The sequence below is a fragment of the Quercus lobata genome, chromosome 2 (genome assembly GCF_001633185.2).
Source record: "Quercus lobata isolate SW786 chromosome 2, ValleyOak3.0 Primary Assembly, whole genome shotgun sequence".
In the NCBI taxonomy this organism is placed as follows: domain Eukaryota; kingdom Viridiplantae; phylum Streptophyta; class Magnoliopsida; order Fagales; family Fagaceae; genus Quercus; species Quercus lobata.
The window spans coordinates 68,112,674-68,183,846 of NC_044905.1; the positions used below are offsets into that span (position 1 = coordinate 68,112,674).

General features: G+C 36.5%; 6 protein-coding genes and 1 pseudogene across 9 annotated transcripts in view; 2 read left to right on the forward strand and 5 right to left on the reverse strand.

The window, feature by feature from the left end:
- LOC115976309 (WD repeat-containing protein LWD1) overlaps positions 1-1,142 on the forward strand; it is a 1,420-nt gene extending 278 nt beyond the window's left edge. The window contains exon 1 of the mRNA XM_031097509.1: positions 1-1,142. This exon is cut by the window's left edge and continues 278 nt beyond it. Coding sequence (XP_030953369.1) covers positions 1-1,016 — 1,016 coding nt within the window. The 3' untranslated portion in view covers positions 1,017-1,142.
- Positions 1,143-6,767: 5,625 nt separating this feature from the next.
- LOC115969079 (heavy metal-associated isoprenylated plant protein 35-like) lies at positions 6,768-7,737 on the reverse strand. Its single transcript, XM_031088646.1, has 3 exons — positions 7,714-7,737; positions 7,497-7,575; positions 6,768-7,402 (listed from the first exon to the last, which is right to left on the reverse strand). Exons 1-3 carry the CDS (start codon positions 7,735-7,737, stop codon positions 6,768-6,770), a joined length of 738 nt encoding a protein of 245 aa, XP_030944506.1.
- Positions 7,738-36,793: 29,056 nt separating this feature from the next.
- LOC115978453 lies at positions 36,794-36,880 on the reverse strand (annotated as a pseudogene).
- Positions 36,881-39,039: 2,159 nt separating this feature from the next.
- Positions 39,040-42,314, forward strand: LOC115976310 (glyceraldehyde-3-phosphate dehydrogenase A, chloroplastic-like). Its single transcript, XM_031097510.1, has 5 exons — positions 39,040-39,329; positions 39,511-39,627; positions 40,557-40,858; positions 40,971-41,215; positions 41,606-42,314. The coding sequence occupies exons 1-5, from the start codon at positions 39,288-39,290 to the stop codon at positions 42,106-42,108; spliced, it is 1,209 nt and encodes a 402-aa protein (XP_030953370.1). The 5' UTR covers positions 39,040-39,287; the 3' UTR covers positions 42,109-42,314.
- Positions 42,315-44,582: 2,268 nt separating this feature from the next.
- Positions 44,583-46,488, reverse strand: LOC115978185 (probable xyloglucan endotransglucosylase/hydrolase protein B). The gene is made up of 4 exons (XM_031100205.1): positions 46,103-46,488; positions 45,918-46,018; positions 45,634-45,827; positions 44,583-45,311 (listed from the first exon to the last, which is right to left on the reverse strand). Exons 1-4 carry the CDS (start codon positions 46,287-46,289, stop codon positions 44,912-44,914), a joined length of 882 nt encoding a protein of 293 aa, XP_030956065.1. The 5' UTR covers positions 46,290-46,488; the 3' UTR covers positions 44,583-44,911.
- Positions 46,489-52,281: 5,793 nt separating this feature from the next.
- Positions 52,282-59,085, reverse strand: LOC115976311 (OVARIAN TUMOR DOMAIN-containing deubiquitinating enzyme 12). Of its 3 annotated transcripts, none has more exons than XM_031097511.1 (10): positions 58,800-59,084; positions 57,681-57,928; positions 57,128-57,201; positions 55,989-56,043; positions 55,825-55,899; positions 54,313-54,386; positions 54,070-54,118; positions 53,544-53,628; positions 52,659-52,715; positions 52,282-52,547 (listed from the first exon to the last, which is right to left on the reverse strand). In XM_031097511.1, the coding sequence occupies exons 2-10, from the start codon at positions 57,855-57,857 to the stop codon at positions 52,501-52,503; spliced, it is 693 nt and encodes a 230-aa protein (XP_030953371.1). In that variant the 5' UTR covers positions 57,858-57,928; positions 58,800-59,084; the 3' UTR covers positions 52,282-52,500. The 3 variants fall into 3 exon arrangements, 2 of the variants coding, with proteins under 2 accessions (XP_030953371.1, XP_030953372.1); XM_031097512.1 differs by lacking the exon at positions 58,800-59,084 and adding an exon at positions 58,585-58,676; XR_004088290.1 differs by lacking the exon at positions 52,282-52,547 and having other exon boundaries at positions 53,544-53,657; positions 58,800-59,085.
- A 4,805-nt stretch (positions 59,086-63,890) lies between these two features.
- On the reverse strand, positions 63,891-67,404 carry LOC115976312 (DEAD-box ATP-dependent RNA helicase 41). 2 transcript variants are annotated; one of them, XM_031097513.1, is made up of 3 exons: positions 67,325-67,404; positions 66,822-66,955; positions 63,891-66,298 (listed from the first exon to the last, which is right to left on the reverse strand). In XM_031097513.1, exons 2-3 carry the CDS (start codon positions 66,889-66,891, stop codon positions 64,755-64,757), a joined length of 1,614 nt encoding a protein of 537 aa, XP_030953373.1. In that variant the 5' UTR covers positions 66,892-66,955; positions 67,325-67,404; the 3' UTR covers positions 63,891-64,754. The 2 variants fall into 2 exon arrangements, with proteins under 2 accessions (XP_030953373.1, XP_030953374.1); XM_031097514.1 differs by lacking the exon at positions 67,325-67,404 and having other exon boundaries at positions 63,891-66,147; positions 66,218-66,298; positions 66,822-66,911.
- Positions 67,405-71,173: the final 3,769 nt, after the last annotated feature.

A 71,173-nucleotide genomic window follows, 5' to 3' on the forward strand; every position in this document is an offset into this window, starting at 1 on the left:
CGACCCAAGACGGATCCGACGAGCAACAAAAGCGGTCAGAGATATACACGTACGAGGCGCCGTGGCACGTCTACGCCATGAACTGGAGCGTCCGCCGCGACAAGAAGTACCGTCTAGCCATCGCGAGCCTCCTCGAGCAGTTCCCAAACCGGGTCGAGATAGTCCAGCTCGACGACTCCAACGGCGAGATCCGATCCGACCCGAACCTCTCTTTCGAGCACCCCTACCCGCCGACAAAAACCATCTTCATCCCCGACAAGGAGTGCACCAAGCCCGACCTCCTCGCCACCTCCAGCGACTTCCTCCGCGTTTGGCGGATCTCCGACGACCGCGTCGAGCTCAAGAGCCTCCTTAACGGGAACAAGAACAGCGATTTCTGCGGGCCTTTGACCTCCTTCGATTGGAACGAGGCTGAGCCGAAGCGAATCGGGACTTCGAGCATTGACACCACGTGTACCATCTGGGACATCGAGCGTGAAGTTGTGGACACCCAACTCATCGCCCACGACAAAGAGGTGTACGATATTGCTTGGGGTGGTGTTGGGGTTTTCGCTTCTGTTTCAGCTGATGGGTCTGTTCGTGTTTTCGATCTTCGCGACAAGGAACACTCGACTATCATCTATGAAAGCTCTGAGCCCGACACGCCTTTGGTTCGACTAGGATGGAACAAGCAGGATCCTCGGTACATGGCCACTATTATCATGGACAGTGCTAAGGTTGTTGTGCTTGACATTCGCTTTCCTACGTTGCCTGTTGTGGAATTGCAGAGACACCAAGCGTCTGTCAATGCGATTGCTTGGGCTCCACATAGTTCTTGCCACATCTGTACGGCTGGGGATGATTCTCAGGCTTTGATTTGGGACTTGTCCTCTATGGGTCAGCCTGTCGAGGGTGGATTGGATCCCATTCTTGCTTACACTGCCGGGGCCGAGATTGAGCAGCTTCAGTGGTCGTCGTCTCAGCCTGATTGGGTTGCCATTGCTTTCTCCACCAAGCTTCAGATACTTAGGGTATGATGTTTATGATAATTGTGAGGTGAGGTGAGTTTTGAATGAAACTATCTCTGGCCTTGTCTTAAAAACTGTCTCTGTTCGTCTTTTTTAGATTCAACATTAATGATGAGTGTAGTTTGTCTATTCCAATTTTTTTTTTTTTTTTCCCCTATTGTGATGGTGTCTTTTAAGTTTCCAAATGTGAGTTCCTGCCTGATGGTTACTGGACATTTATCCAAACAAAACACAATGAGGAGCTTACACCAATTCAAAACTTAGCAAGAATCTCTACATTCTCATAACTCATAAATAGCTACACTTTTGTTTAAATGTTGCCTTGAAGATTATCATTGGGATTATTTCGGATGCAAGGAGCTAGTTCATTGTAGCTCAACTGGTTCTAGGGTTCAAATCCCCCACCCCGAGTTATCAAAAAAAAAAAAAATTTCAAGGCAAGGATTGGAGGAATTTTGGGACTTTTTAAGACATGGATGGGTTTTTGGAATGTTTTATGTTTTAGGAATTATTATCAATTTGCATGTTTTCCTCTTGGGTATTTACTCCTTAGAATCTGAAGCTTTTGCCTTTTCTAGCACTTTGTGACATTGCTGAGATGATTTTAGATAGATGTGCAGTAAGGGAAGTATCTAGTATTGGGTTGGTTGTATGCATATGAAGAAGAATATAAATTTCAGAAAACTTAGAGATAGTGTCATTAGCTGACTACATGAGAGTCATTTACAATGGTTTTCTCATATGAAGATTTATGATAGGGAAACCTTGGGTCAATGCTAGAACAACTTGTTAGTTAAAATAACCTAATGAAGTAAAGGAAGAAACAATGTTTTAAGCAACTGATTCGATAACAGGAGTTGCTGAAATGGGGAGTCAATTGAAAATTCAAAATGTTGGTCATATGAAGTGAAGATTGATTTATGTGGTGATATGAGTGAGCAAGGAAAAGTTGGAGGCTGAAAAGGGCCTGATGAATAAAATGGGTCTATGTTGATCAATTTGCTTATATATAATATCATGAAAACAATCAAGGATCTTCAGTTTTCTGAGTAATGATATTTTTACCTAAAAAACTATAATGGGTAACCATACTTCCTTGTGAGTGCTGAAGACACTATTTCTTTAGATTTCTGGTCTCTTAAAATTAAATATGTAAAATAAGAAGGGAGGGAATTTGTTCCTTACTCGGCAGCGGCTCTCTTCATGTTGAACGGTCATGTTTGCCATGTTTGTCTGTATCATGTTCAACCATCACTTGTCTTACAAAACAAGCCGTCTTAGAGTTTATTGATTTTATTTATCATGCTCCTCATCACGTTTCAGTGTCTAACGAGAGTATTTAATGGTTAATATGATTCTCGCATAATGACTTGTTTTATCATTATGTCTGTCACTACCCTATTCGTAGACGGCAATAACTATATTGGCAACTGCTAATGTTGACACAAGATCTCAAATTCTATGGCATTCCCACTCTATTACTCCAACACACTGCTCGTTTGACTCAGTTCAATACTGCTGCACCTCTACACCCACTTAACTCACACATTGGTAATAAATCACATCTTATATTTGTGCTTTTAATTAGATTTCCATATTATTCTGTAATAAAGCACCAAATTGGGAGGTAATGCAAAGATGAAATATTCGGGTGCAAATTTTCCACAATAACTTTAGGCTTTGGTTTCAAGCAAAAAAAGCTTAGGCTGTGTAATTAAATAATAATTAAGAACTACAAGAAGATGCTCAGTGCCATTGCATATCTTAAATAAGTCGCATAACTGGACACACCTTTGGTTTGACTCGGATGGAACAGGCAGGATCCTAGGTACATGGTCACTATCATCATGGACAGTGCCAAGGTTGTTGTCCTTGACATTCGTTTTCCTACTTTACCTGTCGTACACCAAGCTTCCGTTGATGTGATTGCTTGGGCTCCGCATAGTTCCTGCCATATCTTTACAGCTGGGGAAGATTCACGGGCTTTGATTCGGGACTTGGCCTCTATGGGACAGCCTGAGAAGGGTGCCCTGGATCCCATTCTCACTTACATGGCCAGGGCTGAGATCAAGCAGCATTAGTGGTTGTCTCAGCTCGATTGGGTTGCCATTGCTTTCTCTACCAAGCTTCAGAGTTCAGATACTTAGGGTATGATGTCTATCTACTCTTTTTTTAATAATATTTATAATATTGTGAGGTGAGTTTGCAATGAAACCATCTCTGCGTTGTCTGGAAAACTGTCTCTGTTTGTCGTTTTTAGATTCAACTTCAATAATAATTGTAGTTTGTCTATTCCAATGTTTTTTGTGATGATGTCTTTCAAGCTTCCAAATGTAAGTTTCTGCCTGTTGGTCACTGGACATGCATCCAAACAAAACAAAATCAGGAGCTTACATCAATTGAAAACTTTCAACGGAAGAATCTCTACATTCCTATATCTCATAAATAGCTATACTTTTGTTTGAATGTTGCTTCGAAGATTATCATTTGGATTATTTCAGATACAAGGATTAGAGGAATTTTAGGAATTATAAGGACGTGGAAGGGTTTTGCAATGTTATATGTTTTAGGAATTAGGATCTATTTAATTCTTTTCCTCGGGTGTTTACCCCTTATAATCCAAAGTGTTATCTTTTTCTAGCACTTTGTGACACTGCTGAGGTGGTATTAGAATAGATGAGCAGTAAAGGAAGTAAATTTCAGAAAACTTAGAGATAGTGTCATTAGCTGACTACATGAGAGTCAATTATGATGGTTTTATTGTATGAAGTGAAGGTTTATGATAGGGTAAGCTCGGTGAAATTCTAGACAAACTTGGAAGATGAAAATAACCTAATGAAATTCAGGAAGGGACAATGTCTTAAGTAACTGATTAGATAACAGGAATTGCTGTAATGTAGAGTCAATCGAAAATTCAAAATGGTTTTGTTGTATGAAGTGAAGATTAATTACTGTGGCAGTATGAGTGAGCAATAACCTGTAAGGCAGTCTAGGAAAAGTTGGAGGCCGGAAGGGCCCATATGGATAAAAAGGATTTATGTTGATAAATTTGCTTATGTATATAATATCGCAACCAATAGAGCAAAATGGCAAGGAGGTCTGGATGGGCTCATCACAGTTTGAGCCAAGGCATTGTTTTCAGCTATATTGGTTGGCTGGACCTATCCCAATGCCCTTCAACTCTCCTGCTTTTCTAGGGGTGGTTTGTAATTCACGTGAACCTGATAAGTGGTAACATTGGTAAATATCAATTCTCACCCTGTGATCTAAATGCTCCAAAATGGACCTGACTCTGCAGTCTGTTAGATTTTTTGTTGGATATCACTCACTCTGGATTTTCATTCTCAAAATTACATGCATTCTCAATTATGAAACCACTATGGGGATAATGAAAACAATCAAGGATCTTCAGGCTTTTGAGTAATGATATTTTTACCTGTACTTCCTTGTGAGTGCTGATGGCAATATTTCTTTAGATTTCTGGTCTCTTAAATATATAAACGAAAAAGGGAGGGGATTTGTTCCTTCCTCTTTCTGAACTCAGCAGTGTCTCTCTTCATGTCATACAATCATGTTTGCCATGTTTGTCTGTATCACATTCAATTATCACTTGTCTTAAAAAAACAAGCTGTCTTTGAATTTCTTGTGTTTATTTATCATGCTCCTCATCACCTTTCAGTATCTGATGAGAGTATTTAATGATTAATATGATTCTTATGACATATTTATGTTCTGTCATTATTCTTGCATAATCATTATTATGTTCTGTCATTACTCTTCTTATTTATTAAAAACAAAACCTCAATTGGTAGAGGGCAATCATTATATTGGCTGCCAATGTTGATACAATATCTCAGATTTTATGTGATTCCCACTCTTTTAATCTATACTTGAATACACTGCTTGCTCGACTCAGTTCTCGCTTAACTCAGACATTGGTAACAAATCACATCATATATTTGTGCTTTTGAAATTCTTTGTGCTTTTTTATATCAGAAAGTTTGAATTTGTTTCTTAAAACTAAAAAAATCACAAAATATCTGGGAATAGGGTGATATTATGGATTATTTTTAACCTTTTGAATTAAACTAGTATAGGCTATGGAAAAACATGGACTTCCCAAATGCATTTGGTCCGTATGCCCTCTTCTAGTCCTATACTGCTTTATTAAAGGGCAAATGGTAATCATTATCATTGCGAATGTTCTGTGTTTTTGCAACCTTGCTTACCAATACCTATCTTTGATCCAATGGTGCTTATTTTTTGATAACTCCAATGGTGCTTATTAAGAATATGTCAATCCAAAAATCTTTATTTAATATATAGTCAAAAGCAGTTCTACCGTTGGGAATCGAAAGGCTCGGTCAATATTTTGAGTTCAACCCCATTGAAAGCTAATAAAGCGCCAAATTGGGAGATAATGCGAAGATGAAATATTCGGGTGCAACTTTTTCCACGATAAGTTTAGGCTTTGTGTATCTAAAAAAAAAAATAGTTTTGGCTTTGTGTTCAAGCTAAAAAAAGTTTAGGCTTTGTGTGATTAAATAATAATTCAGAACTAAAAGAAAATGCTCAGTGCCATTGAATATCTTAAATAAGGCCCGGAACCAGACACTATCTCGATAAAAATTGGTGCTGAAGAGTGAAATTAATTTAGAGTCTTGTTAACGGGTGCTCTTAAAGTTGTTAATAAATTATTTTAAGAAAATTTTAGACATCATTTTTATGAGAAATATAAAAAGCCATTAAAAAAATTAGTTACTTTTTTATTTTTTCATAGAAAATTTCTAAAAATATTTTATAAACCAATACTCTTAGGGCATCTGTTAACTCCCTTAAATAAATAAGCTAAGCTTCATTGGTAAAGATGTTTATCATTGAATAAGAGATTTGAAGTTCAAACCTCATATAAAAAAATTAAAAAGAAAACCTAATTTGTGTTTTAGTTTGATGATAAGAGTAATTATTATGAAGTGGATGCTGAATGTTTAGGCTAACAAAATATTAGCTAACCAAACATGCACTGGACCGTATGCTTATGCGTCATAGTGCTCTGATACAATTAGCTTGTCAATGGTATTGGCATCTACAACGCACATGCAGGTTGAAGGGATAGTGGCAGTTTACTTGTGCCTTCTAAAATATTCGTATTGCATACTTGAACCCAGTGAATCAAGAAATCCACTTTATTTTACTCATGTTACAATTACGTGCGATTCCCCTTTCTTTATCCTACAGATATTTTAGGTCAGTTTGCCTTATTACTTGTAGCATAACAGTTGTAATTGCATCCAATGGCATTGACTTCGGTCCTGGCCTAGTAGGCCCTTTCACACACTACCATCTCTCTCTCTCTCTCTCTCTGATTCAGGGGGCATATAAATTAACATTATCACGAACTTGAAGTTTAGTTCTTCAAATCAGTCCCTCTTCCAAAATTGTATTTATTAAGATTAGAAATGCAGTGAAAAGAAGGAATTAGTTAGTCAAGAATTCTGTATACCAATAGACTAATCTGCATAATTATATGGTTCTAATTACCCATGAAAGGGAGGAGCAAAATCTCATGAAGTAGACCACAAAAATGACTTGCCACCCTCTCTATCTTACTCATATGTCTCATATAATGTATTGTTATAGACTACAAAATGACTAGCGAACTTCCAACTTAAAATGAATACTTGAATCAAAAAAAGGAAAACCCTCTCCTTTCCAACTCATTTGAGCCATAGTGATTGATTGTGCTGGAGGTCTCACAAGTCACATCACGGAGCATCCCACAGTATTATCATCGCTGAAATAATCCCCAACTTCCGTTGCTGGTGTCTGGAATGGTGGTTGAGATATTGAGTATGAGTTGTAGAATTCCTGACCATTATAAGTTGGTGGGAAAGGAGCCATATTAGAAGGTATTACATAATAGGGCATGGTGGTGACAGCAGAAGGCCCGACCATGTAAAAACATTGAGTCTGAGTCTTGACATTGCCACCATCATTTATTAGGGTTGGATGATCGGTGCTATTCGTGTATGGTTGAGGATTCGGAGGAATTTCATTCTTAATGACATCAATAATAGAAATTTTTGCAGCACTCTCCATTTCCTTCTGATCATTCTTTAATGTTTTGTTCTTGTTTCCATCCTCACTATCTATACTCTCCTTAGTTTTATCAGTTATTGTGGCATGTGAATCTAGGCACTCGGCTTTTTGACACTCAGTTTTTGTCACTGCCACTTCTGCTTCTTTCTTTGCCTTTCCAGCATTCTGATTCCCGGAATTCCACATTTCTGCTTGTTTTCCAACTTTCAGAAGCTTCTTGATTAAAACTTTTGAATCCACATTCCCTAGGACTGTTACTTTCGACTGCAAAGGGTCGATTTCTGTCTTTAACACACCTGATAATATGTGTTTTTCTTTCATGATTAGCAGGAGGAGAAAAGCAAGGTCGTGTAAAGAAGAAGAGAAATGTAAAGGCCTTGAATTTATTACCCTCAATGCCTTGTAACGCCTTCTTTACTTTCTTCTTGCAACCATCACAGCAGTTGACAGAAACCTTCAACTCAACTTTCTGAAATAAAGTCAACGTAATTTGGTTTCAGACCTTACTGATTTAGAGTTATGAAAAGAAAAAGAAGTGAATAAAAATAAAGAACTAAGAGACTCAAAGAACATGTAATAAATATCGAGCATGAACATGCTTCATCACCTTTAAGTCTACTTCCTTAGCCATGTTTCCTCGCTGCCCTGATTTCTGGAGGAGACAGAGGTGCAAGTCTTGGATATATAGAAGAACTAACTAAGGAGAAAAAGTGAAAACAAGAATGTGAAAACAGAAGGTGCTTTTGCAATTAGCTGTTGGATCTGCAAGCTCTATTTATAAGCACAAAAAGAACGTAGGAACTGGAGTCAACAGTCACAATAGTGCAGTGTTTAATGGCCTTTGCTTTTTTCTGTATTATAATATACTGATTATGTTGTTCCAACGCAAAAGCATTTTTTTAGGGACAGCTTTCTCCTTAAGCAAAAGAAATATGCAATTTCACCCTTTGGGTGTCCACGAGTGCTCCCATTTCCTTTGGCCCTTTGTGCATTGTTGCCCGTAACTATTGTAATTACTTCCATGAGGGGGTAAGATCACACAGGCTCAGGATGGGAAGGCCCACGAGCAAGCACAGGGCACTCCATTTGAGCAAACCTAGCCTCGTTGAACCAGCCCGACAGGTATGGTCAAAACTACAACCCTTGGCCAACTTGAAGGCATTCAACCAAACCCCCAAATTAGGGCAATCTACATCAGGTCGAATCCATAAAACAGATGTCAACGGCCGGCCTTATCAGTCTAAAAAGGAGTGTATTCAAATGACCATCTCACTTCACATTAACATTTATTATAGCTCACATATCGTTGTTTGTATTTAATGTAATGCAACAATAGTCCACCCCTTACTATAGCAGAGAAGGTGCCCTAAGGCCACATCATCAACCATCCTAAGAGGGTGACTTGATGTTAGAATCCCATCTTGACTGCATTGTGAAGCATCCACCGGCCTTCACTATTAGAATCTTTATTATAAATACCCTACATAATCAAGAAGAAAGGGACTCCATAAACCTGTATCTCTGTTATTTTTCTTTCAACTTACTTGTTAATGCTATGTTTGGTTGGGATGAAAAGGGAGAGGATGGAAAATGAAGGAAGAAATTAAAATTTAGAAAATGCAATTCTCTATTATTTAGTTGGACTGAAAATGGAGAGGAAAGAAAGTGTGGTAAATATTGTTTCCAGTTTCCACCCAAGTCCACCATTTCCCTTTCCTTCTAAATTGGGGGGAAGAAGAATAAGAAGAAAAAGAAAACGACATTGTGAAGAAAAAATATAAAATTATTCTCACTTTTTTATTATTATTTTACTTTTAATAATAAGGGCATAATAGTAATTTCCTATCTATTATTTTACTTTTCTATCCCTCTGTGAAACACGCATGGTAGAAAACACAAATATTTTCTATTCTACCAATATTTTATATCCCCTTAGTTTTTCATCCTCCAACCAAAAAAGAAGTTGAATCTCTTCATTAACTTAAACATTTGAGTATCTCTAACCAATCTCATTGAAGGGAGGGAGGTTCGAATTACAAACATGGACCACAACAAATAATATCATTACCATTGAACTATCCCATAAACCCAGGAACAGAGCTATAGTTGGACCGTGCACTCGGGGGCAGTGCCCCCCCCCCCCCCCCAAATTTTTTTTTTTTAAATAGTATATATATACTATATTATTTTTAGCAATCTGTTTCAATAAAATTGCATTTTGCCTCCTCAACAATATTATTGATATTTTTAAAAGTTATAAAAAAAAATATTAGTCCAACAACAAAAACTAAGCCCAAATATCACCCCCAAAACAAACACACGCCCAAAAAAAAAAAAAAAAATCAAAGCCGATTCTAACTAGCCTATAGTAGGAGAACACCCAACTTACAGCAAGACGCACATATAATAAAAAGGAAAAAAGAACACCTGTGTAACATAATACCTGTGCCCATGTGATGTTCTGTGCATTTTATTGTAATTTTGTCTGTTAGAGTTTTTATCTATTAGTGTCTTTTAAAAAATTAAAGAGATTTTTTTTGGGTAAATAATTAAAGAGATTAAATTCAACTTTGAAATTTATTGGTTAGTTGTTGAGTGCTTGTGTGCATAGTGCTTGTCAAAGATTTAAAAAAACAGCAAGTTTCATTTTCATAAATAGTTGCATTGTAATATCTTAAAAAATAATAATTTTGTGTATTTTTCTTTGTTGATGGTTTATTAAATGAATGTTTATTTGGAGTTTCAATTATTATTATTATTTTTTGTTTGTTTGTTTATACTTCTGCCCCCTAATCCCCAGTCCTGGGTCCGTCCCTGCATAAACCTGAATAAGAATGAAATAGTTTATGTCTTATATATATTAGTACGTAATGAATGAAAGTGGTAACTATATTCATATAATCTTGTACCAGCTTGCTCTGTTTCTTTATTCTAATTGATTGAGGCCTAAGTAATGACAACAACGATTCCATAATCTTTTTTTTTTTTCCCTCCCTTCTTTTGCTAGCATTGAGACAACAATCATTCCTTCCTTTAGCTTTATTTATTTTATAATCACCAAATTGTACATATCAATCAATCAAACACCTTCCTGTAAAAGAAGGAAGGGAATATGCTGTAGTCCTATGTTCGTGACTTGTGAGAGAGAATGATATTTTTTGATAAACTGTGAGAGAGAATGATAGTAAATTAGATTTATGGATGTATAATGTTTAGTTATAAATATAATACTAATAAAGAAATTAAAGAACAGATCCAATCTCCTTGAACTTGCACTCTCGCAACAGTGAATAAACTATTTGATTGCAAAGCATATATTGATTCCATATTATTAAGCAATGAACATGGCTCTTCTCCCAATGACTAGGACTGGTATAGCTTTGAACCGCAATGAGACAGCTATGTGTAAGAATAGCTAAGCCCACTATGTTCAACAATATGCACTAGAATTGGAACAAAAGACCAGAAAATATATATAAAAATGGAATAGATATTACATGCTTTCCATATGTCCATCTGGGGTTGAACACCTCTCCTTTGCCCTTGTTCGGATCCTCCACATACATGTGCCTTTGTTTACTTCTGATTACAAAAGAAGAAGAAGAACTATTTGCTTCTAACTTCTAAGTACCCGTTTGGATTGCACTGATTCTGGCGTTTGCGTTTCTGTTCTGCATTTTCAGCAACTTTAAAAAAAAAAGGGGTTCCACGGTACTATTTACACATTTAAAAATTATTTTGCTACACTATTTTCAGTTTCAGTTTTCAGTTTCAGCAAAAATAAGTTCAATCTAAACATACCCTAAATTAAAAAGTTTCAAAAGATACTTAGCTTTTCTACTACCATCTATGGGTGATTACTTTTAGTTTAGGAAATTGTCAAAAGAATCTCTCTCACCCTTCGCCACAAACACTGCTTGACTTGTGGTAAGTAAAGCCAATATCTCGTGCAGCCAAATTGGCTCTTTCATGGCTTGACAAGTGGCACCTTCATGCCTACCACCCCAAAACCTCTCATTGTGAATTTGTATGCATGAGGAATGGGGATGAGGTATTTCAAACATATTGAACTATTAGGTTTTTTATTACTTTGAATTTTTTTTAATTAAAACATAATTCATTTTTCATCCAATTAAGCATTACTTTATTGGCCAATATCAGACAGTTAAGAAGAAAGGATCAGAGAATAAGAAGAAAGAAAAGAAGAATAAAACGACACTACAAATGAGCTAAGCTACAAGTTTACTTAGAAGAGTTGCTAAACGACATGTAGTCTTAGTTGTTAATTTAGTTCAAATTATTTCACACGTATGTTGTAACTAATTCCTACACGTGCTGTAACTAACTCCCTTAGCTTCTGTTAATCCGTTAGACTCTATTTTGGGTGTTTAGGATCAGAGTTTGTATATAAGCCTAGAATGTGTACAGATTCATTAATCACAAGAATTAGAGAAAGTTTCTTATCTTTTCTCTCAATTTCTCTCTCTTTCTCTCTCTGTGTGTTCATACATCTCTTCTTCCTTCATCTCTGTTTCGTTACATGGTATCAGAGCTCGAGCCTTCTTCAATGGCGTCGAATACTCAAGCTACTCAGGCTACTCAGGTTCTCTCTTCTCAACGAGAACTGACTTCGATGGAGGATCCACGAAGTCCATTTTTCTTGCATCATGGTGAAACACCAGGTACGATTCTGGTTACTTAACCACTAACAGAGGATAATTATCCTATGTGGTCCAGAGCAATGAGAATGGCTTTGGATGCCAAAAGCAAGCTTGGATTCGTTGATGGTACTGTTAATGCATCAATGGCTATCACACCATTAGAGAAGCAAGCCTGGTCCAAATGCAATTCAATGATCTCCTCTTGGATCTTGAATTCAGTTTCTCCTCACCTCACTGCCAGTGTGATTTACAGAGACACTGCATTCGAAGTATGGAATACTCTCAAGAAACGATTCTCTCAAGCAAATGGACCTAGGATCTCTCAGCTTCAGAAACAAATCTCAACTATGATGCAAGGTGATGCTACAGTCACAGGTTTCTTCACTGACCTTCAAGCTGCCTGGGATCAACTATTGAATTTCAGGCCTTCACCTTGTTGTTCATGTGGAAAGTGCACCTGTGGTGTGAATGATAAGATCACAACCTTCCAGCATCAAGATTCTCTCATGCAATTCTTGAATGGGTTGAATGATTCCTATTCTTAAGTGAAATCACAAATACTCATGATGGAGCCTAGTCCTTCCATTGATAAGGCATTTTCTCTGGTAATTCAAGAGGAAAGGCAAAGGTATTCAGGATTTACTATTGTTCCTTCTGTTGAATCAACTGCTCTTGCAGTCAAGAATCAAGGATTCCAACAAGGGATTCCATATCCAGGATACAACAAGAGCACCAAAGGAATCAATGCAAAAGGGAGGCCTGTATGTAGTCATTGTGGCAAGCTTGGGCATGTTGTAGAAAAATGCTACAAATTGGTAGGATATCCTCCAGGTTACAAGCAAAAGGGCAGAGTGGCTATGGCCAATCAAGTCTTGACTGAAGATGATCAAGGCAATTCTATCAATTCTAGCAATCAACAGGTCAATTCATTTCCCTTTACTTCAGAACAATATCAACAACTAATCTCAATGCTCAGCTCTCATCATGCATCCACATCTGGTGCTGCCAATGATGCATTGCACTCAGTTAATTCTGCTCTTTCAAGTAATGTGTGTAATACTTGGTCAGATTTTGTTTCCTTAGATTTGCAACATTCGGTGTTTGCTACTAATCCTGTCAATAAGAATGCTTATGGTACTGATGTTTGGATCCTTGATACCGGAGCCACAGACCACATAGTGCATTCCTTATCTTTGTTTACACACATCACTAGCTCTATTTCCACATTTGTTCAATTAGCTAATGGTGAAAGGGTCACAGTTACACATATAGGTACAATTCAGGTTACTTCAACCTTGAAACTTGAAAATGTGCTGTGTGTCCCCTCTTTCACCTTCAACCTGATTTCTGTTAGCCAATTAACCAAAACACTTTCATGTTGTTTCATCTTTCTGTCAAATTTGTGCTTTATATAGGACCTTACTTGTTGGAAAACGATTGGAGTGGGTGAATTACATGACAATCTGTATCTGCTGCACACTGCATCATCCTGCAAATTTGTTTCAGCAGATTCTTCAAATCTTGAGTTTGTTTTTCAATCTTTTGTCAATTTTGTATTTGATTCTATGTCCATTCCTAGTGTTACCAAGTCTTATCTTTGGCACATGAGGTTAGGACATGCCTCTGATAATAAATTTCAGGCCTTACACAATCATATACCTGATGTACAAAATTTTCATCGCAATAAAATTGTGTTCTTTGTCCAATTGCAAAACAGAAAAGGCTTCCATTTCCATTTTTTAATCATATTTCAAATGCTGCCTTTGATTTGATCCATTGTGATGTTTGGGGACCATTTGCCAAACTCACTCATGATGGTTTCAAATTCTTTCTTACCATTGTGGATGATGCCACAAGATCCACTTGGGTTTATCTTATGAAATCAAAAGCTGAAACTAGACCTTTGCTGATTTCTTTCTATAACATGATAAATACACAATTTCATGCAAATATTAAGATCATTAGAACTGATAATGCCCCTGAATTTTTCTTAAAAGACTTTTATGCAACCAAAGGCATCATTCACCAACATTCATGTGTTGCCATTCCACAACAAAATTCAGTTGTGGAGAGGAAACACCAGCACATTTTAAGCATTGCAAGGGCATTAAAATTTCAATCTAATGTTCCTATTTGCTATTGGGGTGACTGTGTACTGACTGCTGTCCATATAATCAATAGATTACCCTCCAAAATTCTGAACCAGAAAACTCCCTTTGAAAAACTCTATGGAAAACCTCCTTCTTTTACTCATTTAAAGGTATTTGGCTGCCTTTGCTTTGCCTCCACCTTATCCCATAACAGATCAAAATTTGCTCCTAGATCATCCCCTTGTGTTTTTCTTGGTTACCCGTTTGGAGTTAAAGGTTACAAATTACTTGATTTAACTACCAAGAGATTTTTTATATCAAGGGATGTTCATTTTCTTGAGACTGTGTTTCCTTTCATTTCACAGCCTCATTCTTTTTCTCCAAACACAAATATCCCTTTATCTCACCGTTTTCCTTCAATGGCTGAACCACCTTCCTCCTTATTTGATTTTGCACCCTTTGGCACACCTTCTTATGTCCCACAGGTTCCTCTCACTGATCATCTTTCCAATCATGATGTTCCTTTAGAAAATTTACCTACTGATATTTCAGTTTCAGCACCTGCAGATTCACTTGTTGCCAATTTTGCAGACTTACCTGTTGCAGATTCTGCAAAATTCCTTGTTGACAATTCTGCAGATCCTTCACCTTCTCCATCTATCCAACCTATCATTCCTTCCACTCTTCCATCTTCTATTCCCTTAAGAAAGTCATCAAGAATCTCTAAACCACCTACATACTTAACTGATTTTAAATGCAGCACAGTTGTCAATGATAATCTACCTTCCCTTTCTGCCAACAAGTCAGGTATCCTCTTTCCTTTATCTCATTACCTCACTTCTTCCAAATTATCCTCCAATTATGCACATTTCTGCTCCCTCATCTCTGCCATACCTGAACCTACATCTTACCATGAGGCAATCAAAGATTCTAATTGGTAGGATGCTATGGCATCTGAAATTGCAGCTTTGGAGGCCAATCAGACTTGGTCCATTACACCCTTACCTCCTCATAAAAGGGCCATTGGATGTAAATGGGTCTATAGAGTCAAGTACAATGCTGATGGCTCTTTGGACAGATACAAATCCAGGCTTGTTGCCAAAGGATTCACTTAACAAGCTGGCTTAGACTTTACTGATACATTTTCACCTGTTGCTAAGCTCACTACTGTCAAAACTCTGCTTGCCATTTCTGCTGTGAGAGGTTGGCATTTGGTTCAACTTGATGTGAACAATGCCTTTCTTAATGGTGATCTCCATGAAGAATCTATATGCAGTTACCTCAGGGATTTCACAACAAGGGGGAGAACCTAGTTTGCAAGCTTAACAAATCTTTGTATGGTCTTAAGCAAGCATCAAGACAGTGGTACTCCAAGTTCTCTTCAACCATTTTAAAATATGGTTTCAAGCAATCCAAATCAGATTACTCCTTGTTCACTAAGAAGTGTAATCAGACTTTCATAGCATTGCTTGTTTATGTTGATGACATTCTAATTGCAAGTAATGATGTTCAAGCAGTTGAAGATCTTAAAACTTCTTTGAATCAGGAATTCAAGTTGAAAGACCTTGGTAATTTGAAATACTTCCTTGGTCTTGAAGTTGCTAGATCAGAGAAAGGAATTTCATTATGTCAAAGGAAGTATGCATTAGGGGTTCTTAAAGATGCTGGAATGACAGGTTGTAAACCTAGCAAAGTGCCAATGGAACAAAACTTAAAGCTAAGCAAATATCAAGGAGAATTGTTGACTGATCCGGGTGTTTATAGGAGATTAGTTGGAAGGCTGCTTTATCTAACCATAACAAGACCAGATATCACCTATTCAATTCATAAACTAAGCCAATTCATGGCTAAGCCTAGAAAGCCACATCTTGATGCAGCCTACAAGGTGTTACAATACATTAAAGGATGTCCTGGCCAAGGCATTCTTCTGTCATCAAAGTCAGACTTGCATTTGAAGGCTTACACGGATGCAGATTGGGCCTCGTGTAGATACCAGAAGATCCACTACTGGATTTTGTGTGTTCTTAGGAGACTCATTGATTTCATGGAAGTCTAAGAAACAATCCATAGTTTCTAGATCCTCAGCTGAAGCTGAGTATAGAGCCATGGCCTTAACTGTTTGTGAAATGACTTGGCTATTAGCTCTGTTGAAAGATTTTGAAGTTGATCATCCACAACCGGGCATGCTTTTTTGTGATAACCAGGCAGCAATCTATATTGTTTAGAACCCTGTCTTCCACGAACGTACAAAACACATAGAAGTAGACTGCCATTTGGTTAGAGACAAGGTACAAGAAAAGGTGATTCGTTTATTCTTCACTCCCACACATACACAACTAGCAGATCTGTTTACCAAGGCATTATGCAGTCAATAGCTGAAGTTCTTAATTTCCAAGATGAATGTATTAAACATACATAGTTCTGAGTCTCATCTTGAGGGGGAGTATCAGACAATTAAGAAGAAAGGATCAGAGAATAAGAAGAAAGAAAAGAAGAATAAAACGACACTACAGATGAGCTAAGCTACAAGTTTACTTAGAAGAGTTGCTAAACGACATGTAGTCTTAGTTGTTAATTTAGTTCAGATTATTTCACACGTATGTTGTAACTGATTCCTACACGTGCTGTAACTAACTCCCTTAGCTTCTGTTAATCCGTTAGACTCTGTTTTGGGTGTTTAGGATCAGAGTTTGTATATAAGCCTAGAATGTGTACAGACTCATTGATCACAAGAATTAGAGAAAGTTTCTTATCTTTTCTCTCAATTTCTCTCTCTTTCTCTCTCTGTGTGTTCATACATCTCTTCTTACTTCATGTCTGTTTCGTTACAGCCTATTATATTCCAATTTCTTATCTATGTGTGGATTTTCAGTTTTAATTTTCTCCCTTGATATATTGTTTAGGCCAGTTTTTTTTTTTTTTTTTTTTTTTTTTTTTTTTTTTTTTTCAACACCAAACATTTTTATTAAGTAGTTGAAGAATCAGAAATAACAAGCTTAAGGATGTCAGATGGAACATGCTCTATCCACACCAATAGAGGAAATGAAACTATTACTCTCTTAACCAAAGCATGGGCTACATGATTACCTTGCTGCCTAGTATGAGAGAAAGAAAAGGTTCTAAGCGAACCAACAATAGACTAAATGTCTTTTATAATCTGATCGATATACAGGTGGCCCCAATCTGCTGCCTCAACGCCCTGCACACCACCTCTGAATCACCCTCAAATTCAGACAAGGAGATTCCCAATTCAACAACAAATTTTGCAGCCCTTCTAGTAGCTAAGGCTTCCACCATCTCCATTGACCCCGGATATGTGATTTTTTCAGCAAGGGCCGCAATTACTTCCCCATTCGCATCCCAAAGTACAACCCTGATAGTTGCCTCCCCCGATTCACTGAACACAGCCCCATCATAGTTTGTTTTGTACAATTCACCCAAAGGCGGTCTCCATTTTATGCTTCCCCTGTATGGTTTTTCTGTGCCCAGGTTTAGCTTAAGCGTGGAATTGAATTTCTTATAATAAAGAATGAAATGTGATCTAAGAAGAAACATTTTAGAGTCATTTAATGTCAATGTAGTAATTTAAAAAAGCTAATAAAGTATTTTTTTCTTAATATATATTTTCCAAACTCAAATTGAATTAACCCTTCGAATTATCCATTGGTTGGCCAGCCTTAGCATAATCTAGGCTCCAAACAAAGTATCTTGTGCTATAAATGCCCCTTTTTGCAGTTCTATTTGGCACAAGTGAGGAGAAGTATGGGTAAAATTACCTATGCTACTTTTATGTTTGTCGTCCTCTTTATCTATGTGGCATTTGCGGAGAAAGGTACGACATAGTTTTGAAACTCGAACCATTTAAAGAACTATAAAAATGGAGAAGTTTAAGATTTTTGAGGACCGAGATTTAACTGAGGTCAAACTATGATAAAATAAAATAAAATAAATTTAATTCAATTATATATATAGTTATAATGTATAGTTTGTGACATTAAGACTCAACAAGCCCACATGCATTAATGGTTAAAGTGTCAAACAACTTTTCATGAAACCCACCTAACCTTCAATTCCGATTGAACCACGGTTGGTCCGGTTACGAAAACAACGGCATTTTATATTTTTTATATTTATACCTATATTTAGCCTTCCAATATGATATGTAACTTTCATAAAAAAATATAAATAATTCCCAAGCTAAAATTTGTTCATATTATTATTGGGCACATTACTAACTCGATGGTTTTTTTTTTTTTTTTTTTGACAAACTTAATGATTTTATTTCAACTTGGAGTTCTTAATTTTTTTCACTCGATGAATCACCTACAACATTGAATTTAAACAGTCAATGTTTCAGTGATCTCCAATCAAATTTAGCTCAAATATTTGTAAGATCATAAAATTTTCTTTAAAAGAGAATTAGTACGAAGAGTAATGGTATAGGAATTAAAGTTTTTGAAATTCCTTTTTGGGAAAAATACTTTTTTTTTTTTTCTTTGTAAAACCATGATGTTACTTAAAGTATTGTCACCCTAAACTTTAAATTTTAACAATCAATCGTATAAATTGAGGAAATTTTTTTTTAGGATATATATTGTGGAATTAGTTTCAATGTCTCCCTACGGATTTTTCAAAAAAAAAAAAAAAAATGTCTCCCTACGGATAAGGTTTGTCTACCTTTTATTTTCTTTACCTTAATATTTTTATAATAAAGTTTGACTAGACTAAATTTAGTTTAATTAAATTCTCTCTCTCGTGAGTTCCAGTTAACTTAAGCGATAAAATCTCTTATGGTTGAATGAGAGAATTTTTTTTGTGTGGATATATATACGAACATATGACAAGAGACTTTATCAATTTGAAGTATACAAAATAAATGAACAATTGATTCAATGAATGAAAAATGTGAGAAGACAAAGAGAGAAATTGAAATCTAATAGAAAAAAAAAAAAAAAAAAAAAAAAAAAAAAAAAAAAAAAAAAAAAAAAACCGTGGACATTTAACTGTAGTCTCTGTTATTACATATAGTGGAGATGCATATCAGTATATGGTATGAATTATTTTGTTATTGTTGTCTTTACCAAATTCTTCAACTTGTTAAAAACTAGACACTAAAATGCTAATGAGTAATATCTGACTTTGATAAAAAGTGTTGAGGTCTAAAATAGGTCATAAACAAACGATAAATCAATCTTCCCCCAGGTTCCCGCACCACCACACATTCTCGGGATCCTGAAGAGCTGGGCTCCCTCTTCTGTCTCTTTCTTTCTAGAAGGTTTCCCAGGTCACGGGTGCCCCTTCCTCCTTCTTCTTCTTCTAGGACTGGTGCCCCCGGGGTCCCCGGGGCGGGGTTCTCATCATCTGGCTCCAATTCATCATAAAACATTGTTTCTGCGAAGTTCACTTCTCCCTGGCTGAAAGGATTACGATTGGCAGGGATCCTTATGGGCCTCCCATTCAGTCTCCCTTTAATGCATTGATGGAACGTGGATGGAATAAGGCGATGTTTATGAAGCCACGGGCGTCCCAACAACACGTGATAAGAAACTTCTGCATTAATTACATGAAACCTTGTCAGAGCTACTATCGGCCCCACCCTTAAGGCTAGCTGCACGTATCCTTCTGTTGACTCTACTGATCCTCCAAATCCTGTTATCTCCATGGGAGTCCCCAGGATCCTTCTGTCAACTAACCCAACAGCTTCCAGGGTACTTAAGGCTATGAGGTTGAGTGATGCCCCTGTATCCACCAGTGCTCTTCTGACTTGAACGCCGTTTATGGTGGCCATTAGATAAAGAGGTCTACGATGGTCTGGGTGCTCAATCTCCATATCTTCATCAGTGAAGGTTATTGCATTGGTTGTTTCCAGGAAAGCTCGACTAGCATGTGACTTAGCTGTAAAGCATTCCATCCCTGAATCTGCTGCTATGCTCATGAGAGACTCTGTGGCCACCCTCCTTGCTTCTGGTCCGAATCCTAACTGATTAAATAGTGACCTGAACTTGGGATTCTTCTGGAGGGTCCTGACTGTGCTCGGGTGGAAGGATCCTTCAGATTCTCCTGCTTCTGCCGGGTTCCCGTGTATTACTACTGCTACCACCCCTTTTCCTTTGTGGTTAGGCAAGGGGTTTCTCTGCACTTCCGGCTCCTTCTGGGTGAGCTCCAAGGTTCCTTCTCTCAACTTTTTGTGGAAGAGTCTGCGAAGGGTCCAGCAATCCTTGGTGGAGTGCTTGACATAATTATGGATTCTGCAAAATAAAGGGTTCTTCCTTTCTTCTTCTGTTGGTGGCCTGGACACAGTGAATGGCCTGACCACCCCGTCTCCAATCCACTTGTCTAGGACATGGCTTAACTCCTCAGCTGTACATGGGATCACTGGTGGTTCCTCAAACACCTTCCCATCTGGTCTCTTCCTTTTCTCTCCTGATGATGCTGTCATAGCTTGGGATGCGGGCAGCCTTTTTGTTCTCATGGTCTGCGCCGTCCTTCTAGTTCTCTGTAGCAGGTCAGCAAATTGTGTGATACATAAATTTTCAAGGTTGAGTCTGTAATCAAAAAGCATGTTGGCTATACAGGTCTCCACGAGCTCCTTTTCTTCATGGTCTCCATAGCAGTCTAGGGACACGTCTTTGAATCTTTTAATGAACTGAACAGGGTCTTCTCCGGGTCTCTGCCTCACCATTTGTAGGTTCTGGAAAGTGATTTTGTCTTCACCTGGGTAATATTTGGTGTAGAATTTTTCCATCATCTCATCTCAGGTCTTGATGGACCCGGGTCTCAGTGTGGTGTACCAAGTGTATGCCCTATCCACTAAGGATTTGGCAAATTCCCTTAGACATAATTCTTTGTCTCCTGCATAGGGGCCCATAGTGTGGACAAACCTACTCACATGTTCCACTGCACTTCCATTCCTTCCATCGAAAGGATGGAACTTTGGGGGTTCGTACCCCTTAGGGTATGGTTTGCCAAGAAGTTCTGGAGGGAACGGGGGATCCCGAGAGAATTGCTTGGGGGTCCCTGAGTTTTTCCCTTTCTTGCTCTAGGAGGGCATTGACATCTGCCAGCGTCAAGTACTGAGGGTTGGCCCTTCCTCCCACTGCTGACCCTCCTTCTGGATGTGCCCCATCTTGGTGACCAATAGGGGGAATATTGTCTCTGACCTCCTGTGTCCTGCCTTCTTTGAGAAGACGAACTTCTTGCTCCAGATCCTTTAACATTGCTGTCATTCTGGCCATTAGGTCTGGTTCCTGCCTCGCGTGTCTTTGTTCTGACACCACCTCCTGTTCTACCAAGGGTATCCCACCTCCTTGCCTGGAGACTTCCTCGTTTTCTCCTACATCAGGAGGTTTGTGCCTGGTTTAGCCTCAGCTACAGCAGGCCTATCCAAGCTATTAAAAAAGGGAAATGAATTTACCTGGGGAACGAAGCAGCAGGAAGCTTTTCAAAGAATTCAGGGCATTATGAATCATCTGCCCACCCTCCAGGCACCAGTACGTAGGCGACCTCTGTTGCTATACCTAGCATCAAACTCCCAAGCAATAGGAGCTTTGCTAGCACAAGAAGATGACCAAGGAAATGAGCAGCCCATATATTATGTAAGCAGAACACTCAAGGATACCGAGACCAGGTACCCCAGAATAGAGAAAGCCTGCCTAGTGATCGTTTATGCATCACAAAGGTTGAAGAGGTACTTCTCAGCTCACCAAATCCTCTTGGTGACCAAATCCCACCCCATAAAAGCACTCCTGCACCAGCCCCTTCTCACGGGAAGGATAGCACAATGGCTAGTGTTGCTCTCACAATATGATATAGGCATAAAAACTCTCAAGGCTGTCAAGAGCCAGGCCATAGCAGATTTGCTTGCTCAATTCCCAGGAAAGGAAGAAGGCCCGCTGAGTGAAGAAATTCCCGGCGAGGTAGCAGTGATGGAGATCCCAGGCAAGAAATGGACCATGAGGTTTGACGAATCAGCTACAGCAACTTCAAATGGGGTAGGAATTGTACTAAGCTGCGAAAATGGGGATATCATGCCCCTGTCCTTCAAGCTTGGTTTCTCATGCTCCAATAACGCAGCTGAATATGAGGCATACTTAACCGGGTTGACTATAGCACTCAGCATAGGAGTGAAACATATGAGAGTGTTGGGAGATTCTAATCTTGTAATCTCCCAAGTGAAAGGAGACTTTGCACTACGAGAACAAAGCCTGGCAGCCTACAGGACTTGGGCACAAAGGCTGGAGATGGAATTTCAAACCTTCAGCGTAGAATACACTCAAAGAAGTGAGAACAAGTTTGCAGATGCTCTCGCCACCCCGGGATCCCAAATACCATTTAATGGGAGGGATACGCTGATAAAAATAGGAAGGCAGGAACGTTCTATTGTAAGGATCCTCCAAGGGATGTACCCCGGGGAATCCAAACAGTGGGACTGGAGGGACGAAATCAAAGAAAAGATGAAAGAGGCAAGCCCCAGAGGGAACATCAAAGAACTAATGGATTACACTCAGATAGAAGGAGAGTTATATAAGAGACTGCCAGGAGGAATATTGTCCAGATGTATCACCGAGAATGAAGGAAAGGCGAAACTAGAAGAATTACACGCCCAAGCATGTGGAGTCACAGAAAAAGTCAGCCTATACAGAAGGATGCAACGCAGGGGATATTACTGGCCAGATATGGACAAGGAAGCAGCAATCATACAGGGGAAATGCCAGGAATGTCGTTTGGCAATTGATAAAGAAGAAAGTTACGTGGTGTTCATTGCAGAAGACTGGCAGGTTCCTTTCATAGGATACCTGGCTCGAGGGATCCTGCCAACCGACAGGGAACTGGCCCACAAGCTCAAGAAACTAGCGTGCAGGTATTTCTTGCAGAACGACATTTTATTCAAAAAGGGATATCATGGGGATCCCCTCAGGTGCCTGGGACCAAAGGAAGCTAGAGAAGTAGTCAGAGAGGTGCACTCTGGAGACTGTGGAAGTCACCCAGGAAAGAGAAGACTGTATAAGCAATTATTGTTGTTGGGATATTACTGGCCAACGATGAAAAGAGACTCTGAGGAGCTGGTCAAAACATGTCATGCTTGCCAAGTCCTAGGAGATGCAATTCACACTCACCCAAATGTCCTACAGGATATGACGACGCCATGGCCTTTTCATACTTGGGGGCTCGATCTCATAGGGCCCATAAATCCTCCATCCAATGGTTATATATGGATCTTGGCAGCCACGGAGTACTTTACAAAATGGGTAGAGGCCATCCCTTTGAAAAAAGCTACTGGAGCAGCTGTGGCAAATTTTATTCGAAACCACATCATTACAAGGTTCGGGATCCCCAGAAGATTGATCAGCGACAATGGAACCCCATTCATAAACAGAGATATGAAAGGATTAACTGAAGCATACCACATCAAGCATGGAAGGTCTACCCCATACTACCCACAAGGAAACGGCCAAGCTGAAGCCACTAATAGGGTAATATTAAAGATCCTTAAGAAAATGAAACATGAGTATGGAGGAAAATGGAGTGACCATCTGGCAGATGTGCTTTGGGCATGTAGAAGCTCTGTAAAGACAGCCACAGGATTCTCCCCATTCTCCCTGGTTTATGGAACGGAAGCCATCAGCCCTGTGGAGTTAGTCATTCCTACACCAAGGGTAGTTCTAGAGGAAAACCAGGGAGAAAGTGAGGACACAAGCAATGAAAAGAGGCTAGCAGATCTGGAAGGAGTAGAAGAAGAAAGAGAATTGGCTAAGAAAAGAAGCCAGAGATACCAGCAAAGAATGACCAGAGCATATGCACAAGCAGTACGCCCAAGAGTGTTCAGTAAAGGGCAATTAGTGCTAAGGATGGCGGAGCATGTGAGGAGGAACCTGCCAGGGCCTTCCAAGTTCACCCCGAAATGGGAAGGACCTTACATCATCAATACAACTCATGAAAGTGGGTATTATTACCTTACCAAAGAAGATGGAACAGTCCTGATAGAGCCCATAAATGGGAAGTGGCTGAAGCAATATTATGCATAAGGACAAAGGGATCCCGGTACCTCAGGGTCCTTTCACCAGTTTCACTATCTGCTAAGTTCCTTTTATTTTTGTCTTTTTCAGCTTTTATCATGAATTCTAGTCTAAGCTAATTTTGTTCAGGAACATGTGATAGATTGACACTTTGTGGTCAATACTGCACCAAAAGACTTTTTCTTTGTTCCTTGAAAATGACTATGTTTTAATGAAATTCCTATTTCTTCAACATTTAAGTTTTTCATACTATAAAGAAAAAAAAAAAAACAAGTTTGGATAAATTTAAGGAAGGATACCTGAGTCAAAAAAAAAGGGGGAAGAGTGTGTAATGCCCTTTTACATATGGCCCAGGATTCACCCCACAAATAATTTCAGATACCCCACAAACAGTCCCAAGTGCATAGGTCTAGGATCACAGAATAAAAGCAAAATATCTAGGATACCTAGCCTAGCACTTGGCAAAAGGGGAACCTGTCAAAGTTCATGAACTGGGACCGTATCTCGAAAAAATATATGTACATAGAGAAGGATACCAGTGTACCCAGTTCAGTACTTACATAATAGATTACCGGGTACCTGGACCAGAATTTACAGAGAAACCTGTGAAAACCATGGTCCAGGACTCAGGAAAGGAAAGAGCGATAGGAAAGAAAAGGCAATATACCAAAGAAAAAGGTAGATTCACATACTGAAAAAAAAAAAGAGAAACAGTTTTGAAACACAAAAGAGAAAGCAAAAAGCAGAACAATGTTCAAAAAAAAAAAGAAAAAAAAAACTTATACAATCCCAAATTGTCTATGTAAATCTAAAAAAAAAGAAGGCTAAGGAATGAGGCCGGCCAACAGGGAGGCATCCGGAGAAATAACAGGCACAGCCAAAGTAGAAAGGATCCTCTGCCGCTTGACCTTCAAGTCTTGTAAAACCTTGTGAGCACGAGCCAAAGCTTCCTCAGCAGCAGCTATCTCAGTGTCTATACTCTCGAAAGATTGCCTCTGAAACAGCATATGGGCCAGCAGACGCAAGTGATCCAGCAGAAAAGACAAGTTAAACTTGGCCTCTAGAAGGTCTTGCACCACCCCTCTCCACTCCAGAAGCTTTTCTTCGGACAAGGAATCTACAGAGGAATTCCTTAGGGAAATCAGCACAGCACACAGCAACTCCATTAAAATATTGCCCAAAAAAACGCCTCCCCTGAAGCCGCTGGTGAAATCCTCGTGACTCTTAAGCAGACTCTCTAGCAGCGGCAGGCCTTCCACAGGAACGGAGAAACGCAGGAAGCTGCCATAAGAAGACCCAAAAATATGGAAGTGGCTGGCAGGAAGACTGTTGAATTCCAAGAGATCAAAGCGAGCCAGAAAAGAAGAAAGCCTTGAATCAAGATCTGAGGCAGTCATCTTCGAGGCATCCCCCATCACTGTGTCACCACTTGCAGAAACAAGGGGACTTGCAGCCTTTTGCTCTGGACGAAGGTCAGCAACTTGAGCAGGTCTCACAATTCCTTCAGGAATAACAGGCTCAGAACCTGCAAAGCCTGTATCAATATTCAAAAAAAAAAGAAAAAAAAGAAAAGAAGAGGAAGAACAGATTTAGTCTTAAAAAAAAAAGGGAGAAAAAGAAGAACAAACCGGTTCCAGCTTCTTGGGGCAGAGCCTCTTCTTCCTGATCTCCTGACTTCCCCGAAGATTCTGGGAAGGAACATAAGGCAAGTTGAAGAAAAGGTGAAGGACCAATGGCAAAGTGGCTAAAAGAAGGGATAGATGCAGGGGGCTTCGACATATATAAAAAGAAAAGGAGGAGGAAGAAAAGGAAACACGATGGGAGTAACTTGCACTCACCTTCTGAGCTTTCTGATTCTAAAGAAGAGGCAACACTGGGAGCGGATTTCTCACTGGTTTGACCTAAAAGGAAAAGGAAAAGGAGGAACTCAAAAAAAATTGGAAAAGAAAGTAGAATATAACGCCATTTCAAGGGAACAAGGTTTACCTGTTTGTTTGGATAAAGGAGTGTCTCCCAAAGCACCTTTATCTGACAAGGACTGAGGAAACACAGTCCTAATAGGACTGGGAGTACGCTCAAGATGGGGACTTTGAGATGACGGGATCCTAGAAGTTTTGGGATCCTGGGAATCCTGGGAACCTTGCATTGGTTGCCCAGTTTCTTCGGCTGGGTCATCAGTAGGGGGCTCCTCCCCCATAACAGGAAAAACAACAGAAAGAGCTGTGATAATTTCCTCCCCCAGAGCCTTGTCAGTCATAGGAGGGGATACCTCCACCTAAAGGAAGGAGAAGAGGAAAAGGCAGTGTCAAAAGAAAGAAAAAAAAAACACAACAGCAGGAATGCAGACAACACAATGACAGAACAAAAGGGAAAGAACAAAAGAAAAAGGGGAACACATACCACGTCGTCTCCAGAAGATTGGCTCTTACCCGTCTTGTGATCAGACTTGCGCTTAGACTGCAAAGGAAATCACCACTCGTCAGCAAAAATAGAAACAAGTGCGGCAAAAAAAAAAGAGAGAAGAAGGAAAGAAGTCTTGCCCTTCTCTTTCTCTCTACAGATTCTCTGGAAGTCTTTTGCTTACTACGAGTACGCCCAGAGGGTCCTAAAGGAGGCTGGGATACCAAACCAGAGGATCCTAAAGAACCATGGACTGAGGCAGTCACAGGAACCTGGGGAAAAGAATGCTCTACCTTAGTCTTCTTCCGGGTCCTTGAAACCAAATGTTCCCTGACATCCTTGCCTTCCTGAGATGCCAAGTGTGCTTGAGGTTTTCCTGTCTTCCTACTTTTTGCCTCAGAGCCTATTTCCACACCTCCTGTACTCTCGCCAACATCAGCAGCTTTCATTTTCTTTGACTTGACATCCTTACCTTTATTTGGAGCAGTGGCAACACTTATTGTCTCTGTTGCACCCCTTTTGATGGGCACCCCAGAGGAAGCACCAATGATGAGGCTATCACCTAGCCAGGTTTCAGGAAAATCCTGTCCATAAACCACCCAACCTCCCCTGGAGGCATGCCACTCTGCAAACCCAGTCTTGCTGCTTGCAACAGCGGAAACAATCCCAGCAGTAGGAAGGGATAAACGTCTATTGGATGTAGGAGCAGAAACAATGCTAGGATTCGGGACATCCCGAACTGTACCAGTGCCAACATAATCAACAAAGGACTTTTGCACTCTCCTCCAATAACTCGTATAGCCACTAGAAGCAAAGACTCCTCTTTGGGAGTTAGGCACTACAAATTGGGGGCTCCTCCGTGACCAATAAGAAAAGGCTTGCAGCCTCAAGAAAGGATCCAAGGAAGGAAGGGATGGCACCACATCCTTAAAGACTGGAGGAATGTCCTGATCAAAACCAAATTGTCGGAGTACCCGGTGCGCTGAATAATGAGTATATTTTGGGCCACTTGAAGAAGGCACAGGAAGCCAGGAGGGGCTAATGCAGGCAAGATAAGCCAGACTGCCCTCATCACCACGGCGCAAGTCAAAGGTATTACCTGTAGAAGATAAAAAAGAAGACAACACAGAATCACATGCAAAGCCAGGACCAAACTCACGAGGGGATCTCCAATATAAACTCCCTGCTTGGTCAAACAACTCCACAAGATTGAGACCACCACCCTTCAAGCTGATACAACGAAAAATAATGGGAAAGGCATCGGTAGAATTGCCACAAAGACCCTTCACTATGTCGGGGGATCCTTGGAACTTGTCTTTCACAAACTTCAAATTCCTGCACTTAGCCAAAGTAGCTGCAGAACGGTCCCACATGAAAATCTGAAGGATAGCACAGTGAAGAGACGAAGTGATCACATAACAAGAGTCACCCTCAGCCTCATCTCCATGAAGCTGGTCCAATTGAGAATAAACATGACCCAAAAACAGAGGGGCCAAAGGATACTAGGTACCTCGAGCCAACTTAATTGCCAATGGAAAAAACGAAGACTTAACCCCGTACCTAGGGAACTCACTGAACAAAAACTTACTAAGCCAAAAAGCCAGGAAACCGACCCACCTCACTTCCTTATCTTTTTCACGAGAGAGGGTCATCACCCATCTCCCCATCCTAGCGGGCTTGCCACCAGAAGAAGCGGCGCGACCACCAAAATGACCAAATAATTTCTCTTCTACCATGAGATCCTCACCAGAAAGGTCAATATCAAAGGGATTCTCTTCACCAAACACCGGGAGGAGGAAGTTATTAACCACATCCTCCAAGGTGACTGTTAATTCACCAGTAGAAAAGAAAAAAGTATGAAGGGAAGGGCACCAACGACGTACCAGATGCCGGAGCCCTTTGGCGTCTCTGAAGCCCTCAAGGTTTCTGGAAATAGCCACTGCCTTTAGGATACCGGCGCGCTCCAGACAACCCATAAACTCAGCATCAAACAGTTCTTTGTCTACCCATATAGGCCAGCCCTGAATCTTTCCTGGAACAAAATCAAAGAAAATAGGAACCGCCTCTCGGATTCCTTGTCTGATCTGGAGATCAAAAATCTCTCTAGGGTCAGGAACTTGGGCGGAACCAGCGAAGCCCGCTTGACCAGAAAACATCCAAACGTGAGGGGATGGAGGAGCCTCACCATGAGATATATGAGGAAAAAATGCGCTGAGAGAATACCAAGGATCCCGTAAAGGGAAGGCCGGACGTTCAGTAACCTCGTGAGAATCACTCGGAGCAGAACCAGAAGAACCTTCACCCGCAGAAGGACTGGGAGTACGCTCTCTCCTCTTTCGAGAAGAAGAAGAAGCCATCGAAACAACACGCGCTCTGAGAAGAAAAAAGATTGAAAGTGCAAAAGGGAAGAAGACCAGAGTAACGGAGAAGAAGAGAAAAAAAGAAAAAAGAAACACAGAGTGAAAGACTCAGAGAAGCAAAGTGATAAGGTGAAACGGCTACAATAAAGGCGCAAATAGCAGTTGGGGAAAAACAGTTTATGGAAAGACGCGCCAGTTGCCAAGAAATTTAATTTGAAGTGATCAGCAGTTATTAATGAGGGATAACGGGAAACGAGAAAAGTGGGTAGAGGAGTTTTACCTCAAATACCCAACTGCCACGTCTCGTATAAAGAGGAAGCTGCGAGAGGTAATAATGATAAGGGAATGCAACACGCAAAAAGGAGGCAACTAAAAGCAGCAGAAAAGGGCCGGGATCCCAATTAAAAAGGAAGAAAATCCAATAGAAGTCAAAGGAAATGGGGATACCATGAGAGTCCTAGGAAACCTAAATCACTCACGCGTGGGTTTCAGGCAACCCACGAGCTCGGGGGGCTAAATGTTGAGGTCTAAAATAGGTCATAAAGAAATAAGCCCAAAAACAAAAGAACAAGTCAAGCCCAAAAGAAAAATCTCAGGCTAAGCCCAAAAGTAATAGGCACGGATGACCCATGGGAGGCAAAAGGAAGGCCCAGAGGATCCTGAAGCTCAGAAGAGGAAGAATCATCCCAAAAAGAGACCACAGCAAAATAAAAAGAAACAAGGATCCTCAAATCCCTTTAAGCACAAATAAAAAAAGAAAAAAGAGAAGACTGGGACAGATCGGTAGAAAGAAGACAGGAAAAGAAAAGAACAAGAAACGCAAGCGACCTTTCATGGCACAGACAGCAAAAGGGGCCTCGGGAAACCAGGACAAGGAAGAAAGAATGGCAACGAATGACTTTCAAAAATGGCAGAACAGGATTCCGCCCAAATAGGAAAGAAAGGAATACGCCAGAAATGAGGATACCGAGAAGGGCATACCTCAGCACGTCCCAAAGAGGATGGCCAACCAGAAGCTTTCGAAGGAATCAGAACCAAGAGAAGGAAAGAGTGAGAAAAAACGGCAAAGGGACTTACCGAGGCGACAGAGACAGAACATGCTCTGTTTGCAAAAGAACAAAACAGGGGAACCCGGGACACCCAGAAAAACTCCATTATAAAAGGAGGGGACGGGTCGTGAAGAAAGCAGCAAGAAAAAAGGAAAGAAAACACACAAAAAAAAGAAGAAACTCTCTAGGAAGAACCATCAGAAAAATCCATCCAGAAAGAAAATACTAAGGGAAGAACGAAATACTTCTTCCCGATATCCTGTAAAGGCCACTATTGCACATACTCGGATTCAACAGGAATCAAACTTTGCAAGTTTTGAAGGCTAAAATAGCCATTCAAGACTGCAATTTTTGAGCTTGATTGGACCTTGTATCACGTCCTAGTGAGCTTTCTGTAATCAAACAGATAACTTGTTAATGAAATACTGCCTCATAACTTCCAGGATCCCCACTGCACCTTTTTCTTTATCGTTTTTGCTAATCCTGTCTTTGTTCTGAATTTACGTTGCTAACATTTTTGGGCATTCTACGATATCCTTGTTTGTCATTTTTTTTTTATATTGTCAGGAGTATTCTCTGTACCTACTTGATTCTTAAACAGCTCGTTAGCTGCGGTGAGTCAAGGCCCGGTCCACCAAATCCCTCTTTTTTCATTTGGGTCCGGGATCCTTGGGCCTGAGTATCCTAAAAAGGGCACTCTCACAAAAAGCATGGCTTCAGATGTACTTCTCTTTCTCTAATTGTCTAATTATTTAGATATTGTAGGACTCGCAAGGAGAGTCCATCAAGAACATTTTCGAATTAATGAGAAATTCACGGGGAGATGTCAGAGCACTTATGATGTCATACATTGTACTTTATCTTGTATCGAAGAGGACAACGCAATATTGGGGAAATGCTGCCTTTGCTTTTATTTGTGCTAGCCGCAAATCCATGCGATACGTGAAAATATTTTTAATGATTATTTTATGATTAAAGTTATTTTAAAGTAAATTTTTTTAATAATAATTCATTAAGTATCATTTTGTGAATCACCAAAAGAAAATTCTTACCAAATAAGTTAATTAACTACCATTACTAAAAAAAATAACCAAAGATATATAACGTTAATTTATTAAATTATTCAAAAAATATTTGTCAAGAAATGATTTAAATCAGCCATCATATATATGACGTGCCCAAGAAACTTCATAATTAAATAGTGTAGAGTAAACATGGTTTTACAAAAACAATGAATTTAAATTGACATAAAAAAAAATGTAGAAAATGAAAAGAAGACAAATTTTATTGTAAATTTTTGTGCAGTTGAATATTACTCCTATACTTGTGGACTCCATATTATGGTATGTTGATTTGTTCATATATATCTAGATGAGTAAGAATGTAACTATTATTTGAATGATTATTGTGATTTATTGATACTAAGTAATAAAAAAAATAATTAAAACCTAAATTTTTTTTCCTAATATAATGGAGTAGAAGACAATTGATTGTAATTTAAAGTAATTAAAAAAATAGAGAACATACTCATAGATTCATATGTTTGTATTACCTAGGCAAACAAAGATTAATTCTTATAGTGTTTGATGACTTCTATATTCGGTGAACCGTTTTAGATAGGAATTTGATGATTATTATGCGTTAGAGTCACAAAATTTTTTGATAGTTTATTATGTTTAGACAAAGATGATGTGGATAATGAAAATAAAGATTATTTGTAATATAAGCATATTATTTGCCTTGTCATTTTTTTGGTGTGACGCACCCCAATGTGAAGTATATGTTATGCAAATCTTTATTCTTTATTTCAAATTCTGAAATCCAAGTGGTAAGGGGAAAAAAAAACTAACAACGGCTAGAACATGTTGATGAAGAAGAGGATAATGAATCAAAATTATTGTTGCCTAATATTCTTTTTACTATATTCATTGCTACAATAAATCCAATAAAACACACCTTAGGAATTTTTCATAGCATTGAGAACCCATTTATGAATGAAGTTTACTAACATAATAGTAATCTTCAACATTTGTTCTTCCTATTTATTCTTCTACATTACCATCTTTTTTTTTTTTTTTTTTTTTTTTTTTTTTGAATAATTTTTATAGTCATTTTATCAAACACATGCTTACGTTTCATTTAGCATCGAAATATAGAGAAAACCATTTTGCTTGACAGCAAATCATAGTAAAAGAGACATAAAAATAAAAAAATAAAAACACATAATACTCTAATATATAAATCAGACTTGAATATTGCTCCTATACTTGTGGACTTCATGTTATAGTATGTTGATTTGTTCATATATATCAAGATGAGTAAGAATGTAACTATTATTTTAGTGATTATTGTGATTTATTGATACTAAGTAATAAAAAAAATTAAAACCTAAATTCTTTTTTCTAATATAATGGAGGAGAAGACTATTGATTGTTGTAGGGTCACGTTTTTCAATCCAAGCCCAAGATGTATGGGACCTTGGACCAGTGAGCCCGGTACAATGAATTTGTAGAGAGTAGGTCAAAGAGCTAGGTTTTAGTGTATGGACAACAGTTAACATGGTGTTTTTCACGATCAAACTGAGATGAACTGGGTTTATCAAAGAGGGTTGGTCCTTGGCACGGTCCGAGGAGCTTTTTCTGGTGCCTCTTGTGTGATAGGGGTTCTAGCCCCCCTCATTCTGTCTCCCTTCAGCCTTTTTTATAGTAATTTCCTTCCTTTTGAATTGGGTTTCTAGTGCTGATACTTGTCCCATCAGCCCTTCCCTCAAGTTGTTGAGAGTAGTTGTAAAGGCAGAAAAGTATGGCTATGTCAGGTACAAGGCACTAAATGCAATAATGGCAGCTTTTCCCTCAGACATTTCTATTTTCTCTGTTGTCCTTTTCTGTTTTAGTACTTTTCCTGTTTTGTGGGATGACCCGGAGTGTCACTACTAGTAGCAGGTTGCTCCCTTTGTCCTCGATTACATCCATGGCCGAGGAGGGTTCTTCCCATGGCCGAGGAGGGGTTTTTCCTTGGACTGGGCCCTTGGCCCAACATAGACATTGACATGGGCTTCTCGATCTTTTACCCCCCACAATTGTAATTTAAAGTAATTAAAAAAATAGAAAACATACTCATATATTCATACGTTTGTATTACCTAGGCCAACAAAGAGTCATTCTTATTGTGTTTGATGACTTCTATATTCGGTGAACCGTTTTAGACACAAATTTTGTTATTATTATTATTATTATTATTACTACTACTACTACTACTATGATTTGCTTGACAACAAATCATAGTAAAAGAGACAAAAACACACACACACACACACACACATAACACTCTAATATATAAATCAGACTTGACATACCATATGCTTTTAAGGAACAAAGTGATATACCCACTCAAGAAATGAGCTTTTTTTTGGCAGGAGCTAAATTTAAAACCATTCATCTTTTGGTTAAGAGAGATAAAGGGCGTTTAACAGTTTATATATCATCTCTTTGATTTTATACGGATGGTGGTGGCAATTGAACAGGTATGAATTGGTTGGATTCAATGAGAAGATGAAGAGCCAAGATAGGAGGAGAGGGAGAGTCTAAGGCATTAAAGAGCATGGGAAGTTGAAAGGAATGGAGAGAGGGGGAGTTAGGGGTGTTATGGAAGCTGAAGTGAAAATTGTGGAATCGTTAAAAGACTAATAGAAAAAGAATGGAAATAAAATAATTTAGTTTATTACAAACAAAAAAAAGTAATGACATGGTCATTGATGTGACTCAACGTGAGTATAACAACAATAAATGCTATGTTTCAACTTTCAGTATTATATAGATGAGATAAAGCTTCATGGAACTCACGGGTAAAGAGAGAGATAATGAGATATATAAAATAAAGGATGATGATGATTAGTGTCCCGTGAAAATAGTTTGTACATATGGTTTGTTTGTTATTGATTGTATTTCGTGATTGAAAAGAAAAACCAAATAAAATAAATAAGTTGTATACTATTCTGAAGTTTGAAATTATTTGTAAAAGAACTATAAGAAAAACAGGTTTATAGCTGCGTTTTTGTGGCACGTTTTCAAAAAACGCTACTATAGGCAACCTATAACCGCATTTTTAACAAATGCCGCTTAAAATTCTAATCTATAGCAGCGCTTTAAAAGCGCTGCAGCAGGGAGGTCAATAGCCACGTTTTTAAGGGTCTTTTGCTGCGTTTTCAAACATAGGGCCTATTACGGCGTTCGGAAAACATTGCAACTAGCCAATTAGCTCAAACGATAAAATCTTTTATCAACAAATAAGAGATTTGAGAGTACGATTTATGAACCTCACCTACACCAAAAAGACCAATTAGTGTACTAGCATGATAATAAAAAACAATTGTCATGAAACAAACGTTACAGTGTTGGAAAATCATATCCATCTCATACATATTATGTGCAACAGAAAAACAAAACCAATATCTACTTTTAAAATGCTAGAACACATGCTCTTTTCTATTTTCTTTTTAGATTTAGGATCAAAGAATACTTACCTTGATGCAAGAAACTCCAAAGAAAATTAAATTTAAGCAACTTTGATTTTGAGATGTCATTGATCTTCACCTCAATATCCACAAGATAGCCTAAGAGAGTGTTCTCTTCCTTCAGTTTAAAAGTGAAGAACAACCAAAAACATGCAAAGATCAATCAAGAACATGTGAAAAGCATAACAATTAGCATTCTTAGATCCCAATTTACATAACAATACAAACAAAAATATTTCTAGCATTATAACAAACCTAACCTACACACAAATCTAACAAAGAAAAAAATGGGGCAAAATTCCTTCAAAATCCTAGAGGGTGGCATTGAAATAAAATCAAACTTTAAGACTCAAGAAGGCTGGATTCACAATGATATTTCTTGCATTCTCTAGAGACTTATGGTCCGTTTGGATAGAGGGAGGAAGGAGAGGAAATCAAGGGGACTAGAGTAGAGTTGGCTAAAAATAGGCTAATTTTAGGTCAAATCTACTCTACTTCCCCCCCTTTCTCTCAATCCAAATGGACCATTAGGGGATTTTACTCCAAAATCCTAGAGGAGAGGCAAGGATGTTCTCACTCACACTCTAAATCTTAGGAAGACCAAATGTATGACAAGCACTCTTTGCTACCTCTAGAGTTCTAGGGAAATGGGTGCTTTCGAATGAGAATTCACCATTTTTATAGTGAATGAGAAGGTTACTGAAGAGTGTTTGGTGAATTAATTCAGAGTTGATTTAAGTGAAGAGAAAAAAAAGGAAAATGAAGGGGGCCAAGAAAATCCTATAGCTTCCCGTAACTAACATTAGAGCCAACTTCAAAAATCATATTTCATTTGTTTCCCATCCAAAACAGGACATTCATGTGCTCAAATTTAAGCCCCAAATGTATACTTTTCAATGAAAAAAAAAAAAAAAAAAAAAAAAAAAAAAAAAAAAAAAAAAACTTAATTAAAAAATTTGCAGTTGGTTAAGTGATATTTACAAAAGAGTAAGCAAATATTGTTGTTTCTTTAAAATGAGTTTTAGCACAAATCAATGTCATTATTTTAAAATGAGTTTCTTTAAAAAGAGTAATCAAAACCTACAACTCAAGACATAATTTGTATACATTTTGGATTCAGTTTGCCAATACACATGGACACATAACGCTAACAAATATGTATGGAGTATAACTATTGTTTGCACATACTATGGTGAATTTGGTCATTAAATTTTCAACTAAAAAAGAAAAGGTCAAATTTTAAAATTATAAACTTCTATTTTTTATATATTTTAGTTAGAAAAATTATAAAGTTCTTTTAATGGATAAATTTTATAACAAATGATAAGTAGAGAGGTAATCTACCCTCAACTGCCAATGAACAAAATAATTAAGTTACAGAACACTATACACGGGTCTAAATATGACACGTCTAATTTATTGTGAATTCGTGTGTGTAGTATGTCTCCATCCTATCAAGCTCACACCTTAGGAATTTATTATTATTATTTTTAATATTACCTTGAAAAGGAAAATTTAATGAAAGCATCATTCATTTTTCATTAAACCATCACCATATATTATTCCAATATATATATATATATATATATATTATAAATTTCCTCAATGTGTTGTTTTGGTCTAGTTTAGCTTAATTGCTGAACTTTTTTATTTATAATCAAGAATAAACTTTTATAGATGAAGGAACATTTTAGAGTATTTTAATATCGATGTAGTGGTTCAAAATAAAGCTGTTCTTACTATTTTTCAAACTCAAATCTAATTAACCCTTCAATTTTTTTATTTTTTGGACGTAGCCCTTTGGACTACTCCATGGTTGGCATTAGCATCATTTTGAAATATAACAAAGTTACTTGTGCTATAAATACGTACTCTTTTCTTTTTTGTAATTCTATTGGGCAGAATTGAGGAGAAATATGCATAAAGTTTTCAATTCTACTATTATCTTTGTTATCATTTTTTCCTGTGTTTTCTGAAAACAAAGGTAAATCGTATTACAACTTTTTTATTGCATTTTTTAATTTATTTTATATTTTTTTATAATAATTAAAGGAGGAGGGATTTGAGTTGTAGATGTGTTTGTTGGAAATAGGGATGGCAATGGGGCGGGGCGGGATTGAAGGATGAGATCTTTGCCCCTATCTCGCATGGATTTTTCTTGCCCTATCCCCATCCCGCCCTGCATTATGGGAAAAATTTCTTGCCCCATCCCCGTGCCTTAAGGCCCCGCGAAGCCCCGCCCTATACTGTAAAACTTTATTTCTTGTTAATTTTCCCTACAACTATTACCAATTTTTCAAATAAAATGACATGTTTCAATAATAAAAATATACCTGAAATTATAAACAAATTTATCCTATCAAATCAAACTAATTTTTAGCAAAAATTAAATAATATTATCTAAATTTTTATATTTCATTGGCCTAAAAAACACCAAAACAAATCTCCTTTATACTAAGTACTGTGCATTATTTAATTCCTCCCATTTTGGGACTATTTCATAGAAAATGGGACAAAGTCTCAAACCTATACCTTATGTTTTTTAATAAAAATACAGAAACTAAATTAAATTGTATATAATTTTTGTGTGGAGAACGAGAACGATCAACTAGAGCTAGTACATGATTGATGCCATCATATTTGCAATCAAACCAATAGGGAAACATATTCCTTATCATCTCATTCTCCCAAAAAAAAAAAAACCTAGCTTGTAAAATAGATATGGATTTTGACAAGCATAAAGAAGCAGTGTTGTTAAACAGCCAAATGCCTACACAAAATTACAAAAACAATGACACATACACAAATATTTAGAGCCTCAAACTCGTACCTCATTAAAAAATATATATATTATGTTCATGATGAAAAGTAAGTTGAGAAGATGTATGAATCATGAATGAAACCAGTAATTCAATAGTATATAAATTTGTTTCTAATAAAGACAAAAAAGAAGAAGTTAAAATTGGTACCTTATTTCCAACTTTGCTAGAGAGAAAAAAGAGGTAGAGCCATGTTAGATAGAATAAAATAAGCTAATGATATTTTTGTTTAAATAGTAGGTTTTTAGGGTATGAAAAAATTACAATTTAACTCTTATTAATGCGGGGTGAGTAGGGGATGGGGCGGGGCAGGTCTAAAAAGTGTAAACCCATCCTCACCTCGCCCCGTGGTGTAGGTCTAAAATCTCGCCTCATCCCCACCCCACTATCTCTGCAGGATGGGGAAAACCCACACGGGACGAAGTGGGGAGGGGTGGGTCAAGCGGGGTGGGGCAAAATTGCCATCCCTAGTTGGAAATACTAGGGCTCAATACTGTCTTTAACATTAAAAATTATTCAACCTATTAAATATTAGCCATTGAAATTTTAAGAAATCAATTCTTTTGTGGTTGTAAAAATAAATTTCATACCTTTTGACTTTTAAAAAAAAAAAAAAAAAAAAAAAAAACAGTAAGTAAATTCAAGCAACCAAGCAAGACTTATGAAGTGTGTTCAGACTCACTTTACTCTAAAAAAATTGGAATTCCACCCTTAACGTTGCTTCCCTTCCGGTCAATTCCTACTGAAGTACCATCCATCTCAATGGTTTGGGGCTTGTTTTTTGTTTTGTTTTGTTTTTTTTCTTTTTTAATCTTAATAAAATATTAATTCTCATGTTTAAATATTACTATGGTTTTTTAGTGGAGTTATGGTGTGCCTTTGTATTAGAACCTCTTTCCCTCTCATTTGTGTGTGTGTGAGTTTTGATTCACCTAGGTTGAGCTTGAATTGAGAGACTTGAGACGGTGGGGCCTGAGAGTGAGAGCCATCTCGCAGTAGCTCATGTTGGTGGCTTGTGGTAGTGGTGACTGGAGGTTTGTGGAGGAGTAGTGGAGGTTCGATGAGGAGAGAGAGCTGTGTAGAAGAAAAAAATGAAGAAGGAAAAGAGAGAGCGCATAGGTTAGAGAGAGTGATTAAGGCCAATTGATTTTTGCATAAAGACAGATTGTGATGAGACTAGTCATATGAGTGGGTCCCACTCATTTGCTTAATTTTACAAAATTTCACTAAAACTCAATTCTCATCACTAGAAAACATCAAAACATTGTTCTCAATTTTTACAACTTAAACTCAATTTTTTGAGTATTGAGTTATGAAAATTGAGTTAGGAAAAGATAAAACAAGTTCTTGTGGGATCCACAAAATTTGAAAAATGAGTGATGAAAACTCGTAAACCAAACATGGCCTAAATTACTTTCACAGGCAGCCCGATCCACTCTAATACGATTTGTCCTTACATCCATTCCAGCTTATTGGATGTCCTCCTTTCAATTGCTAACATCCACTTGTTCCCAAATTAATGCAAAAAAGCGTGACTTCTTTTGGGGTTTAATGGACTCAAAAGCACCATCTTTATCCCAAGGCTCGGGAATCCATATGCAAACCAAAAACCTCAGGAGGTCTTGGATTCAGAAGAGCTCACGATCTAAACAAGGCATTCATCTCCAAATTAGGTTGGTGCATAGCTTTAAAGGCATATAAACCTTGGGCCAATCTCTTCATATCCAAATACTTGAGGAGCGTAACTTGTTAAATGCCACAATGAAACCCACAATTAGTACTTCTACAAGTAGCAAAGACCATGTATAGGGGGACAAGAACTGTTTAACACAGTGAAAATTGTAGTCATAATTTGGCCCACTTAATGAAGAATGAGGGCCTAGGCCCAAAAGTCCAAAAACAGGGAACCGAAAGATAGCTAGATGATGGAAATTGGGGAGTTCTGTCCAGTCCACAACACTCTCCTAAACCGAAATAAAAAAAAGAAAAAAAAGAAAGAAAAGAAAAAGAGATCAGTGGTGGAGAGGAGAGAGCAGGCACACAAGAAATCAGCAACCACAACCATTCGTTGAATGAGAGGGCTATCCAAAATCTCATCCTCTCATTGTTTCCCAAACGTCCACACCGTAACCTCTTCTGCTACTTGTTAATAAGATAATGCAACGTTGATGGTCAGGGTTTTTGCTACTTGTAGTAGTACTACTACTTGTGCTGCAGCAGCCACGCTTTTTTAATTTACTACTATACATTAATTCTCGCTTTGGCTGCCAACCATGGCTTCGGCTACTCTTTCTGTAGCCAAACCATCTCTTCAGGTTCATGCACCTCTCTCTCTCTCCAAATATATAAGAAAGAATACAATATACTTGTTCGTTAAACCAAAACAAAAAATAATAATAATAAGAAAACAATGCTTCTTTGTTCATGTTGTAGCTTGTTTAGATTATGATCGAATTGTTAAACCAATACTATATGCTCTTTACTTTCTTTCTTCAGGCAAATGGAAAAGGATTTGCAGAATTCTCAGGCCTACGCAACTCATCAGCTTGCCTTTCCTTTGGGAGAAAAAGCTCAGATGACATTTTTTCAATCGTCGCTATCCAGACACATTCTGTGAGTTACTCGCTAAATGCATAATTGACCATTATTTAGAAATTGGATATGATTTGGAATTTATAACATTTGATTCCATGATAATTGTTATTTATATTACTTAAACTTTTTGATCCAATAATATATGTTAGAGAAGAATGTGTAATGAATACTTTTAACTAATATAAAGGACAACAATGGACTTTTAAATATTGTGAAAGTTTATTGCACACATTCATACACATTTTTAGAAAGTGTGTTTTAACCGTAATAATTTTGAAATTGTGTTTTAAAAACAAGATTTCACAAGTTAAATTGTGTTTTGAAAACATGATTTCAATTGATATGACACATACACTCCGTACACACTTGTGTGTACTAGTCAGCATTCTTTAAATATTTTTAGTAAACAAAGATATAAAAGGTGTCAAATGACAACCATCACCTACAAGAAATATATGCTCTTGTACCTAAATCATTGGAATTTATGAAAATCTCGGAGGGTCTTGAGTAGCTAATACAACTAACAAAAGGTTCCGATTTAAAATTCTTTGTCTCATATAGAATATTGATATCATTAAGTAGTCAAGTTACATTTGCTTGAAAACAAAAAATTCTTTAAAATTGCAGCATGTGAATTACGATTCTAAAATTCCATACAGCACTCTAACCTAGACAGACGAGCAGGCACATGATAAAATTAAAGCGAATGGCCTTTAACTTGAACATGTGTGATGTGTGACTATGTTCGTTTGAAAAACTTAATTAGGCGCCGGAGCTTCACTGTGTATATGTAACACATCTGAATTGGTCAATTAGCACAGTGTAGAGTGAATATAGTATTTAAACTCAAGAACACGTTTTGATACTATAATAAATTATCATTTATCTCAAAAACAATTATAAATGAAGTTAATCATTTCAATTATTGTTCTAACATGATGAATTAGGCTGGAAGTGGAGGATACAGGAGAGGGGTAGTGGAAGCGAAGCTAAAGGTGGCCATAAATGGGTTCGGTAGAATAGGCAGAAATTTCTTGAGGTGCTGGCATGGCCGCAAGGACTCCCCTTTGGATGTCATTGCCATCAATGACACTGGAGGTGTGAAGCAGGCATCCCACCTCCTCAAGTACGACTCTACCCTCGGCATCTTCGACGCTGATGTCAAGCCTTCTGGCGACAAAGCCATCTCCGTTGATGGCAAGATCATCAAGGTCGTATCAAACCGTAACCCCGTCGACCTACCCTGGAAGTAAGTTCACTTCTTTGTTCAGTAAGTAGTGAATGAATGGCTTTGGCATTGAGATTTTTGACATTTTTTAGAGACTGAATTGATGAAAAGGAACTTGCCAACACAAGTGCAGGGACTTGGAGATCGACCTGGTAATCGAAGGGACCGGGGTGTTTGTTGATAGAGAGGGTGCAGGCAAGCACATTCAGGCTGGGGCTAAGAAGGTGCTCATTACTGCCCCTGGGAAGGGTGACATCCCTACCTACGTTGTAGGAGTCAATGCAGACGCCTACAACCCAGCCGAGGCCATCATCAGCAATGCTTCTTGCACCACTAATTGCCTTGCTCCCTTTGTCAAGGTCCTTGACCAGAAGTTTGGTAATTCATATTTCATCCCATTCCCCTAACCTGTAGATTTTCAACAAGTCTAAAGACGTACATTTTTCACAATTTATTAACATAATTTGTTATAATTGATTCATAATAAAAGTGGTATTAAATTATTAATGATGAAAAAAAGTAAAAGTAATGTTACTTCAATCACATTAAGTCAAGTTAGTAGTTAAAAAAACAAAGGGTTGTGTTTATAACTGTATTTAGTTCACTTTTAGCTTTAGAGTACTCTGTTGTTAAAACTTAGAATTTATCTAGGTCTATTATGATATTTGAAGCTAATTTTCAAATTGTACAACAGAAAATTTCCTGCTCAGATTGGAAAATTTTAATCTCCCATTGTTTATAAATAATAAAAATGCAAATATGTGACAGGCATCATCAAGGGCACCATGACTACCACTCACTCGTACACCGGTGACCAGAGGCTACTTGACGCCAGCCACCGCGATCTCAGGCGTGCACGAGCTGCTGCTCTAAACATTGTTCCCACCTCAACAGGTGCAGCAAAGGCTGTGGCCCTTGTCCTACCATCACTTAAAGGCAAACTCAATGGGATCGCCCTGCGTGTGCCTACTCCAAATGTGTCTGTGGTCGACCTTGTTGTCCAGGTATCTAAGAAGACCTTTGCTGAAGAGGTGAATGCTGCTTTCAGAGAAAGCGCTGATAAGGAGCTCAATGGTATTCTTTCTGTTTGCGATGAGCCCCTTGTTTCAGTGGATTTCAGGTGCACTGATGTATCCTCAACTGTTGATTCATCATTGACATTGGTCATGGGAGATGACATGGTGAAGGTAATTGCTTGGTACGATAACGAGTGGGGTTACTCTCAAAGGGTTGTGGATTTGGCTCACATTGTTGCCGACAACTGGAAGTGATAAAAACTAGTTGTCAACTGCATTGTTGTCTCTATTTTTGCCCCTCTCATTTTATGTTTTGTTTTCTGAATTACATTTCTTTTTTACCCTTTTCATTTAAGCAATACCACCTAATATTGATGTAGGTCCTAAGGATGTACCTTTGACCCTCAATAATTTTGAATGTCTTTTCTTCATTCTTCTTGTTGGAAACAGAGTTGCTAAAACTATTTTCTAATGAGGGTTACATTTAATTACCTCAAAGTAACACCTTACGAAAAAGGTATCTCATGTATCCGATATATGTATTCTCTTTCTCATATTGTATGAGTCTCACATGATTGTGAAATTCACAAACTGTGAGAAGAATAATATATATATCAAATAATTATTGTATATTATAGCATGGTTATCGCTCTATATAAGCTTCTAGTTGTGCACTTGTGCTAATGTAATTAAGCAATAAACACAAGGTGAGCAGAATGGAAATATATATTTTTTTATTATTTTCCCAGTACATCAAACGTTTGAAATGGCTAAGTTTGAAGTTTCAAATGCAATTAACTACAAATCAAAGCTTGTTGGACCTAGTGATTGATCCACCTAATAAGAGATATCAAGGCCCAATCCTAGTTAAGGTTCAAGTCAGTTATATAACTCTCATCCAAGTCTATCGTATCTAATTCTACTTCAAGTGCAATTAAAGTAATTATAATTTTATTTGGAATGCAACTAATCATAATTATACTTATAGTGCAAGTATTAGAATCTTGTTTTAATCTATGGTCAGTCTATGATCCAACTATAAATATCCTTCAATATCACTTTAAAACATAAAGATTAATAGTAAAGTGTAATCATCAAACACTTTTTGCTGTGGACCTTTAAAGCCAAATCATGCTCTCTCTCTCTCAGCTTTCTTTATATCTCTCATGCACATTAACATGTGTCCAAGCTATGTCTCACATTTTCTAACATAGTATCAAAGCTATATTTTACTAATATAATATGGTATTAATGTCAGACTTTTGTGAGCTCCATTAATTATCAAATTCGAACTTCTATGATCTCCAATAATCCATATTTTTGCTTGCAAGATTATCCTAATCTATTCCCTATCATGACAACATTTAGGTGCTAGCTCGCCAATGCTACTGGTCACCATGTAAGCCACTACGTAATTAAGCTCATCTTGATTTATTCCCTATCAAGTACAACATCTTGATAACCTCATACACGTTTTCTCAAATATAAATATTTTATTACAAGTTGATCTTGGTAATTACAACCATATTCATGTAGGAAATTTAATTGAAATCTCAACCTGTAAAAAACAAAAAATAGAGAAAACACACGTAAAAAAAAAAAAACAATCACACGCACAAGACAGTATTTACGTGGTTCGGCAATTTGCCTACGTCCACGGAGTTGCAGAGATTTCACTATTATCAGGAAAAAGTACAAAGTACAGTTACAGTTTTTTTTTTTTTTTAATCTCAAAAACACGGCAACACCACACAATCAAACCCTAATCATAAAATTGCGCTTTTCTACACAAAAAGGGGCCAAAAATTTTTTCGAGCCTATCGGCCCAAGCCTCCGCTCCATGGACTAAGCCTCAATAAATCTCCCATTAAAAATTACGCAACATTATTCGAGTCGAGTTAGGTTGTCAATCGGATTAAACACAACTAGACTCCACAAAGCCCAACAATTCAATGGGCATGTGCATCTTTTTTCTACATATTCAGATTTCTTTATGATCACACATCACACCCATCTTGGCTAAGTATCATCAACAACGCTAATTATAATTAGTAACCTCCTCTAGTACTCTCTTAACACATTAATCCTCTCCACAGGACCTTTCGTCCATAGCTATTAAGTCCTTTATTATATTGCTTATATATAAGGTTTTCAAATCCTATTTCTTGCTGGATAAAAAAATAATAATAATAATAATAAGTAAATAAAAGAAAAAGAAAAGGCCAATTACTTTTTTAGCTAGTAACTCATTACTTTTTTTTGATAAAGAACGGACTTTCATTTCATTCCAAGAAAAGTCAAATAGATAAGCAATAATTTTTTTTAGCCAAGGCACTATAAGAATCAAAGTCCTTTCAAAAAATTTGCATGATTGAAGCCATCATCTATGAAGATTTATTACTCCAAATTGGAATTGTAGTTAACTATGATTGTGCCCAGAGTTTTGTAATATATTGGCACTATTTGTTCTTTTTTACCATGAGAACTAGGGGTACAGATCCCCATGTCCCATAGTTTTAGCTATGAAATAATAAATAATAATAAAAAATTATGATTGCATCAAGAACCTTGTAGCTAAGTGACATTACTTACTCCCCTTAAAAGAAAAACCATGATACAAACTATTTTCCTTACTGTTATAACTACTGAAAATATAAAATATAAAAATTACGATGTGTGACTTATGTTCTACTTTGTTTGGGATTTAATTTGGCAAAAGAGCGTCATTCTAAGTCACCAAAGAAACCCCCCCATGTACTTGATGCAAGGACCGGTGAAATATTCACTAGAGACAAACCTTGAAATTTGACTTGGAACTAGCAAGTTGGTGTTGTGGACGCAAATCTTGAAACTAGGAGGGTTGTTGTCTAGTGCAGCCACATCCTATATGCAGAGCGTGTATGTAAATCAATGTAACCTACAGAGTTTGTGCCTCTGAGACACTGACAGAGGAATCCGATTTATGTGAAAGCAGATAATGATATAAAATGTAGTAGTAGTACAAAAGAACATCATTAATATATAGCAGTAGTAGTAAAACTTAAAAAACTTCTAAGTTCTAAACATCGCGGTCTCGTTTGCACTCGGGTGGGAGGCTAGGGAAGCGAACACGATCTGTACAGTAGTTGTAGATGGTGTATCTATGGCGGACCCAACTGAGCCTTCTGTATTGGAAGGCATCAAGATCCTGAAACTCCTTCTGGTCCCACCATCTCTTCCCTTGAGTCTGGCAGAACCTTGCATTCACTGATACCTCACATGCATCAATGTGGAAGCTCTTGTAAGAGGCTACAAAGGGAGCCTTGGACCAGTCTGTCTTCTCCAAGCCACCCCTTGTGGCCCAGTCGTCTGCGTTCCAGAGGCTTGAATATATCTTCATGGGTTGGTTAAATGGGAATCTTACCCCTAAGTCTTTGTTATTCTTGAACACCCTTATTGGCACATCATCCACAAAGAACCTGCATCATATTCATATACCTTCATTCTAGTTAGTTTGTAAATTAATTACCAAAGTTTGTACTTGACCAAGGAAAGTCCTAGTCACGTGTTCTTATATCTAAAAGAACTAATTATCAAGTTATAATTAGTTTATATGCGAGTATGACTTAATAAACACTCCATACAAGAATCAATATACATGCTTATCCAATCAAATTTACATAATCAAACTATAATTGGTGCAGTATAAAGAACACAAAAAGTGCAACATAAGAATTCTCTCAAAATACTAGTAATTTCAAGGAAAGAGAAAGTGGTCAAAGGACAAAACGGAAGGCTTACACAATCTGATACAAGTTCCATAGGACAGAATAAGTGTGGTAGGCTTTGGTTGGATCAAACCAAAGATAAATTCTCTGCTCTCGATTTCCCTTCCCTCCGCTGAACACGTTTGTTTGCAAAATATAAGGTTGCCTTGTTCTGTTCCCCAAGAACTCAAAGTCCATCTCATCGTGCTCCGAATTTTGTGAAGATAACTGTGACCAGACCAACAAAAATCACCCAATAGCTTTATCAACTACGTATATGTATGCTCCTATACTAAAGAATAGAGAACCAGATTTTACATAGAAAGCAGTAACTGTTCCAGCTGAATCTCCTGGAACCATTTTTATTTGCATGCTGAAGTGACCGAACAAGTAAGATCCTTTTGATTGAAAGCCAGTTCCTATTCAAAATTGCAGAACAAATTTTAAAACATAAGAACTTACTAAAATGCTGAGATTTCAATGAGCAATGGTAATTGCCTTACCTGTGAATTTGTCCAGTGAGAGCTGAATCTCTGAACCGCCATTGAAGTACTTGATGTGGTCCAAAGCCCACGTTGGTATATAGTTTCGGCCGAATGGTACGTCTATGGCTTTCCTAGGCGTTGCACTCATTGCCCCCGAGGCCAAAAGCAAGAAACTTAGGCATAAAGTCCACAAATTAGAAGCCATGATAATATCTTTGTTTTCGTTGCAGCGAGAGGTGATCTTTTCTAGTTTCCCTTTCACCAGTTAAAAGTTATGTATAAGCAAATAGTCCTTATATTATATAACCGTAGTACTAACATAAAACGCGCGCGCGCGTGTGCACACACACACACACGGAGGAAGAGTGTCTTTATTAGTGTAAGAGGCAATCTGTCATAGAGATCGCAGCCCACTTCATCATCCGATATGATTTAAAAATGTAACAACAATCTCACTTCGTCATTAATGATATTAATTTGGAAGTCCTTATATCAAGCTCTAATCATGTGGTTCATATGAGAAAAATCTTTAATCTTAAGCATGAGTCTCATGAGTCATGACCACTATCTTTCCAATGATAGAATCTTTTATAATTAAAAAATAAGAAGTAAATTAGAAGTCCCCTTACCTAGTTACATAAACTTCGGGTACAACAATCTATTTGAACATTATTTTTTTCGAATACATGCATAACATGAACAGGTTTTGGGTTTATCCATGACCATCTACACACATGAGGATATCTACTAAAAGGGATAAGATGGTCTTCTCTTATCCATATTTCTAAATTCGGACAAGACTGAATCCTCTAGTAAAATATATATTCCAAAAACAAAAACAAAAATAGTACCAAGCTGTCGGTATACTATGGTTCTAGTTTCAGGCTTAGTAAATGGAGTCATGGAAAGGCCATGAGGGCTATCATCACCTAATGTTAACTCATCTAACAAGCTTAATGTGCTGAGTGCTGAGTGCAGAGACAATTGGACAAGCTTTAATTGTCTAATTGATTAAGAACTGTCGAAAATTGTGAATAGAATTCTTCTACTAGTATAGGCGGTGATGTGTTAGCCAATGCAAGATGGATTAAGGGGCGTCATGCTGTCATGACATGTGCTGTGCCTGGCATGCAATTTGGATCCCCACGTGAGCTCCTTTGTTCTATTCTTTTTTAAATTATCAGCAACAGAGATCATGTGAAACTTTTCCATTGTCGATCACATAAAGTTTCTGAACACTCCATTTCGTAATGATAAGGTCATATACCCAATTGATGATAACACCAAATTTTGTTTTTAAGCATCTAATGTTGTGTGGCTTGTTGCTTTAAAACAGTAATAAGTTCCATCAAATAACAATAGAATCTCTGGCACTTCTTATTGCCAAACCAGATGTACCGGATGTGTAAATCTATCAAAATCCAGTGACTTCTTCCGATGTGGTACTGGTATGCATAGTCATCTCATAGTTAGTAAAAACTTATTAAATTGATCATCCCAGGCCCGGCCAACAAAAGAAACTCCATTTATCTGCAAGATGACCTGTTAACTCTTGTTTGTTTTATTGTATTTGAAAGTTTCTTTGGTAAGTGGCATTGGATTTGAAAATGCATGAAGTTTGCCAATCATTTGTATGATAATCTGGACGAAAAACCACCCCAAATCGCAGGGTTTACAAGAAAGTCAACCAAACTAACATCTATCTATTAGTATTTAAAAGTCAAAATGTAGCATCTAATGTTGTATTTTTGCTACATTCCTATTGAACCATGTTATCAACCACTTCACCATTTTTTTAATGATTTATTTCTCAAATATTTTGATAATATTAAATAGGATAAACTACATATTTGGTCTCTAACTTTTATAGCTAATTTCAATTTGGTTCTTAACCTTTTAAATGTGTCAATTTAGTCTTAACATTTTGGAATTGTGTCAAAATGGTCTCTGATGTTAAGTGATGGATGGAAAATGCGGACGTAGCTAATAGCCTAAATAAATATTATTTTCTTGCCACATGGACTGACACCCGTACTGCCAAGTCAGATTACATTAAAAAAAAAAATTGTTAGAGGGGCTATTTGGGATCAAAATCCCTAATAGAAATGGATTTGAATTTGTTACAAGTACAACCCACACCACAAGGTTCACTGGACCACAACCCACCTTCACGTTTTGCTCTCTCTCTCTCTCTCAAAGTTAAGGTACTACTCTTTTTATATTCTTGTTTTTATACAAACAAACTCTTCATAAATAAAGTCAAAAGATAGCATATTGCTGGGAATGTGGCCACACTTTACATTTTGGATCCATATATTAAATTAGAACCAAGAAAACTGCCAATGATCCTTACAATTGCTCGAAAACTTATGCTTTTAAAAACTTTTATACAAAATTAGCTATCTTCCGTAAAAATCATCATCTTTTGACACTATTAAATGACGAGGAAGATGAAGGTTTTGTGTGGGGAAAAAGGTTGCTTGGTGAATGGGGGAAATGAGGCCATTTGTAATGGTGGTGAGATCTGAAGAAAAGATCAGTCATTGTGAGTTTTGGTGCAAATGGGTCAATGAGAATTTGATGTGGAAGAGTGGTTCCTAGTGAAAGGAAGTGAAACTAGAGCACAAGGGTTGATGGATATAAGTTATAACTGATTTGTGAAGATTAAGACATGCATCTGTAATTCTTAGTAGTGCCATAACTTTTCATACCAATGAAAAATACAAAATGAAGAAGACGATGAAACGGAGTTTAAAAATGTAAACAAACCCAATGACCCATTAGTTGATGTGGAATTTTTTTTTTTTTTTAAATTTATTTAGGCCGTTTGACACGTCAGACTTTTCCATCCAAAAGATAATAGCATGAACTAAATTAACATGACACTGAAAAGTTAGAGACCAAATTAATACAATTGAAAAGTTAGAAACTAAATTGATATATGATATGATATCATTTCAAAAAACAAAAAAAAAAAATTTGAAATATGATATAAAAGATAAAGACCAAATATGTAGTTTATCTTATTAAATATATTAAATCCTCCAAGATATTATTAAAAAAGAGGAAAATATTGTCCAAGATGAATGTGTAAAGTCAACCTGTTAATATATTTAATATTATCAAAAAATTAGAAGAAAAAAATCAATAAATATATAAAAATAGTGATGTGGCCGATGATTTGGTCCAATTTGGTTTACTTCAGTCCATTAAGTTTAATGATGCATAGAAAATTAGTAGGCTGAATGCTCCGAGCTTCAATGGGCTTGTGGTTATTTGGAAGACCTGAAAAAAAAGAAGCACAAGATCAAAGATGACCGGGGTGAACCGGCCAAGAATCCTCCGATACTAAAGTTAGTTTTCTCCCTAGAACTCAGGAATTCTAACTTTAGGAGTGTAAAAACTTACTTTCATTTGATATGGTTGAGTCCTTTTATAGTGAGCTTTAGAGTAGTTTCCTCAACGTGGATGAAAGTTAAAAAGTTTAGACTTAACTTCCACAACTGTTATCAGAAGTTAAGAACTTAGTGGGAAGTTAGAGTGATGAATAAAGATTTTGCTCATACTTCAAAATAGTAGAACGTGGTCCGAATCGTAAGCTTTAGGATAGAGATTTTCTCTAAGAATTTCTAAGTGTTGGGAGGTCGCCCAAGTACTTCTATGCTAGACAACCTTCTTATATTGGGACAACATTTTTGGATTTGGACGACGCTATGAACGAACTGGAGATAATCCAATTTTTGGTTCACCATCAAAGTCCATTTTGGTTCATTTCAGTCCACTCCGGTTCAATTCAGTCCATGCTGTCCATTTCGGTCTGATTTGTTCCATTTGGTCCACTTTGATCTATTTTGGTAAACATACTTTAAGAATGGGAAAGATAGGTTTAAGTTAAGAATACCTATTTTAAATATGAATTTATTAAAAAATAGTGGATTGAACCCACATTTTCAATTGCAAAACACTAGTGTGTAACAAACACTTCCCTTATAAATAAATTTGTTGTCATCTCCATTCTCTAACAAAAATGATTATATATTTTTTTGTACAAGCACCCAAAATAGTTGAGATGAAGAAACAAGGTCACACAAAATAAGCTCTTTATGTTATGACTCTGTTGTGTGATTGTAAGAAGCACCAAACTTTTTACTAAACAATAAATAAATACAAAATAATATCAATGCAAAAAATTGTAATGCAGACAACTAAAAAATAAGATGTGACTGTCAAAAACTGTTGCCAATCCATGCGTTCGAGTTTCAATAATGGAGATCTCTAGGATTTTCTGACATTTTCACATTAATAACTGAGAGTGATTCACAGACTCAGGACAGATAACAACCGTAACACCATAGAGTAAAGTAAACGCTGCAGATTGCTTGTCCCAACACAGATGATCACCTCAACATGCATGACAAGATTTTTCTATTCTTGTTTTCCTTTTCTTATAAGAATTGTTGGATCTTGCAACAACACAGAGAGAAGACAACACCCCCCCTAGATAAATGAAAAAAATACGGACACGAACACATGGTAGATTGGCTAATTTCTAAATGAATCCATCTTTTAGTCTTTGTGATGCTTTTCAACTCAGTTGGCGAACTTACTACCCAATTTTGCTCTTGGTCTCATTCTGATCTTCTTGACTCATTCACTGAATCTCAAGACTATCTATCATTCATGACCACTATGAGAGTATGCAAACATGTGTGTTTAGAGTGAACCCTACTAAATGAACTTCTGAACTTAAAAATGTATCTATATATATTATTTATGTATAGACCATGACAATAATATCCTTGATATATTAATCGTCAACAAATCCCAAAGCATTCCAACTGAAAAAAAATAGTTATATAAATGATAGGTCCAAATGAGATCGAAAACTAGTAAGAATTTTCCAACTAAGTTTGTAAAAAAGTTTATGGCTATAGCATTTCCTCATTCATTTGATTCGAAGACTTCCTATTTCTAAGTGTAATGTAAACTGACCATACACTTAGAAAATATATGTAGAATTGGCTGTCATAATAGGAAAATGGTATGGTTTATCTTCAAAAGAAAATGAGCAATCATACGGTCCACAAGGTTCATTAGATCAGTGTAAGTCATCAGCTTAACAAGACTCCTATGATTTTTACAAAGATTAATTGATGTTAATACCTAAAAGCCATAATTCCATGTATAATTGGGGAATCCTAGAAGGGTGAGCAGTGGTGGTCTGATCCGTGACTCAAGGGGAAGATGGATTAAAGGTTTTACTCGCAACATTGTTATTTCCTCCAGTGTAGAAGCAGAGCTATGGGCGCTAAGGGATGGACTTTCTTTATGCATTTCTCTCAACCTTATGGCTCTAGAGATAGAAGTAGATGCTAAAGTTGTTTTGGAATGGATGACGAATGAACATAGCTTTAATCTTAATCATTCTCCCCTTATTATGGACTACAGGATTCTCATCAAACAAGTGCCTTGAGTAAGGATGATGCACTGCTTTCGTGAAGTCAATAGGTGTGCGGATGCACTAACCCAAAAATGTCCAATTATTCAGCAAGACTTTCGTGAAGCCAATAGGTGTGCGGATGCACTAGCCCAAAAATGTCCAATTATTCAGCAAGACTTTGTTGTTTTTGATAGTCCGCCTGTGGACATTGTTATGCTTTTGTATTATGACCAAATTGGGCATGTATTATGAGATGATTCGTCCTCAAACAACTGTTTTTCTTGGGTAGTGTTTAATATTATTCTCTTATTTACCAAAAAATAATAATAATAATAATAATTCCATGTATAATCCACCATAAAGACAGCCAAACCCAGTTTGAAAAGCTCAAGAAGACTGAAAGGTTTAAGGGCAGTGCCACAGAATTTTACATAAATGTTCCCATGTCGTACGGATTTGAAATTCTTTCACCTTGTAATAACTTTCCTCTGTTTTCTTTGTATCTTTTAAGCTGAGATAGCAATAAAAGATATTAAGAAAAAGATTTTTACATTGTCATAGTCAACATAGATTAACTGCACATTTCTTTAGGATAAATCAATCTGATTTCGTTGAAACAAATAAAAGAATCCATCTTAGAAAAAAAAATTACAAAACTCGCTGTTTAAGATTTATAGTAGTAAAACTGTTAGACATAATTACAAAAAATATATATATATTTAAAAAAATAAATAAACGAAAAAAATGAGTTAAAAATTACATCAAGATAACAATACGCACTGTATAAAATTTATAGCAGTAAAACTGTTATTAACATAAATACACCCAAAATAAAAATTAAATGGGATGAAAAAAAAAAAGAATAAAGAAAGAGTATAAAATTATGGGAAAAAAAGGAGGGGGGTGATGTTGGAAAATATGCACAATAATCTCTCAAAATCCTGAATGCTATACCAAAATGAACAATCTGCTTCACCTAGAACAACCAGTGTTTCTTCTTAGGCTTTGGGTGAGGTGGAGCATCTGCAAAGCAACAAGTAATTCAAAAAATTATTAAACTATTCGATATTCCTTGATAACCCAATAACTTTGAAGTTCACTGCTAGAAATTCAGGTCTTAAAGGCAATACACACCTCGAATCTCATATAATGAATTGTAATGAACCTCAGACCAGAAACTTAACCACAACTCTGCACCATTTTGTTTAAAGAAAATGGAAACTGTTAGAATATAAAATTTGTAAGGAATAATACTTCTAAAATAAAAAATAAAAAGAAAAGAAATTTGTAAGGAATACTGAAAGTTACTCTATATCTTAATGGTCCGTTTGGATTGAAGGGAAGGGATGAGGAGTAGAGTAGAGTAAAATAGACTTAGCACAAAATTAGCTTATTTTTAACTGACACTACTCTACTCCCCTCCACTCCCCCTCGTTCCCCCTTCCATCCAAACAGGGCATAAATGACCATTTCTGGAGATAAAGCTTGTCCCCATACCCTAACCTATTGAGTTACATTTTTCCTTTCCACCTAATACCCAGGTACATAAAAAATCTTTGCCAGATGTGCGTGTCCATAAAATAGAAGGCCTGCTATTATAACTCATTTGAGACAAATTCTCTTTGCTCAAATACTTGTAAGAAAGTAACTGCCTATTAATGTTGATTCCAGGAGCAATTTAGAGAAAGAAGTCAATTGTTAAAGTCTAATTCTGAAAAACAAAAGAACTACCATACCCTACACATAGAGAGCACTTGGAACTTAATTAAAATAAAATAAATAAATAAAATCTAAAACATGCAATTTCAATGACTCACATGGCGAATAGTTCAGAAAAAGTAATGGCTATAGAAGAGTTAGACAAACAGGATTTATTTGGAGATATTGGAGGCTGTGTGGTGGCCAGCAACTTTAGGAATCTTAAATACAATGCGCGCATGCACACACAGTTTTCATATGATGTAATTTTTAAGCAACAGAATAAAATCATATGGTGATGGTGGTATTTTTATGTCTTACCTTGTTTAGGCGCCTGGGATCTAGGTATGATCTCAATAAAACAAGTATCTCTGAATGATGTCAAAAGGCATATCTTTGCTGCAAACTGCATGTTAATAGGCAACTGTTTATTACCTGCTGATGTTGAAGTACATGAAATGACGCTACACAATAAAAGTTAACACCATTGCACCAAAAAAAAAAAAAAAAAAAAGAAGCTTGACAGTGCATTGTGTCAATTCTGTTGAAACCAGGGGCAGTCCTAGGTGAACCCATAATCTATAAGGACACTTTCATGAAAGTATATATATAGCCTCCCCAAGGTCACACAATTTTTCAATATGGCACTCCCAAATGACACATTTTTATTTTACCTTCGTTCCATACTAAAATTTACAACACATAATAACTCTACAAACACAAAATATTACTACCCCCCCCCTAAAAGTATGAATTATGATGCAGCCATGAAATAGTAATACTACCTAAATCTTCTACCAAAAAAAAAAAATTACAGCTTATGATGCTTTAGGAAAAAATACCAGACCTTATCAGCTGCTGCTTGTAAGGTAATATGGTCCCCCCACTCACCAGATCTGCATAATTCAACATATCAGAAAGTGAAGATAGAAATCTTTTCTGCCAGCAACTTGATGAAGTACTACTAGTCCACAGCATAAAAACATCCATAAATTTAAATGCTTACTACACCAAACAATGGAAGAAATGACCTTTAACCAAAATACTTTTCCATGTATCCAAAAAAAAAAAAAAAAAAAAAAAAACTTACTTTGCCATTTTCTTGTAATAACGTTTGTACTTCATTGGGACATAGCCTTCATATAAAGTACGGTAGTCTTTGAGCTGTAACAGGAAAAAGTAGCGCAACATAAGCAAACTTGAATTAACCACTCATGACTATCTATTTCAATAAAACGACCACTGTTACGACAGATAGAGGGATTTGTAACCATTCACATCTTATATTTATTACATGGTGCATTTGTGACAACTACAGTCCCCCTGTACCAAAACAGCATAAGAAAGGTGGTGTGACTTCAACAAGTATCTATTAAAAAATGTGAAAGCAACCACTATGTTTAGTTCCAAAAATTATCAAAGGTCTTTACAAATTTAATCCAAAAAGTTTGAAATCTTGGAATAGGAAAGTAACACACACCCAATGGGCTTTGAAACCACCTCCTCACCTTGTTTTTATAAAGGGGTGGAGGTGCGCAACTTGAGTTAAAGTTCATTGGCATTATAAAAAATTTGTTCTTAGGATGGATCATTTTGATTCCCATCTAGTTGGGACCTGCCCATGAGTTGGTAAATTTAAATATTTTCTTACACATTTTGGAATCTAAAATTGAAAAGGAAAAAGTAAATGAGTGCAATAGATCCCATATAAGAGTGGTAAACCCAAATCCATACAAAAACTAGGGAGGTGTGACAATCCCTATAAATAAGGGTCGCAGTATAACCTTTTCTGTTAGTGTTTGAGAACTGAAAAACAAAAGTTTGTCTAGAGCTAGAGTGAGAGCACCATTGAATGTATTTAGTTCTTCGGTCTGAGAATGTTAGTTTATGAGTTTTAGAGTTGAAATTTTGTAATCCTTATCGTTGATGGTGGATTCACCAAGGACGTAAGCAATTGGCAGAACCTTGTTAAAAATATGTGGCTTGTAATGTTGCTACTTTTGTTGTTTTGTGTGCTAATCATAATACATCCTTCTCCAAGTTTGAGTTAGAGGTGGTGGTGTTTCCTATTAGTTGAGACCAGTGTACTTTCCATTGTTAGAGGCAGAGGTAATTAGGGATGAATGCTGATGGTGGTGGCCATGGTAGATTGCCGATGGTTATACAGTGGTAATGACAAGTCATGGCAGGAAGTGGTGATAAGCAATGCCAGTGGTAAGAGTGACAGAATGTTGACAAAGGAAAATGGAGATGGCGGTAATGAATGTCACTATAGATTGTTGTGTGGTGGTGATTGCCCACAGATAGGAAATGAGGAAGGAAGTGGTAGCACTGATATCAACCACAGCAATTTTGGTATTGTACTAGGATAACAGCAAGAGTAATGGTATTGACAGCAATGGTGGCAGAGGTATTAAAATCAACAATAAAGTAATGGTGGTGACCATGTCAGTAATATTCAGTTTTTCTTTTTAGTTGTTCATTCTCCCTTCTCTAGAAGTCTTTGTTATAAGGTAATGAATTAGAATATCATTGAATGAAGTTCTAGTTATTCATCTGTCAATCAATCTCCGATGCATTTGGCCTTTCAAATCCACCCTACCTGTTTCACAATATCCTTCCGAACATGCTTGTGATACTCAGGTGACTTGTACATTTGTTCTGAAAGTGCACGAAACTGCAATATAAGGGAAACATCAATAATAATAAATAAATAAAAACAGAAAAGAAAAAAAAATGGCATTTCTTGAGAATCATTGCACATGCCTGACAGTTTCCATCCCCAGAAACCTTCACTTCATATAAACCATAGATGTTCAGCCTGAGAGAAAATAAGAAGAATTTTACTTAATACTAAACCAAGATTGCACAACATCTCACAAGACCTCCCTATCAATAATTTCCAGCATAAGCTTAGATACTCCAAAGGCCATATCTTCACGTTCACACAATAAAAAAGACCCAGTTTCAAGAATATATTAATTGGTTGACTCAATATGAATACTTAGAAAGGGAAAACAAATCACAATGTATGTTTCTGTATGTGAACAATTTCAAGGATGAACTTAATGAAATTCCCACCCAGATAATAACATCTAACCCATCTTGAAAAATACCACGATATGAAACTTAGAGACATAAATTCATACTCGCTAATATTAAAATAAAAACTAACATGACTTAGAGCTATACACACACACAAACATTGAAATTTTTAGAGGTTTGGCCAAAAAAAAAGAGCTGCACCTCCCCACTTCCAAAAGAGCTGGCCCCCCAAGGTCACAACAAATATTTAGGGATTTATTTTCAAAGTTAAAATGAAAGTATTCTCTCAGAGAAAGAGAGATACAGCTACACTATTGCACCCCCCCCCCTCTTCTTTATTTCTCACTAAATCAACTAACGACCGTGGTGCCAAGGAGCCAATGAATTTTTTATTGAAAATTTAGTAATTATATTGAAAAGGAAATTGCTTTCACTACAAAGGTAAATTTTATGCTATGACAAATCATCGTTAAGCACGACTTTGAAAGGAGATGTTAACTTCTTTTTTGGATATTAGATTAACATATTTATAGCAAACTAGACAATATGTATATTTATTAGAGTTTTGGAAGATTATAAATCCTTTTCACGCATTAATTTGTAAATGTATATGGCAAAGTTGAAATCTTTTTATACACTGTACAAGTTATGACTTACAAGCAACTTAATTAATGTTTAAGCACTTAAATCAATGCTCATTCATGTGAGTGAACAAGCATGCCAATAAATATTAAAGTGTCATTTTACATACTACTACTAGTACTATTTTCCAGCAATAAAATCTATTCAACACTTTTACAAGATTCCCCTTCAAGATATCTGTAGACAAATTTTTTTAACTGTCAAGTGTAAAAACATACCTCTGGAGAAGCCGTTGGTGATCCAAACTTGCATCATTAAAGTCAGGGATGAAGGTATTTATTCGTGGGACATGCTGGAATGTCAAGAAGTTAAAAGCAAAGAAAAATTTGTAAGGGAATTTTGTTTCATTGAATAAGAAGTGCTCCACATCAAAGAAGCAATGAATAATCAAAGAAGTCAAGGATTTATTCTACAACAATCAGATCATGTAAAACATGATGCAGGATAATAATTTTCTGAGAATAAATTATTATATCTAACCAAAGTCCATAAGATTAGAAGGGAGGGGGGAATTAAGCAGAAAAATATAAGAGAGTAAATTGAATTGAAAATGACAAAACATAAGAAATAAATCTTCTCCATTATACTCTTTTTTCTTTTCTTTTTTAATTTCTATAGGAATTATGAAAAAGATTTTGAATTCATTACTGAACTAAGCTCTAGATACATATCCACAAAAAGACAACTGAATATAATTTATTCTTAAATAACTAAAATTAAAAGCCTAGTTACAATATAACAAGAAAAGAAAAAATGTTAAAGTATTCTTACAGGAATAGATGCCAAACTGGAAAGGCGTCTACCCACTGCACCATCTAACTTAGCATACTCTTCAGATAGCACAGCAGCAATCATCCGGTCATCCTCAATATCCTGCTGACTGCTCAATGAAGTTGAACTAGAACTTTCACCCACACTGTGAGTTCCATTCTGAGCTCCGTTCCACATAATGTATCTCGGAAACTACTAATAACTTCTTCACGTGAAATCAGAGACTAAAAGAATCCTCTGCTGCTGAACTGCCAGAGTTAAAAGCTTATCACTGTTACAAACACTTCAAATACCATATTGGAATGCAGAGTACCAATAGAAACCAAGTACAAGGTTTCCAACTGCACCATCTAGCTTGGCAAATAGTCAAATACCATATTGGAACACGAGGTACAAGTTTTGACAAAGAAATTTTCTCAGAATTTATAAGGTTTGTACAAAAATAGAGAAACCAAGGTATGTTTAACAGGCTATTGTTACAAATTGATCTAACAAATTATGTAAGTTAATTACTAACATCTCATATAACACCAAGCCTATTCATATCATATCATATCATAAGCGCGTTGTTGAATAAGGTGTAAATATGGATGACCAATCATATACACTAATCCTATTCAACAGGTGATACAAATTTAAAGACAATGCCTCTGTACCCGAATAAATAAATAAAAAGTTTAAGGTTGCCTATCAATCAGTGAGTACAACTTTTTTTATTTAATTTTTAATTTTTAAAACGATTAGATTTGATTGATTTGGATTAATACAGCTCTAACATCTAATATAAATAAAAAAGATGCAAATATAAAATATATCCAGGACCCATATCTTAAATAAAATCACAAAACCACAGACCGCACCAAATGAAAATTATAAATATAATATACACACAAAAAATGCATACATCTGAGGAAGAGCATCATCCAAATTCAATCCAATCATCTGTAAACTACGATAAGGCACGACAAGAGAGAGATGGAAAACCAAAAAAAAAAAAAAAACAGAAACAACGAGTTACATATGCAAACAAGTTTGATCCTGAATCTGTGTCGGTGCAGTAATAGCGATCAGAAAAGAAAAAGGCAAAAAGAACATGAAAATGAAACAAAACATGAATACCTGGGAATGCGATGGACAATCTTGAAAAAAGGTTTGTTTTGATTGTATTGTAAGATTTATTATTATTATTTTTTTTTTTTTTGGACAAAGAGAGACACTTTTTGTAACACGAGAGATTCGTATTGACTTTTCTTTTTTTTTTTCTTTGTGTGTGTGTGTGTGTGTGTGTGTGTGTGTGTGGACTGGAGATAGATATATATGATGATGGGTTGTTTTGGGTTGGTTGAGCAAAAAGGTTTAAGAGAAAAGAAGAAGAAGAAGAAGAAGAGAAGGGGGTGATGAATTCATGACCAAATCATGAAATCATGAAAGGAAAAAAAGTAGGATAGATTATAGTTTATAGATAGAATGATAGATTAGACCAATTCGTAAAAACACCTATTTATTTTATTTAATTAATTAATTAATAAAAATATTGGGCGGTTGGTTAGCTTTCAGTTTCCCGGAAGAAACAGGACACACGGTCGCGGATGATTTGGTACTACCCTCGCTTCATATCATATCCCACCTTTTGTGAGCATTTGGTGGACCCACAACTCTCTTGCCCTCTCAATTTTTTTTTTTTTTTTTTAAAGAATAATGTCAATTTTTTTTTTTTTTTAATATTTGTTAACATGATAAACTGATTGCTGCCCCTTTTTTTTTTTTGCTTGGAAGAATATCATTTTTAAAGGAGTATACCATTAAATATATATATATATATATATATATATGGTAAGGACACGGTTTGGAGCCCAAGTCCAAGGTGAAAATAAATATTGGTCTAATGAGTCCAGTACAATGAATTTGTAGAGAGTAGGTTAGAAAACTAGGCCCTCATGAGTTAAATAACAGTTAGAATAGATTTAAAAGACAATTAAGCAAGAGCAAGAATGATTTTTCTAAGTAAATTTGCCCTCGACACGGTTCGAGAAGGTTAGTTCTTATATAAATCAATTGTTCAGGTTACAAATACAATTTTTTATTGCTACAATGCTCTCTCTCTCTCTCTCTCTCTCTCTCTCTCTCTCTCTCTCTCTCTCTCTCTCAAGGTCCTCCCTCTAATTTATACTATCTCCCTTTTCTTATCTTCACCTTACACGTGGATAGTAGATCGCTCATGTTGATCCTTGTCCCATCAGCACCCTTTTGAAGTTTTTGGGGTAGCTGTAAGGCTGAAAAACACTGTTCAGAAATCACTTCCTCATTAATGCGGTCAGAGGGTTAGTTACAGAGCATTCAATGGGTTGGTAGTAGTTTTCTCTTAGATATCTCTGAGTTTCCATCCCTCCTATACATTCATAATTCACGTCCTTATTAGTAGAATTTCCTGAGAGGTCACTTTAAATGATAGGATATACATTTGGTCTGTGCTTCGTTTATCCGAGGAGATACTCCTCCTCAATCCATCTCCCCAACCTTTCCATTTGCAACATACTCATGTCACTTTAAGCTTAACACCCTCACTACTGTTTATTCGTCCTCGGCCAAGGCCCAATATATAATTTTTTGCCCTTATCCCTACACACACACACACACACACACACACACACACACATATATATATATATATATATATATTTAAAATTCAATTTTGCACTATGTGTCTAAATTTATGTGAGAACCACACCATAATTATCGATTTAAGTTTGTACCATGTGTCCACTTAAGTTTTTTAATTTTTGTACTAAGTGAACTAATGAGCACAAAATCTAAAAATCTACTATTAATGAATTTAAAAAAAAAAAATCACATATACTCAATAGAAATTACCACACAGCAAATTTCACCACACATTTTATCTTATTAAAAATTAGAAAAAAAATTATCATAAGTAGTATTAAATTTAGGAAAGAATTTTAATATGTGACTTGTAAGGACTCGATTTGTAACGAACCGTAACAGTGTTGGGTTCGCACGTGAAAAGGCCCAAACAATATCATTTGTAGAGCGTGGGTTTGAAAGGTTAGGCCTTAGTCACCAGACGGTGGGTTTTTCGTGGTGTTCAGACATGGTTTAAATAGTATTCACCCTGGGAGTCGCACTCCTGGAGGCAGGCTGGGAGGCTCTAGGTTTTGGCCATTTTTCCCAGCCTCTACTCTGGATTACTTACTTTTCCTTTTATACTAGCCTGTGTTCCTTATCCTTCGTCCACATGTAGGATCAACATTCCAAGACTGATACTTGTCCCATCAGCCCATACCCAGAGTGGTTGGGGGTGGTTGTAAAAGCTGGAGAGTATGGCTCTGTTAGGTGTAGAGTATTGAATGGCAATAAGGGCAGCTTTTCCGGGTCGTTTATACTTTCCAGCATACCCTTTTCTATTAGCACAGATATTTTAGATTTTTTTCCAAGTTGTTTCTATACCTTTTTTGGCCTTTTCTTCTTGTGAGATTTCGGACATGCCGAGGACTGAATCGTCCTCGGCTGTGTCCCAATGCCATTTTGTACTTGTATTACCGATCCTGGGATATAACCCTTCTCGGCTCGGGCCTTTAGACCCCAATGAATAAATGGGCCAGGGCCACAAACTATTGGGCCCCACATGACTAATTATGTTTACTTTAAAAAAAAAATAATTTGACTAATTATTTATATTTTTATGATAAAAATTGGGTTTAATTTTAAATGTATCTATACATATGCATGTGTTATATGCTTTTTTTTTTTTTTTTTAATAATCTGACTATTATTTATACTTTTATAATAAAAATTATTTTTAATTTTAAATGCATCCATGTATTTGAATAATGGCTGAGTCTTTTAACTCAACTAGTTAGTAATTTGGAATATTTTAACAGGATCATCTAGAATTCAAATTCTTTCTATCTTTTAACTATTAAATTATCAATAAAAAAAAAAGTTAATAAAAAATTAATATCACTTCATTTATTGTTTGATAAACACCACTTAGTCATGGGTAAAACTTAGATACACTTCTATATGTGGGTGTATCTTCAATTTCCAAATTAAATTTGACCATATAATTATCTTATCAATTAATCACATCCTTGAATTTAATTGCGTTTATTCCTTAGAACAAATAACATGGTAATTATTGTTGTGACCAATATTGAGCAATGTCAAGGATATTAAAAATAAAAATAAAAAAAGGCAAGACTTAGGTGTTGTTCCTTAAATTCCTCTCTTAAAATTCTGTCATATGGATTTTTTCTTATGAGATATAAGTGTATTTTTTTTAGTTAAGTAGCCAAATGACTGAATTTTAAAAAATGAATCTAAAGAATAACACCTAAGATACTGTACCTAAGTTTTGTCCAAAAAAAAAAGTTCACAACTTTTGTCACAACTCGTTACATTATTGTACGTAAGTTTTGTTCAAAAAAAAAGTCCACAAATTTTGCACAACTCCACGTGACAAGTTATGGCAAAAGTTGTGAACTTTTTTGTGTCCCTAACATTTTCTGATCAATACAACCATGTGATCCAATTTGATCCATCCTAATCATGATACTAGTTTATCATGTGATTGTGCACATTTGTAATGATTACATATCAAAAAATGAAAAAAAAAAAAATATATATATATATATATATATATATATATATATATCATCAAGCTTAAAAATGTACCCAAGTAGTGTAGTTTAGATAATTTTAGAAAGTATTAAGTGACCGTCATGATGGCTCACATTCTTATTGTGCCACTGGAATAAAAGAAATAAAATTTTACACTTAGGGTGCGTTTGGGTAGTGCGTTTTGCACTTCCCACATCTTCATCTATGTTTGTTTCCTTTCTTTTTTTTTTTTTTAAAGACCAATGCCTGGTGCATTGTTCATGGGACATGAACAGTGCACCAAGGCATATGAATAGTAAAAAAAGAGTGAACAGTAAATTTATTTATTTATTTTTATTGTTTTCAGTTTTCAGCAAAATAAGCTGTATCCAAACAGACCCTTAGTCTAAGCTTAAATTTGCTAAATAATTCTATATTCCACATTAGGCTTAAGAGAAAATGTTGAAAATATAAGGATATAAAATGGGACAATTATTTTATTGCTAAATTGGAAAATAGAATTTACAAACGTTTGAGTGATTTGATTACTATTTTGAAAGGGGAGGGTTAGAAAATTAAACGAAAAAAAGCGGTCAAACTGTAATACCTATTCGCATATTTGTTAATAACATGACGAATGTTCTAAGATGCAGAACATGCCATGACTTGGTAATAATTTGAACAGATTCGTTAATTTGACCTTAAAAGGTATTTGACATAATCCAAATTTTGGAAGCCGAAACTAAATAAGAGACAAAAGAAAATTATTTGCTTCTTTTCCTTTGAACAAGCAAGAGTGTCTTGTTTTTGAGAAGAAACTTGGCATGTTCAAAAAACAATTTCACCATAATTTATAAAAAGAGTAATACAGCAAAGACAAGGTCATCAAATGCTCTAACAAATTCATCATCAAATCAGCCTATAATGGAAGACTATTGTACAGCCTATTATGACTCTATTGTACAGTCTGTGACTTTCAAATCAGACCATATCATCCACCCAATCTTAAGCAAAGCCCTTAGTCAACACATTGTTGAGCAGATTAAAAAATTTGGGAATTTAGATTGATATTGTTGCTTAGCTTCAAATCCACTACTACCACCATATGTACTTTCCCTTCACATTGCAAAAGATTTAGTGCTAGGAAATATCATCAGTCCAAATTAACAAATTTATATAGTCCTCACTTAAAATCAGTATGTGTGGTACAGTCAAGAGCGTTTGGTACATAGCATCTTTCCATTTCCCTCAAACAATCAACTTCCCAAGCTCAACAACCCACCAAATATGCTCCTTGTTTTCTCCCCTTGGTCTAGGCACAAGAAAGGATAACAAGAAAAAAAATGCAGTACTTTGATCACCCAATGCTAGGTCTGAATTCTTTTAGACTGCTTACTATTCAGAAAATTTTCAAACAAAAATAGTAACCTGCATTCCAACTATATACCTCATTACAATGCAGGGACAGAATTTCTACAAGACAATCCAGCATTCCGTAAACTCTGAAAGTGATACGGGGAGAGAAAATGAGTGCATTTAAAACGACACAAGTAAATAGATTAGTTAGTGGATTCACACAGATAGATTGGAAACAACCAATCAGCTGGGAGGTCTTATGTCTGTGAAACATAAGACAATGAAGCCAGCTGACAAGCTAAAAAATTCCTGTTGTTAATGTTCTATTAGAGATCTTACAATCATCTAAAGTGGCTCATTGTTTGGCATACAAAGCTCTAGAAGGTCAATGAGAAATTTACGTATTAATGCCTATAAATATTAACTTACAAGCCCAAACAAAAATCCTTGACATAGGTTCTACGTGCTCTAGACAGAAAGAAACTCACCATGAAATTTGTCTATCTAATGCTTTACCACATAACAAATCCATCAACCTGGTGTAGACAAAATTATTCAGCATACCTTACTTGCAATTGCAGAAAGAATATGCCTCAATTTTGTATCAATGTCCAAATCCAACAGAATTGCTAAATGCACTGAGCAACTTGAAATAAAGCCCCCCCATTGTGCACTCTATTTGCTTCACTATGCATTCGAAACAGCCCCAGAACAGCAAATTTACAAACTGAAGAACCTTTCTCATCAAAGTACTTTTTGGCTATACATTGAACTCTACACTGTATGCCCACAACTGCCGGCAAAATTATTTTGACTCTGAGTTTTCCAGACCACGGGATGTAGAAGTGAAATAAGTTTATCATCCCCAAACAAGAAAGTTATCGATGTGTGTAGAAAGTGCAATCAGCATTATCTCTGGCCCCATGCAGATATCCAGTGAGTTCACTTGTTGTAATAATCATGACTAGTGCAGCTACACATGGAGTTCAGCAGAGCAAAACATCATTTTGCCTTCTTCTAGTAGCAAAATGTCCATTTGGGTCATGGAACATGTCCACGGTACCGAATTGAAGCCAAAAATTCTATAAAGCATTTGAGACTTCAGCGACCATGCTTTCTCTTTTTCTGGCCCTTGCCAACAGAGAAAGAACCAACTGCATACCGTGAATTAACAAGCTCCCGAGGTACAGCTGCTCCAGAGGATTTTAAAATTTCAATCAGCTCTGGAAACATATTCTTGTTTTCCTCATTCAAAAACACAATTGCTGTACCCTCATCTCCCAATCTGGATGCCCTCCCAATCTGATGGATGTACTCTTTAATGGAATTGGGCATGTCAAACACTATTACCTGTCTCACACCCAAAAGATCAACACCCCGACCCAAAACTCCAGTGGCCACAACAACGGGAATCTCTCCCACCAAAAATGACCTCATGATTTCTCTCCTCTCCTTCATGGACTTCTCCCCATGGATTGATAAAGTTTTCATCCCAGTGGTGACTGTAATTGCATTAGATAGTAGATCTGCCCCAAGTCTTGAACCCACATACACCAAAACAGGGGGCATAAAATGCTGCTTACTCATTAAAATATCAAAAAGCTTTTGCTTTTTGTGCTTTGATTCAACCCAGATAGCTAGCTGCTTCACAGACTTACTTGGCCTATTAGGCTTGCCAACAGAGATGACAACAATACCTTTTGCCATAGAGCTAGCCATCTTCTCTACCTCAGGTGAGATTGTTGCTGAATACATTAAGATCTGTGGTTGTGATAGAGCCCTAAAGATCTGCATTACCTGATCTCGGAAACCCCTTTGGAGCATCAAGTCGACCTCATCCAGAACAAAAAAGATCACATCATCTAGTTCATTATCATGCTTGGTTAAAAGATCAATAAGCCTACCTGGAGTTCCGACAATTAATTCCACCCCTCCCTCAATGCGATGTCGTTGTCCAGCCATGGGATCACCACCAACAACAAGTGCAGTTTTAAATGGCAAACCCTTTGCAAGTAACTTAGCATGTTCCTCAACCTGTATAGAGAGCTCTCTAGTTGGTGTTAAAATTATTGCCAATGGCTTTTTCTGGTTTGTGGAGCTCTCAAGGCGAACACTAGCACAATGAGAAACAATTGGAACCAGAAAGGAAGCAGTTTTCCCTGAGCCTGTGTCAGCTGAAACAAGCAGGCTTTTGCCTGTCAAAGCAGCAGGGATTGCTTGCATCTGCACAGGTGTGGGCATTTCATATCCTGCAGCTTCTATATTTTGCAGAAGCTTTTTAGGAAGATTAGATGAAGAGAATGATATAATGGGTGCTGCAGTTAATTCACCCTTCACATGAATTTCAAGTTTCTTTCTGAGAAGTTCAGCTTGATCCATAGGCAAAGATAGAGATCCTGATTTATCATCAGAATCTCTAACATAAAAGCACTCATCAGTTGTAGGTAATTTTTTAGCAGGTGGTAGATGAACTGGCTTCTGTGAGTTGGCAACCCTGCATAGTAGAGTGTTTTTACATTCCAAGCTGCAAATATCATCATCTGTCTGGTCACATATATACTCGCCATAGCGGCCACATATGACACATTTAGGCTCCCCTAGTACAGCTTCTCTCTGGTCCCAACACCTCTCTTTAATTTTATCTTCTGCATCAAGAATTATAAACAAATTCATAACTCACAATTCTAAAGTGAGAATCCTTTCACGAGCTGCCTATAGACTTAAAAAATTCCATACATGTATTATCTTCTAATTTGCAATATATCAGCTCCACTATAGAAAAAACTAGTTCTTGCAGTCACTCTTAAAAAAGAAAGAGTAATAATTTTAAAGTTTAAACGGTTTTAATCAAATTGGTATTAAGTAAGAAGGATGCCATAGTTGACATTCCACCTATAACCATTCATTTGAAATCATATTAAATAAATTTCAATAAGTCCTTGTCATTAAAATTGTTACTTATTAAAAAGAAGAGAAAAAATCAAAACAAAACAATACACGATTAACAGGTTAGAACTATATATATGGCAATGTAAATGCAATTAGACTTGTAAATTGTGGCAATCAGCCAAGGAAATCATAGGAGTTAAAGCAAATGAAGATCGTCTAAAAGTGTTGTTTATGATTTTAAATTTAATGATTAAGATTAACATAGTTCTATGATATTACCATTAGCTTCTTCACCATCTGTTGATAATATTGGACTCTTGCATCGAGTATCACAGTTCCCATCTTCCATGGATTGTACTTAATGAAGACCCCAGTTAACAAAAAATTCAGGAACAGGCAGTCCCAGCCAAATCCTATAAAAATGCAACAACCCCACAAAAACAAAAACAGTTATCAGCACAGCAAGACTTGCTTTGACGATTCAAAGCTAAGGTAGAGTTCGTCTACGCTAAGATAAACTAACCTACATATGTCTAATAAATGACAAACTATTTTGTCCCAAAAAAAAAAATGAGAATTAACAATTATAAATAGCCAAATGGGTGTTCAAATGTTCAATAGATCATTCAGATTGTATAGAATACATTAACTCAATCGAATAGTCCCTAAATTTACTCGAATCCATGGAATAGAATCAGAATAAGAAGTTTACTATACAAATTTGCGATTTAAATGATTCGAATTGTTGGAGGATGCTTTGAACAAATGAAAAAGAGGCATACCAATCTAGGCAAATGCTCTCGACTTCTCAGTGTCGCCGACGACGGTGAATTTGTGATATGCTTTCCAAACTTTTCAGCTTCGGAAGACACTTGTTCTGTTTATGCCAAAATTTTTGGTATACATGAGGGAGTAGGCCTCACAATAGGGCCGAGTCGGACCGGTTTTGGTTTGACCCAAAGCAATCGAATTGGAAAATTAAGGCGTTTGATAACTGTGTTTAATGATCGAAAATTGTTTTTAACCGCCAAGACACGTATTTTTATATACTTTTTTATTTATATGTAACTTAAATAATGTTATTAAAAATTTCTTACCAAACGGGTTCTAAGATTTGCTGCAATCAGTATTAGTTTGGAGAAAAGTACTTTTACTATATTTTTACAATACTTTCACAACAAATTTTAGTTATTAGGTTAGTACATTTTTTTATTTTAAATTCATCATTGAAATTACTTTTTTGTCTACTAATAATAATAAATAACAATCTATCACGTACTCCCTCAGTCCCATTTTGTTTGTCCTGTTTAAAAAGTCAAACTTTTTAAAGGAACATCATTTATTATCTTGTCTATCTTTTAAAAATGTATAAGTTTCCTAAACTACCCTTAAATAAATTTATCAAAAAATTGAATTAGTAAATTAAAAGGGGTATAATAGAAACATTAGTAAATTAATGACTTTTATTTTTAAAAATAGGACAATGTTTTGGGACATCCCAAAATGGAATAGAGGACAAACAAATTGGGACGGAGGGAGTAATATTTATTGTGAAAGTGTTATGGACATAACATTTCTCTATATGAAGAGGATTCTAAAAATTAGTTATTGCTTTTTTTCTTTCAAAAACACCCCTAATTTAATTAACTTATTTTATTCTTAAAACATGAGAAATGAGGTTAAAACCGCAAAATTGACCCCCAAAAAAAAAAAAGAAATCTATCAGTAAAAACTCCTCATAGATACTAGATAGCAGATAAATACAAAGCTCCTACCCAACGTGCATCATAAAAATAAAAAATAAATAAAAACTAACTATCTATCTCATGTTCCTATAAAATATATATATATTAGACTAATTACACACGCTTTTTAGGTATACAATAATACTCTTTTTTATTTTATTTTATTTTTTTTTTGGTTTAGTGTTATAATCTTTAAAAGTGAAATATTAAATAACCATTTGTATTTGAAAAAAGAAAAAAAGAAAAAAAATGAAGGTAAGATAACGTGGAATAATGTTTAAAAATGAGATATAGATAGTGTCCTAAATTTTAGGTTGAATGGAGAAGATAAAAGAAAAAACCTAAAACTTAGAAACAGTAAATTACACTTTTAACCTGTTTGTGTTTTTTAATTTAAAATTATTTAACTAAAAGATAATGGTATCTTAGAGAGTTTAAGAATTCATGTCCGGGTTTTTTATATGCAAAATATTGAAACCTAATCAGAGAATTCTGTTATTAATAGTGTGTGTGTGTGTGTGTGTGTGTATATATATATATATATATATATATATATATATATATAGAGACCCACACACACACTAGCCTCATCACGCGCGCTTCGCGTGTGGGATGAGACTTTTTTTGTAGCAAAAAAAAAATCTTTATTTTTATTTTATATATATATATATATCATTTTTATTCTAAGAACCTAATTTATAAATGGGTAAAGCAATTTGAAAATTAACAAGAAAGTGACCCTATTTTATTTTTTAGGCAATGTTTTAATGGGAGTTAGAGTTATATTTTTACCGAATTTAGAGTTATATTTTTACCGAATTCTCTTTTAATATTGTCTCTACTTAAACATAGGGGAGTAAAGGCATTTTTGAGCCAAAAAATGAGGAAATCCAAATAGGGGAAGTCCCTTAAATATTGATATACATACATATATATATATTTACTCGCCTCGTCACATGCACTTCACACATGCAATAAGACTTCTTTTTTTAGTGGTCCTATTTTGTAGCCAAAAAAAAAAAAAAAAAAATAGCCTTTTTTATTTCATATATATAACTTTTATTTTGATAATCTAATTTATAAGTGGATAAAAAAATTTGAAAATCAACAAGAGAGTGGCCTATTTTTTAGGCAATGTTTTAATGGGAGTTAGAGTTGTATTTTTACCAGATTGTCATTTACTTTTGTCTCTATTTAAACATAGAAATGTAGGGGCATTTTTGAACCATAACACCTTGTCCATAAGAACAAATTTAGCTACTCTAAACCTTAGCTTCCGAGCTTCTTTCTTATCCTTGGGGAGGAGTTCGTCCTTAAGCTAGGACACAATTAGTGAAGTCTAGTTAGCTTCCCCGTCTATCTATTGCACCTCGGGAGCATCTATGCTCAGAATATACTGGACTTTAATTTGATCATCAATCAAGTCATCCGCAGAGGCTACTCTAACTAGGCTATTAGCTTCTGTGTTTTCTTCTCTTAAGATCTGATGGAACTTTGCCATTGTAAAGCCTTTGATGCAATGCTTGACTTTGCTCAAATATCTCTTTATTCATTCTTCCTTGGCTTCGCACATTCCATTCACTTGGCCTATGATCAGTTGTGAATTTCCTTGGACAACCACTAATTTAGCTCCCAATGCCTTAGCCAAATCCAAGCCTTTGATGAGAGCTTCATACTTAGCTTCATTATTTGTCATATGGAACTATAGATGAACGACATATTCCAGATGATCTCCTTCGGGTGACTGCAAGATCACTTCGACTCCTCTTGCATGTTGGGTGGACGATCCATTCTTTTGTCCCCTAATCTTCATTCTATTGGTCATGAACTAGAGTAAACTCTACAATGAAATCTGCAAGTGCTTGGGCTTTTATTTTTTTTCTTGGTCGATACCTTACGTCAAACTCACTGAGTTCAACTGCCCACTGGATCAGTCGTCCAGCTACCTCTAGCTTATTCATGGCCTTTTTGAGCGGGTGATCAATTAGGATGTTGATGCCATGAACTTGGAAGTAAGGTCAGAGCTTCCTTGCTGCTATTACCAGTGAAAAGGCTAACTTTTCAATTGGAGGATATCATCCTTCAACTCCTCTTAACACCTTGCTAGTGTAGTAGACGGGCTTCTGTCCCTTCCCTTTTTCTTTGAGTAATGCTGAGCACACTATGTGAGGAGAGACTTCTAGATAAAGGTACAATTCTTCACCTGGCTTAGACAGACTCAATAAGGGAGTTGTTGTGAGATACGTCTTGAGTTCTTCAAATACTTGTTGACACTTATCCATCCATTCCAATGCTTTCCTTAACACCTTGAAGAATGACAAACACTTGTTAGTAGCTTTTAAGACAAACCTGTTGAGAGTTGCTACTCGTCCAATGAGGCTTTGCACTTCTTTGACATTCTTTGGTGGCTCTATGCCTAGTATTGCTTGGATTTTGTCAGGGTTTGCCTCAATCCCCCTTTACGAGACCATGACTCCAAGGAACTTCCCCGATGATACTTTAAAAGCACACTTGCTTGGGTTCAGCTTCATATTGTAACGTTTAAGTGTATCGAAAGTCTCGTGGAGGTCGTCCAGGTGTAATGTCTCCTTTGTGCTTTTAACCAGCATGTTGTCCATATATACCTCAACATTTCATCCATCTTGATTTGATTGTATTTTGAGAACGCATCCATGAAGCTTAGCAATTGATGCCTAGTTGTTGAGTCCACCAACTGGTCAATGCATGGAAGGAGATAGCAATCCTTAAGACATGTATTGTTCAAATCTGTGAAGTCCACACATATCCTTCACTTGCCATTAGCCTTCTTGACCATTACTATATTTGCTAGCCAATCATGGTAGTATACTTCTTGAACAAACTCCGTTATTACTAACTTTTGGACCT

Bases quoted from the DNA above. Each gene is read 5' to 3' on its own strand.
- LOC115969079 (XM_031088646.1), bottom strand. From the start codon at position 7,737: ATGGCTAAGGAAGTAGACTTAAAG. The intron at 7,576-7,713 runs GTGATGAAGCAT...ACTTTATTTCAG, and splicing joins CTAAGGAAGTAGACTTAAAG to AAAGTTGAGTTGAAGGTTTC. The intron at 7,403-7,496 runs GTAATAAATTCA...ACATATTATCAG, and splicing joins GGCGTTACAAGGCATTGAGG to GTGTGTTAAAGACAGAAATC.
- LOC115976311 (XM_031097511.1), bottom strand. From the start codon at position 57,857: ATGTGGAACGGAGCTCAGAATGGAACTCACAGTGTGGGTGAAAGTTCT. The intron at 54,119-54,312 runs GTAAGTTTTTTT...TGAATTATGCAG, and splicing joins TATTACAAGAAAATGGCAAA to ATCTGGTGAGTGGGGGGACC. The intron at 53,629-54,069 runs GTCTGGTATTTT...ATTAACATGCAG, and splicing joins TACAAGCAGCAGCTGATAAG to TTTGCAGCAAAGATATGCCT.
- LOC115976312 (XM_031097513.1), bottom strand. From the start codon at position 66,891: ATGGAAGATGGGAACTGTGATACTCGATGCAAGAGTCCAATATTATCA. The intron at 66,299-66,821 runs GTAATATCATAG...TTCTTGATGCAG, and splicing joins AGATGGTGAAGAAGCTAATG to AAGATAAAATTAAAGAGAGG.
- LOC115978185 (XM_031100205.1), bottom strand. From the start codon at position 46,289: ATGGCTTCTAATTTGTGGACTTTATGCCTAAGTTTCTTGCTTTTGGCC. The intron at 45,828-45,917 runs GTAAAATCTGGT...GTCTGGTCACAG, and splicing joins GAACAGTTACTGCTTTCTAT to TTATCTTCACAAAATTCGGA. The intron at 45,312-45,633 runs GTAAGCCTTCCG...AATATGATGCAG, and splicing joins TGGAACTTGTATCAGATTGT to GTTCTTTGTGGATGATGTGC.
- LOC115976310 (XM_031097510.1), top strand. From the start codon at position 39,288: ATGGCTTCGGCTACTCTTTCTGTAGCCAAACCATCTCTTCAG. The intron at 39,330-39,510 runs GTTCATGCACCT...TTCTTTCTTCAG, and splicing joins TAGCCAAACCATCTCTTCAG to GCAAATGGAAAAGGATTTGC. The intron at 40,859-40,970 runs GTAAGTTCACTT...ACACAAGTGCAG, and splicing joins CCCGTCGACCTACCCTGGAA to GGACTTGGAGATCGACCTGG.